The sequence below is a fragment of the Danaus plexippus genome, chromosome 7 (genome assembly GCF_018135715.1).
Source record: "Danaus plexippus chromosome 7, MEX_DaPlex, whole genome shotgun sequence".
NCBI lineage: Eukaryota > Metazoa > Arthropoda > Insecta > Lepidoptera > Nymphalidae > Danaus > Danaus plexippus.
Genome location: NC_083541.1, coordinates 6,135,978 through 6,208,066, shown reverse-complemented (window position 1 = coordinate 6,208,066; position 72,089 = coordinate 6,135,978). Strand labels below are relative to the sequence as shown.

Genomic DNA, 72,089 nt, shown 5'->3' with positions numbered 1-72,089 from the left:
CAACACGTCTCTCATGAAACGTAAGATTAGTAGAAATCTAACATTCCTTAATGACATCTCAGATTTTCTCGTGTATTCATTAAATAAAACTAAGATTTTCTTATAAACTACCTAACGCGTAATAAATCCTAAAATCCCCTAATATTCCCTAATTAAATCACAAAATACATTTTAATTGAAATGAATAGTAGTTAATAAATCACAGAAAGGTGAGCTACTGTAAAGGCTATTTTTGTGATTCATGCAAAACACCGGTAGAAGTTATAACAATAAATATAAAAGGAAATAAATGTAACGGTAATTGGGTAAGTGTACCTATTGTATATACATTTCAAATCAAACTTACAATAGCAACATGGTCCTGAAATGATGACGAAAATAACCACAAACGCTCCATTAACCTCATGTTCGGCATCGTTATATCAGATATAGGCGATTTAATGATATAGTCATCATTCCTATATAAAATGCAACTTCTGGAGAATTTTCTTAATGTTTTTAATTCTTTTATTTGACGTAAAACCAAATTTCGCGCCATCATTCGCGGTAAATGCAGTTCAATCACGTTCGACTGTCTGCGCAGCGAAATATTAACTGAGTGTATCGCGACGTGGTGGCTGATAAAATATGCTAATTGTGCTCATTACTATCTAAGCCGTTCGACCGATGTACTTTTGTAGAATGATTTTCGCAACGAACTTTGTAAATGACAGCATTCAAGTTATTTAGTATTTAAAAAATGCAAAGCAATATAGGAATACATACTCCAAAACACATGAAGTTCTAACCTTTTTTTATTGCACCAAATCTATAGACGTATTTAAGCCAAACTACTAATCGTTTTCAACATTAGCGTTAGATTAAGACAGTTACAAAATAGCATGCTTAAAATTTATATGCAATCAAAGTACATCCTAGGATCAATAAGTGCCTATACCAACCGGTTTCGTAATTACTAGAATCGCGTACAAGTGAATTTCCTTGTTACCTGTTCAGATAGTTTTGTGCAACTTGCATGACAACTAAAGCAGACGAATTTACTATTACTGCATATCACAACACGATAACAAAATCTGATGTTCATCATAGATAACTACAGCCACTTCTAAAACAATCAATTAATTGTATTATCGGCTTATCTATAATCATTTTAATAAAATTTATATAGAAATGTAAATATCACATAGGCATAATTATTGTCATATAATTTGTTAATAGTAATTAGCGAGGGAAATCCCCTATCGAACTAATGTACCATAAATTAAATATAAACTATTTTTTTTTATTGCTTCAACTTTTATAGCTGCCAGATTATTAATATAAAGGAACCGATATTGAGGTGTAATATTGTGCATTATGTGTTTATTATTAAAGAAATTTAGCTAATATTTATATGGAAAAAATTAAAAATATATAGAATGAAAAATTGATTCACACGAACAATATTTGAACCTGCAGACTTTGGAACATCCCGTTCTAGTTATTTTACCAATTCAGCAAACAGACATGTTATTCCAGAAGCTGGAGGCTCATGTCGTGGAATTATTTACCATATCCTAATCTAATTTAAATATGTTTTCTTTTTATTATCACTTTCTTACTAATTGTTGAGATGTTTGGGTCCTGCATAATCTATGTTCGTCCAGTTTACACCTTCAATCGTCTTTAAAATAAAAAAGTTCTAAATTCGACCGTTTATTTGTGAGTTTATATTTGAGTGTCTCATTTCGAATAACTTCGTCTTTTACTTAGAGATTTTGATCATTCCTTAAACTAACTTATTTGCTTACACTGTTTTTCTTTTTATCAAAAGATGGAATGTTTTCTTAAGACCAAATAGCTTCGCCAACAATGAAGGGATTGCAGTATAATCCTAAGTGTATGATTAATTTTTTTACATATTCAAATTATTCTTTAGGAAACTATTATTATATGATGTGAAAGTTTTTCTGTAAATTGAATTCTTATTTTTTAACATTGTTATCTTATTTCATTTTCAGCTTATCAATAAAGAAGTAAATCATAAAAGAAGTTAGAGTAGGAAAGAGAAGTCACGATAGAAAGTGATAATTCAATCCTCCAGGCAGTGCTCGAATGCAGATGCGATAAAGTTGTGAAATTTAACGCCACCAAAACAGAAGAGTGTCTTCACCGCCAAGAGGAGTCCGCTCCCCTTGGCTCCAACGCTCAAAAATGCATCCTGGACCCTTAGAATACCCCAACCGCTTTATTAGGTATTGAGGTATCCTCAAATTTAACGGAAGTTAATGAGATCTAAGACTTTCACGAATATTCATTTAAATTATACTAATATTTTCGGATTACTAAGCGTTATTTTTTATTTTTATTTTTAATAACTATATACTCCTAACGTTTCGGTTACTTAGCAGCAACCGTGATCAAGGGCAGACGAGATGAGAAAGGTAAATAACCGAGTCCAAAGAACTGCTAGAAAACTCACCAAAATTGCGGCAGTACTTCACGTCGGACAGCTTCTATGTCATAATCACATTGCCAGGTGTGTGGGCAATACTCCTATGGCATCATGGCAGGCCCTGAAAAATGTCACCTCCTTGCTTTGGACTTACAAAAAGGCTAGTTGGTCACTGAATCTTGCTAAAAACCCCTCTGTTCACACTCTCTATATTCTACAAGTAAACTTTGGAGAGTGTGCGCAGGTATTGTACACTTTAATTCCAGCATCTCCTTTTGTCATCGTCCAAACAGAATCAAAGAGGCCCTTTCATGCTTTCGTTGTAAACGTTCCTCGTATCTGAAGTGGCCTGCCTGCCTCTGTTTCCTTAAGATTAAAATTTGGATATCTTCAAGGTAAGAGTAAATAAGGAGGAGGGAGGGTCAGGGTGAGCCCGACCATGAAATATCTGGGGCTCACCCTTGACGGAGGGTGGACCTTCGTGCTCCATTTCAGGGAGTTGGGGCCGAAGGTCATGAGGACGGCAGGTGCGCTGGGGAAATTCCTCCCGAACCTCGGAGGTCCCAACGCAGCTTGCAGGCGGCTATACTCTGGGGTCTGTCGGAGTATAGCCACGTACGGTGCTCCCGTTTGGGCTGATCGCCCGATGAGCCGCGGGGTCAAGGCCCTTCTGCGCTCGGCGCAAAGGGCGCCCGCGGTGAGGGTGGTTAGGGGGTACCGTACGGTCTCCTGGGCCGCTGCGACGGCTCTTGCCGGCGATCCGCCTTGGGATCTTGTGGCGTCGGTTCTCGCCGAGGTGTTCTCTTACGTCTCGGGTAGGAGGGCTCTCGGAGAGAACCCTTCGTCTGAGGAGATTCGGGCGGTCCACCGGCAGGGGGAGTCGCGCCTTATGCGGGAGTGGGGGGAGGACCTGGCGGGCCAGCCGTACGGTAAACGTACAACGGCTGCGCTCCGTCCGGTCCTAGAGCGTTGGATGAGGCGGAAACGCAAACCCCTCACTTTTCGTCTGACGCAGGTTTTCACCGGGCACGGCTGCTTCGGGGACTACTTGTGTCGGACGGCCAGGAGAGAGCCGGGAGTAGGCTGCCATGAGTGCGGCGCTGCGGTGGACTCGGCCCAGCACACCCTCGAGGTGTGCCCGAGATGGGCTGCGCAGCGCCAAGACCTTGTGGCGGCACTCGGCGGAGTGGGCTTGTCGCTTTCGAGTGTCGCGGAGAAGATGCTCGAGAGTGACAGGTCCTGGATGGCGGTGTCCTCCTTCTGTGAGACGGTCATGTCCACGAAGGAGGCATCTGAGCGGGAACGGGAGGTTGCGGCTGATGCACCCTCCCTCCGCAGACGACGGACGGGGGTGCGCCGGAGGCGATATTTGCAACGCCTCCAATAGCGCCCCTGCACTCCGGGCTGGGGTCGGGCTGGTAACCCGGCTCCTGTGAAAGACCGGCGTCGTCGGGGCGATCCTAATTGCCGGGATCGCCTCCTTTCTCCGAGGGAGTAAGTCCGGTCTTTGCCAGGACCGGCCAGTCGCTGGTGTGCCCTGTCGCTGACAGATCCGGGGTGCACCAACATAGCGGCCGATGGCTTTCGCAGTGGTTTTAGTGAGTAGGGACCTGCCCAGGTCGAGTCTCACACATCCTCTCCGGCCCCACCAAGGCCGGTGAGACGGCTCGTAAAAAGAGTTTCCCTGCGTCATCAAAAAAAAAAAAAAAAAGAGTAAATAAGCTGTCACTTATAGTTACTCACCTGTCGCTCACCACCTAAATGAATCCGCATTTCCCCCTACCAACGTGTAGAATGACAGTAAAGCACTATCCAATCGAAATTAAAACGATGACAGCAAATTTAAAATTCCAGTTCCTTTTTTGCCGACTGTTCATTTAATTAATTACTACTCTATTTTTAATAAACGTAATTTATGTAGTCTTATCAGTTATCTTTAAGACAAGCTATATTTGTTATTTTTCGAGAAAGTGAAGAAGGAAAAACTCTTTGATTTTTTTGCTGCGCCGTTGCAATTGCCTTATTAATTAATGCATGAACAACTATATAAAAAATGAAAAGTGATACTAAGATAACATTGTGATTAAATTACTTCCTATAATAATTTAATTACACTGTATGAAAACTTTATAAAATAGACTTAGGGAAATAATTTTCAAATAAATGACGATATAATTTTCATTGTAGTCAACAACATTTTTCTACTTACAAGGTTTTTCTTTGAATTACTACAAATCATTCTAAGATTACATCAGTTAGTAATCAACAAGATAAATATGGCACTTATTTTCTATCATAATTTTGTATTTATTTCTTACAAGATGACTACTTTTGTAATTTTCACTCAAAATAACATTCAATAAAATGTAACTTGCAGATGGTACACAGTCGTTTGTTAATCATTGTATCTGACTACAGTTAAAATGAAAGTGCAGTAGCTTTTTCTTGTTCTCAGACTTACGCATATTCAAGTATATTAATTATAAGGTATGTAATGTAAGTAGTAATTAAACCAAAATTGATGTTTTTTTTTAGCTTATCTTATTTACAATTGTTTCCAGTGTTTATTTAGATTTATATTATTTATATATCATTATCGTTACACTAAAGTAACTATGAATATTTCTTAATATTATGACTTAAAATATGTCTTTTAAAGCACGTCGTAATAAAGTATAATTGAAAACGCAATTACCTTAATTTACTGTTAATTATATTGTTTTTCTGTTGAAATTAAAATATATAAATAGATAAATAATAAAAAAAATTGTAAGTATTGAATACATTAAGTTTTCGAAGATATACTATTTTTAACCGACTACAAAAAGGAGGAAGATTTTTTATTTATCTTCTTTAAGTCCTATGAGATATTGATAGTAGACTAAATGGAATTAATCTCAAAGAAAGTCGGAACCGTTAATAGCAAAAGAAAAAGTTTTGAAATAAAAGAAATATATAATGCAGTATTAACAAAAGAAAATAAAAACTTTTATTATATTTTAATTATAAAAAAATATTTTTTCAAAAATATTCTCAAGTTATATAGATTGAATGTTAAAAACATCGAATTTTGATGAATTATTATATATTATAATTTAATTTGTATTAACAATTAATAAAATACACATTAATTAATTTCATTAATTAAATCTGTGACATAAGATTTGTTGATATTTATACGTATTTTTATTATTTTTAAAATACGTGCAAATAGATAATGATTTAACTATAGTTGATAATGCAAAAAGTATATATATTACTACTCTTACTTCATTCTTAATATTATTTCAGAATACCTAAACATCATAGCCGCGAAGTCTTGAACATTAACAAATCAGAACAATTAAATTAATTACCCACCCATACCACAAAATAGCGCAACATAGGAATTATTACGCCTCACGATGGTCGTAAGGAATGATAAAATGTTGTCGCTATTGTAAAGTCTATACCTAAAATGTACGTGCTATACAGTTTTTCAAATGATTTATATTCACTTATGTATGTGCTACTTTATATTTTCGATCTGTTTTGTTTGAACATTTAGTTTCAGAAATCTTATTCTTCTTAAATAATAAATTGATTAACTTTTACAAATCAATTCAAATATTATTAGGTTTACCTAAACATAAAAAACATAATGTGAGATTTTGTGCGTTAATATTGTTGGGTTCAGAATTAAAGAATGATGAGATTTCTTTATAACCGATGATTTATATCAGTTCTAGAAATAATGTATTGTCTTTATTCGTAAATAGATGTACTCAGTTAGCAATTGAGACGGTGGAAGGATATAGTTATAAAGTTCTTTGAATTGTAAAAAAGTTTTGGAATTGTATTTCATTTGAAGTTGCAGTATTTTGGCAGTAAATATAATATAGTAGGCACTATAAGTACTTTTGAACATTGTAAAATCGATTAGGTTTTATGTAAATAATTAAATAATTTAGATTGTTGGTTTTAGGTTCAAGGTTGGTACAAAACTTTTAGTTTCATGGTCAAACAGAAAGTTAATAACAAACTTTTCTATGTAGATAACATATTATGTGATTACATAGGCCGCGATCGATGAATTGTTCACTGAAACAAGAATTATAAGTTTATTGGGAATATTGAATAAAAAATCTATTATAAAAAATTCGTATCTGCAATAACCACAACTTTTCTGAAAAAATGGAAGAGATGAGAATAGATTTTTTTTGTTAAATTCAGGTTTAGAAAGATTTTGAAATCTGTGAAAGCTTTAAGGACGTATTGGTTCAGGTCCCGAAGTTGGTCCCTTGATTGGTCAGATAAATGTAAATTAGGTATTATTAATATAGAATGTTTAAGGTTCTTTTTACAATATTATTTTTCAGTTATTCACTTTCTTCTTTAAGTACGCACAATAAATACGAATGTTAATAAAGATAGAAGTTACCTAAAATGGCTCCCCCATCCAATTATACTATTCGTCGCTATAGTAAAAAATACACTGACACGTAATCCCCCCCAAACATGAGGTTACAAAAGGATCCCTAATTTTTCTAACGACTGTGTAAATATCCCATCCTGTTGCCGAGTTCTACATCAACTATCCTGAACACAAGATTGAGTACTATCGGCTCCGTGTTTGGTTATTTATATGTTTTGGAAGATATTTACTGAATAATATTTATTTCATTATACCGTGATTGTCTAAAAGCACATCAGGCATATTTTGAGGTCAAGTAGAAGAGAGCAGAAAGAAAATAGTGTTTCATACTGATACCTTAAAAAAATTGGTCTTCTTACGAATCAGTGTGGTCAGGTCAAGTTTATTAACACGGTTCAATAACAAAAAGGTATAAGTGTGAAGCTTTGCAACAAAAGGTATACTTTTCGTCATGATCCAGAAATTAAAGAACCTTTTATTATTTATTATCGTAAATATTTGGATTCTTAAAAACTTGAAAAGTAATACATTACTAGGCTCCAATAAAACTTGATACTTAGTAGAGTAATAAAGCGCTTCACACCGTAACCCATACTTTTACTTAAGATTTCAAAGACTAAATAAATAGCACACACTCATTCTCACATGCTTTTCATACATGGCTCTCTTCTGAATTCATATTTGAATGTGAAATGATTTCCCTTCTGAGTTCCAACATAGAATCTTCAAAAAGTCAGCTGTATAGAAAGCATTGAATAAACAAGGCTGGCGACCAGTGCCCATGATGTCAAATATGTTCTTCATGTCAGGATACTCTGCTTGGTTATCACCTTTTTCGCCGAAAAAAAATCGAAGTCGAGTTTATTTGCAACTTTGTTGTAGTAGAATTAACATTTATTATACACTCGTAACACCTTATTCACTAACAAAGAAAAAATGGAATGATTCTTATTTAACACTTTACATAAATATAAAATTAGATTACAAACATTTTTGTTCTGTATTTCTAAACCTAAAGAGAAAATTGACCTAAAATAGTCTAGGTAAGTGCTACACACCAGTTTTAATATAAAGGGGTATATCTTTTAGTGAAAGTCTTCGAAATGCCAAGTCAGGTATGACGAGCGCTTTTAGCCGTTAATCAAGATTTGCTGGACTTTTTTTTATCGATCTTTATTTGTTGCTAAAAGGTTATTCCGAATATAAAATGAAGAATGCCTTCAAAAAGGTAATTCTTATGCTATTTAAAATTGTGTACAAACGCCAATAAGCTGTCATTACCAACAAGTAGCATATAGAGCCTCTCACAATAACTTTAGTTTTTGTTAAATTTTTCAAATCACGGTTTGTACTATTTTATGATATGTATGAACCAGCTGATTCTTCCACGTCTCCCGAATATATAAATTTAAATATGAAAAATATTTCCGTATGCAAGAAAAATTGATAGCAATGAAAAGGTAGTGTCTATAAAAAATATTGATTCCAAAACATTCAATAAGTCAACGTTAAGGGCCAAATGTCTACGAAATAGGCATTAGAAAAATCGATCAAAATTTATCAACTAGTTTTGATGTGATGTTGTCTATAATTTTCTTTAAATCGCTAAATAATCTAAACCAAAAAAAAAAATATTACATGACTATTCCTACTTCGTTTACAAATTTTTATACATCTCTATTACTGTTCGAGCATTTGAAACTTATATAACTTCAACGTAAGAAGGCAAGTCGTTATGGTATTATCTGGAAAGACGGAGTGGTATTTTAAACGACTAGTTTGTATAAAGACTAGGTCTAATTGTATTTGTGAGTATGCAAGTACAAAGTCATGAGATCTAAGACTTTCGTGAGTATTCATTTAAATAAAACTATCTAATATTTTCGGATTACTACGCGTAATGATTATGATAAATAACAAGACCAAATGACAGATATTCACATTTCGTCCGCCCGTCATCACGGCCGCTGCAAAGTAACCGAAACTTCGGGAGTGTGTAGTTTTAAAATAATAAAATAACGGGTAGTAATCCGAAAAATATTAGTTTTATTTGAGCACTAAATAGTTTCTCATCGCAAATTCTTATCTCCACTTGATATATGAATATTAGGGATATATATCCAAGCACGCTAGTTATGAAAAGTGCCCTTTATATCTTATCTGGTTCAGTGGTATTTCAAGCTCGTCTAAAAATGTCTAATGCACATTAATTTTTACAATAAATACCCTGATTTATATTCATTTTGGAATATTAGATAAAATAAATAAATAAATAAAAAGTACTTACTCAATTCATTTGTATAATGCTTTAGTCAATTTATTAGTTATATAATGAGATCTCAGACTTTCGCGAGTTTTTTTCATTTAAATGAAACTTATATTTTCGGATATACCTACTACGCGTGATTTATTTTTGTAAAAAACTACATACACCCGACGTTTCGGTTACTTTTCAGCAGCCGTGATCTCGTCTGCCCGTGATCACGGTTTTTTACAAAAATAAAACACGAGTAGTATATCCGAATAATATTAGTTTCATTTAAATTGTTACTTATATTATGAAAATTAACATAAAACTGATGTATCCTTACATATTATATAATTTAAATCAGATGATCAATATATTTTTTATTTTACCTGTGTCTTTAATATTTTTCAATAATTATATTCTTTAAGGCACTTAATACAGATTTTCATTGAAATAATTATTATTTGTCAGTTAATTGTGATACGATTACGAAATACATAGATTTGTCACTTGATATTTGTCATCTTCATCGAAATTGTATAAAATATGAATTATATTTAATTATGACGATGAAAACAGGAAGAGGTAGATATTGATTTTCAAGGAATTATTAATGTTTCCTTAAGACAAACTTTATTAACTTTACTTATACGGTAGAGAGGAGCTTGGTCGTTGGAGGTGAGCGTTTAAGGCGCGCTAGATACGGGCAGGAGCCTACAGTTAAAGGATTAACTTACAGGTGTAGGTCGCAAGTCCCAGGCGCTGTTGAAGTTCCTCTCCCTGCAACGCGATGGACCCAGCACCCGCAAGATGATTCCATTAAATGCTGAGAGGTTTCGTCTCTATACTTACTTATTCATTACAGGGGGCGTCCAAATTAAATAAGGAAAATGTAAATATGTTCAAAATAAACCATTTTATAATCGTATAATAGATATAACACCACTTATAAAAGTCTTAAAAATATAAAAAATATATAATTATAACTAGAATGTATATTGCACAAAAAGCGGTTGTATAAAAGTTTAACAAATTTTATATATTTTATAAACAAAATTTTAACAATATATATATTCTCTTTAAAAATGCTATTCATAAAATACGTCATTCTTCAAGATAATAACATTACATTTCCTTAGTCTATATAAAAAAATATATTGTGATGATACGTATATAAAGAATTCAAATTTAAAATTAAAGCTATAAAGATAGTTAGATAGTTAGTATTTAGAAAGTAGACAGTACGTGCAAAATTAACATTTGTCACAGCTAATGCGATAATTGTACAAAATATAAGATAGATTTTCATTCCATTCAAAAACATTAAGTACAATCTTACGTATGTATTTAAAATTCCTATAATTCACTTCAATGGAATTTAACAATCTTGTAAACAAACGTGATCAGCTGATATTGACAGAGACTTGTCTATGCCGCTAGTGATGTGAGTATTTTTTAAGTTATTTTAATGATAATCAATCAATACGTATTATAAAACAAAGTCGCTCGCGGCGTCTGTCTGTCTGTCTGTTCGCGATAAACGGAAAAACTGCTGCACCAAATATCAAACAGTTACCACCGCTCGATAGTGTGATTCTCGAGGAAGGTTTTAATATATAATTTGTTAAGTTTTTGTATTTACTTGTGTGTACATTAACGATATTTGTTGAAAATGTCGGGAAAACATCAGCAGTCTGAGACCTTTTAAAGAAAACGCTGCCTTAAGTCTTTGAGGTATAACAAAATAATATATGGCGGAATCGTGTATCTTATATAGATCTACAGAAAAGTTCCCGATGGCATATGTCTATACCTTAAGGATTACATACTATATACATTTTCCAAGTTTTAAAAATTGGCAATAAACGCTTTATTGGAAAGCTATTTACATAAATACGGTACTAAGTGTTTTCAAAATAAAAGTAATTTATCGTAACGAAGTATCGTTTTTAAGCCTACATCACTATCTGTAAATTACTTTTTAAATCATTTAAATCAGGCGTACCATTTGCAAGTTATCATAATATAAGTTTAATAATAATTCTCAAAATGAAAAAAGATGTTTTATATTTTTTGTAAAGAGACCGCGGAAAGCCGGGGCTGGTACCTAGTTATTATATTAAAATTAAAGTAATTTACTCATAATTTGTTAAGTATTTATTCGTAAGTTTTTAATGAATTTAGAAATGCAGAACACAGTTAGGAGATTTTTGCGTCCCAATAGCACAAATGTAGCCCACTTTATATTTATGATTGGTTGCCAGCACTGCTAAATTAAAATTTTATCTCGATGCGTTCCAAATGACCCTTCCAAATCAGAGTAATTTAGTAAGAAGGTACCGAAAAAACTTGCTCTATCTGCGGTGAAAACTTGCTATATCTGCGGGGAGGCAGTTTGAACTGCTAAGCATTTGCTGGTGGGCTGTATTACGGTTAATACTCGCGTCGTCACTATAGAGTTTTAAAAAACAAACGTGAAGCGGTTAGTCTTTCGCTAGCCAGAGCGCAAAAAGAATTAATCACAAACGAACGATTAGTAGGTTTTATGACAGAAGGCACTAGGGCTGGCTATCTTTATTATATTTGATCTTTATTATATTTGTGAGTTGGTTAAAGTTCAAATCATAATGATTATAAATATATTTATAAATAAAAGAAAGTCGTGTTAGTTATACTATTTATAACTCAAGATCGGCTTTACGGATTGTGGTGAAAATTGGTGGAAAGATAGTTCAGAACCAGGAAAAGGAGATAGGATACTTTTCATTTCATTTCATTTCACGAAAAAAAAATTGAAAAAGTCAGATAAAATTGAGAGGAGATTTGGGCCGGTTAGCTATACATTTCTAATTTTGAAAGTAACGCAGACGAAGTCGCGGACAAAAACTAGTTCATTATATATTTATCATGTACTACACTCACTTTTCAAAGACAAGTAGACTTTGATGAGTAAAAAATGATGTTGCCAATTTGACAAAAGCAATAAATTTTCGTGTTCAAAATAAGTTTATAAAATGAACAAATACACAGTTGTTTAGTGATGAAAAGATTGTTAAAAACAGTGGTGGGTTCATTGATATGTAATTATTATCAGGACTGATATTCGACTGTACATAAGAACGGAGTAATAGTCGTCAATTGCTTTGTTTACAAAATTGTCAAATTCTATTGAAATGAACTATATATATATAAACTTTGCGTCCGTTTGTCACGTCACGTGACCTCAAGGTGACGTCATAGTACAGTACTCTGCTTAGTATTTTATTAACAGTATTTCGTTTATGTGTGTATTCTGTTAATAAAATGTTTGATTCAATGGAAAACTTTCTTATATTCGTGAAGAAACTGTTTAAGTTATGTTTTACTTCGGATACCATCAGTAAGTAAGTAAGTAAGTAAGTATTCGAAAATTCATACTGCTTATATTATGATACCTATTATTAGGAAGACATTGAAGATTATTGTACAAAATATTACACTTAGTAATAGTCATTATATATATAAAAAACTATATGTATATGTATATATATATATATATATATGTGTGTAAAACATTTTTTTCAGTTTTAAGTACTGTTTGTGTTTTTCAGAGATCATTATAGTTATTTGTAATAACATTAAATATTCTGTTATACAGCGTTAGTAAGGACTTCGTTTCAAATATTATATCAAAATCTGACAAGCTAACATATATAATACTTAAGAAATGCAATACAGCCATACCAATAGAAATACAACCTTGATTCGTTATAAAAGCCTATACGGAGCAAATTCAGCTCAAGCATTCATGTAAAAAGTATAATACGTCCAAAAAATATATAAATTTCCTTAATTAATATGAAAACCTTCACCTAATACCAAAAAGTGTAAAAAAATATCATTTACTTATCTATTTTATCGAAGGCACTTTTTCGCTAACAATATTTCTCTTTCAATTGTCTCCTCATTATTTTCCCAGCTGGGTTTTTGGGTATCGCGTCAACGAATTGGACTTCCTTAATTTTCTTGAACTGTGTCAATTTACTGTTAACGTGTTCCAGAACTTCCTCTCCCTTAATGTTCTGTCCTGGTTGGACGACGACGAATGCTTTGGGGACTTCCCCGGAAAAAGGGTCTGGGATACCAAGAACAGCACAATCGAGGATCTTTGGATGACTACGAAGAACCGTTTCCAGTTCCGCTGGTGCCACTTGGAAGCCTTTAACCTTAAGAAAATATTCTATCTTAATAAACATCTATCGTTGGTTAAAATTTCAATATGTTTTTACGAATCACATACAAAGTATTTTATATTAGCTTTCCATACTTTATAATTTGATGAACGAATATTTAAATATTTATGCAAACAAGTAACAATACCTTAATGAGTTCCTTTATTCTGTCAGTAATATACAAATATTTGTTTTCGTCGTATTTTCCGACGTCACCAGTTTTGAACCAGCCGTCTTCTGTAAGGACCTCTTTGGTCGCCGCTTCATTCTTGTAATAACCCTTCATTACGTTAAGACCCCTGTACCAAATTTCTCCTTCCTGTAAATCAATACAGTATATTATTCATATATATCAAAAGAAAATATCTTCTATGTCATATTAATATTATCATGTGTTGCCAGGATATTCAAATTAAACTGATGTGTTGCCATATTATACATGATGATATATATTTTATTTTAGGATGAAGTAAGTAAATAAAATTCCTATTACCTGTCCCGGTCCTAAAGCTTGTTGGGTACTCAGATCAGCTATCTTTATTTCGCTGCTTGGGAAAGGGAATCCTACAGCATCGTGATTTGTATTGTCGTTATAACCGATGGCCACGCCACCGTTTGTCTCAGTAAGGCCATAGCCTTGACGGAAGATTAAATTCTTCTGTGGATATAATATATCTTATAAGTTATTTTTATGAAACTTAATATATGTCAATAATATTAATATCTTTTTTTCATTTAAGAGTTTCTAAAATAATATATGGATGTTCTTAAAGCAAAAATACGTTTTTTTTTGTATTAATTTATAAATATACGATTCACATATATTAAAAAATTTATGCATAAAATTGTATTACGTATATGAAAAAAAGTATGGATTACAATATAATTTGACACACGAATTAAACATAATTTGACTTTTAAACACATTTCATTGTGCTTATAATTTGTTTACGTCAGATTTTATTTATAGACTTCTTTATTTATAAATAAATGTGATGTAATACAATATTATTATTTATAACTTTACGTAAAAAGACGCCGATACTAACAATTATTTACCCAATAGTATATGCAGGACCTAATAACTCGTAAGCTCATATCTAAAAGCGTTGACCGTACACTAATTATAATATTCAGTATATAAAAAGACTGTAAGATATAAAAGCAATTTATCTATTAAAAGGTTAAATAGCTATACAATAAATGAATTATTTAAACGATTTCATTTAAATGAGAAATATCACGAATTTATGTTCATTGGAACAAGTTGAAAAAGTAGACTTTTAACTGGAAACTTCAGTTAATCTATCATCAATTTGTACAAACGACAGAAAGCGGTCTTCTAAAATATTTAGACGTATCAATTATTTGAAAACTTAGTAAGAAAATATAAATATAAAAATTACTAAAGGACTACTTATAAGAATTGTGAATGATATTCCATCGACCTTAAAGTTTAGATGTAATCCCTATTTAAATATCTGTAGCCGAAATAAGATTGTTCCCAAAAACTTCATTTGATGGTGAAAGCCCTACATTTTCTTCTAAAGCTCTCGATTTAGGACAGATAATTAGCTTGAAAGGTCTCTGGAATTTGTTAGATTGACGTATGCTATCGTATTTATTTATTTTGCATTAAAACTATTACTTGCGCAGCAAAAACAACCCATATGACTAATTTCCTCTGCCATATCATAGGTCTACCAACAAATAGATATTGTATTTTATAATATATCCGCCTTAATTGTTCAATAAAAATAACAAAAATTAAATACGATATTCATTTCGCCACCATAATAAGCGTTACACACATTTTCGACAAAATAAGTAGTTTTCAGTTTTTGCTAAAGGTCATAATTTCATAAATGTAACAAAATTTACGTATTTGAACTATATTCTTCCTAGACTACATTATTTTTGTAGACGTTTTTCAATCTCAAATCCTCAATAAAATAAATTGAATACGGAAAATAAAACGACAATAATAAAAAAAATCAAATTTCAGTAAAATATTTGTAAGCAAAATAATAAGTATAAGGCTTTTCGAATAGCTGTCGTTATGTTCCAAATAATACTTTTTTTACAAGAGATACTGAATATTTTGAGAAAACGGAATAATTTCATATGTAAATAAATCTAATATTTTTCGGATTACATACGCTTATTTTATTATTTACAAACTACATACTTCCGACGTTTCGGTTACTTTGCAGCAACCGTGATCACTGGCAGACGAGATGCATGCCCGTGACCACGTCGGGAGTACGAAGTTTTTAGAATAGTAAAATACGCGTAGTTATCCGAAATATATCAGTTCCATTTAAATGAATACTCGCGAAAGTGTTAGACATCATTAATTTCATATTTACTGAAAACTCAAATATATTGAATATAAAACATTTATTAATAATATGACGTGAGACCACAAAATTAGGTATGAAAAATATTATATCTTGTACAAGGAAAACCATGTCGGCCGGTGCATTTAGTCATTATTCCTCGTGCAAATGACTGGTTAATGGGTAAATAATTAATAATTTATTAAGAAGTAGAGTTTGTAATATAGTTTTACTTTGTGTCGTTTTAATCCTACATATTTTATTCTCCTTATCGTAATGGTTTTATTTTGATACTGAATTGGAATTTGAACCTTTGTCACATTATCGTTGTCGTCATATCACAACTAATATTTGATTAGCTATTTTAATAACACAAAGGAGTACTAAGTATTTTATTACCATCAATTTGTTATCAGTTATTAGCTAAATTAAGATGAATTCATACAAATCGATTTTTAATCACTCGTTATAAAAAAACTCATTGTGTTGGAAGAAAATTACAACACTATTTAATAAAAGAAATAGTATAAACGCAAATGACTGAGTAAATAAATATTCATAGACATTCAATTAATCTATCGGGATGTATCCACATACGAGGACGTTTATTTCTTTAGCACGCAAAAAATACGAAATGATTCTAATATAACTTAGCAATATTTTAGTTTAATTAGTTCATATGTGAGAAGAACATACAATTAGGAAACCCGCATTTTTCCCGTGGGTATAAGGCATAGCAATTTGCATGTCGAAGTACGTCAATTGCCCTATTGCTCTGTAGCCGACATTAGCCCATGACGCAGGGCTTAATAGTGCCTTTACCTCAACTCGGGCTCTATTCTACATCATCAATTAATTAACACGAAAGCCTTATCTTCCAAAAAAACATTAGCGGTGCATTTCCACATTAGCGTACTAATTTTGCGGTAACTTAAGTCTTCTGTGGAGTGACTTTATTAGGTACTCGGTCTCATAAAAAAACTTGTAGCCACGCAAGCTCCTTATCTCGACGAGTAAACTTGAAATTATAAGCCAGGCCTACTTTGAGTGTACACAATTCGTATCCTTAGATTACCACTGGTATGAATCACTGGTTAAAAGTGTTGGTGTTGCTAGATTGCAGGATCGATGAATCAAAGATATGACGTGACTTCCCTGACCCCGCCAGCCTTACCGTATTATTCTAATGGCTTTAAAGTTATTCTGGCTAAGCTGGATTATTTTCCCTGATAGATCAATTGCATAACATCAAGAGCAGTTCCATCTACAACCACTGCTATAAGACACATGGCTATTAACTCCGATTAATTAATTACAAAGCGGTAATTGTCCGCGGTATTTACGATGTTAACCATCGAGTCATCCCTGAATATTAAGTGTTTATTGGCCATAACACTCGATCTAGTTTTTTACAGACGTTAGGTGAGGCTTTTTCTGTAATAAGGAATTCATCAAAAGCAGTGCTTAAGCCTCGAGGAAGATTAACAACATCTGCTCTCAGTGTTTTTTGAGCGTAAGGCTGAATACTCTATGCTCCAGCTCTAGCTACATTCATAGGTTCCAACCTGTGTGTGGTTTCACCGCAGCGAATGTGCCCACGACTTTTATTATTTTACTATGTTATTTAAACAAGTCTGTTGTTATCATTGTTTAATTTATATTAAACGATGAGATCTGGCAGTGGATGATAATATTTTGACTTCATAAGCGATTTGGATATTATTTATGGAACAACAGAAAATTTTAGAGCCTCATCTTATAAGAAACGATAAATAACAATGATAAGTAATGATATTAACAAATCAAAAACAAATAATCGTACGAACAACCCAACGAAAGTGACTTGCGAATGTGAGCATGATTAATTTGTGCAGTTGGTAATGATGGACACCAAAAATATAAACCTAAAGACGTTCTTTACAGTATATAAATTTCCTAATAAGTCTTCATTAAAAAAATGCGAAGTATTGATTGAAGATTTTGTTTCTTTAAAGACATGCTGAAATGCATTAATGCGTATTTTGCACGCTCTGAAACTGACACAGCAAGAAATTATCAAATAGTGATTTTATGCGTAAAAATGAATAAATGCACTATTGTGTTAGATATTTCTCGTGAAGACTGAAAACGGTACATCTTGTGTACTAACGAGTCAGTGTCAATTCAGTTATTTTTGCTTGTCCTTGTAAAACACAAAGATCGTTTAACATAAGAGAATTCACCTCTTCATCAAGCATATACTCGTTTGCTTATTATAAAAGTTAAACTAAGCAATTATTGACTTTTATATCAAAATTATTTTTGGTCTTATAAACAAAATCTACAATCATTATTTTAAATCTGTTGTTTTTCATAGTGTGTTGTTTTATCTCATAAAAATTCATATTGTTTTTTCTCCAAATAGCATCACTTTTCATTGACTTTGTATATTTTATAAAGTGCTAAAATAACATTTGACTTTTCATTGACTTTGTAAAATGTCTATTAAATAGAAAAAACATCCGTTTAAAAAAAAACACATACTATGTCAGAACTAGGGCTATCTATCATAGTTCCAAGGAGGAACGTGGAAAGCCACCAAATAGGGCAATTAAATACAATATTATTGAAATATATGAATAGATCATATAAAATAAAAAAATGACTCACATTCTTTTCAATAATAGCCATAGCGTCTCCACTAGAGAGGGAGGCGGCGCCACAGATAATGTCGATGACGGAGTCCAAGTGCCGCGGTGTAACAGCCGGGTGCTTCCCCAGGAAGATCGCTTAAACATTATTCACAACCCGATTACGGCGAAGCCAAATTGGAGAGTTGTGTGATTGATAACTATGTGTAAGTTCCATTCATCGTTTCTATTAAATATGCAATGTCTTGAACTTTTCATGTTAGAGAGCAAAATGTACGTACATACTAAATAAGGTAATTATCTTAATTATTATTTTTTTTTGGTTAGGATTCAGGTGTTTGGCTTCTCAATTCTTATGCTTCTGTTCGGTAAAGTCCGGGAGTAAATCAAAATTTCTGAAACTTTTTTTCTATTAGACTGATATTAAAATTGGCTGATTTTGCTAGAGCCTATACAGCATATACAGTTAAATTTCCACCATTTAGCATAAAATCGTTGATTTTTTTTATTAAGAATAAAATAAGTACTATGCAAAACTCGTTAAGTTGTACTGAATAAAGTAAATGCAAGGTAACAATCAAGAGTGGCGTGCATACCATATATGCTAATAAGCACTGCTTACCTTACGGCTTACCCATAAAACAACTAAAGTTACATTGTTTTATATATTATTTCTTCCTTACATACTTTTAATCATACTTTACGCAATTCTATTGTTTACAGACATTTATTATGTCATAAGAATTATGATTAAGATGATAGAGGAGGAAATTATGATGACAATTGTTTTTTTTTTTTCAATATATATTCTGCTTACCCCACCCCAAATCTCTGTACGCGCCCCTGACAATCAACAGTCTTAAGCTTCTTAAAAAAATATCTCCCGACATTGATAGATGAAATCAAACCGAAAATGCCCGCATATGAATTGTGAACCTCCCCTCAATCCCTCTTTAAAACATCAATGTAGACCACCCTCTTGGACCGGCAGGGACACACTTATTAGTACCCCTTCGGTGACACAAGCGATAAAAGGTTGAGAAAGTTCTTAAATCACTCTTACCCATTGGCGGAACAATATATAAATGATTGGCCTTTTGACGGATCAGGGTATCCAAATATAACTCCGGTTTGAATGCTGGCATCGTCACAAGTTTGACGCCCCGCGACATTAAGTTCACCATGAGAACGTTGAAGCCAAATATATGGAATAATGGTAGCACTGCTGGCAACACCGGCTGGAAGGACGCTGGAAGGAAAATTTCAACAATTTCACTTAGAAAAATTTCAACAATTTCACTTAGAAAATAGTACGCAATTTGTAAAAGAATACAAAATTTGGTTAAGTAGAGGGAGGAGCTGGGACGGTGGAGGTGAGTGTTAAACACGCGTTAGAAAGGGGCGCTTAGCTCTTCCTTAGCTAGGAAGCTCCTCTTCCAGCAACGCGATGGACCCCCCACCCGCACGGTGAATCCATGGAATGATGACAAGCTTCCTCTCGTCTCTTATCAATATATTATATATGCCGTAAACATAAAAATTTAATCAAATACAGTACGTATTTAATTTATTCTGGTACAGTACGCACCTGTAGCTTCTTGGACAGCTATAATTCCTGGAGTCAATATCATGCTATTAAGAGCGCATATACTTTCATGGGTCAGTTCAACGGCTTTGGGGAAACCAGTTGTTCCACTGGAAAATGGCAGGATGGCTGTGTCTTTTATGTTTCGTTTTACCGATTTCAATATATCCGTGTCTGTGTTTTCAGCGAGTTCAGCAAACTTTATAGTATTTTCGGGTAGATCTTCATTGTCAATTAATATCACAGGTATGTTCATTTTTAGTTCTTGCAGTGCTTTATACAAATTTGGATACGATAATTTGGATGCTACTATTGCCTTACACTCGACGAGTTTTATTTGATGTTTGAGTTCATCTTAAAAACAAATTTTCAATGAGAAATTGTTCTTTATTAAACGAATATTTCTTAGGACACAATAAATTAAATTTCGTAAGGAAATTGAAAAATCTTAGCAAAATGTAATACATTTAAGTTTCATCCTGCAAATTTCTGTTTTTCTAATGGCCTTACACGATTGCATAAAAACATTACTATGTGAAAACATTTAAAAGGACTTAATTCCTTGAATAAAATACACTGGTGCATAATTTATAAGAAGACAGTTCACTGCGGGCAAAGGAATCTGATTGTAGTTAAAAATTATATTACAGGTTAACCCATAACCTGAATACAATATAGATGGATGAATCTCGCTTTGGAACCTTATAACTTTTTACTCTTACAAATACTTAAGACATTAAAAACAAAGGAATGATCTCATTAAGTTATTGCACTTAGAAATATAGTATAATTCTAACCAACTGTGTAAGCAGGATTCATCATGCTAGCGATACAGCCAGCCTCCAAAATACCAAAAGCGATAGCTGGATATTCCGGAACATTTGGTAAGACAATGGCAACCTTATCATTGTGTTGAAGTTTGAGTTTCTTAAGTAATGATGCTGCAAAAGAAACAGATAATCTATGTGTTTGAGCATAGGTGTAACCGCGGCCAGTTACAGCACAAACCTGTGAAAATAAGTCATAACTTTCATTGTATACTATTAATATATAAATTATTGTTACAATATAAATAATAACTCTTACAGCTAATGTTTTGTCAGGCCATTTATCTAAGTTTTGCCACACAAATTCAGTGACAGTTTGTCTTGGCTTCTCTATACCACCAGAGTCTGATCTCAAGATATGTTTTTCTGTGCTGTTATCTCGGGATAATGTGGGTAAGAAAAGTTTTCCTTTGTTAACCACTCGTAGAGCCCTCCGATGTAAGACCGTTGCCATTGTTTATGTGTCTACAACAGAATGATTAAGGTAAATAACTACATTTCATTATTAATAGTCATCAACACTTAAAACTACATTAAAAATATACAAAAATTAAAATTAATAATATTATACTGTTTTTTTGTAAGGGAGGTATATTTTGTTTATTAAAGTTGTCAAAAGGTAATATGTGTGTTATAAATTGTTTCAGATGGAATGTACACAAATTTATTTAATAACTCAATAGAATCCAAGAGTCCTAAATAAATTTCAATATGAGAATCTAAGACAATAAAAGTATGATAAGACTTTTAATAAAATCATTATATAAAGATATAACATTCTTATCATTTACAAAATAGGAGATAAATATAACTAATAGGAGAATAGGATATATATATATATCAAATCATCTTATTTTTATCTTTTGTCTTTCCACTTAAACTCAAACTTCTAGTTTATCAAAACATGTTTGACTTGGTACATAGTTCAGTATTAGTCTTATGTTTTGTCAAAATGATTACCTACCAACTTACTTGTTATCTTATTGAGTTATTTTTTTAATCTTAACATAATACCTATTTAATCTGTTTACGATCATTACATTTAAAAAAAAATGAAAGTCATATATAAAAACTTGTTTTTAACCTTAATGAAAATAGCAAGCAATGTATGAATTATCGAAAACCAAAACACTTTTTATTTGATGTTTTATTAATTTAAGTCGCAAAATAATATAAGAAATTCATTTTCTAAACTCACCTTTGTTTAATGGTCTCTTTTTGGTACGAGCTTGATGTTGACTAGATCTTTATTAAAACTGGACTTTGATAACTCTGTAGATACACACATTAACACAACTAAAAATTGAAATTAAAACTCACACATTCAAAAAGTAAATGAAGGCCGAAGTAATATATTTTCACGTTTATTGTATCTGGTAGGCGTGTGATTCAAATATATAGTTGTATATGAAATGATTTTTTTTTTATTACACAAAAAACAAAAACAATGTTATAGCAGAGCGCTTGATAACAAATAGGGTTGTCAGTGTCAGCTGTAAAATACGTCACACAATTTTTCAAACCGTTTTCGCATATAAATATTTTGTTGTGACCAATTTTCTAAAAAATAAATCACTTATTAAAAATCTGTATTTGTTGAAAAGACATGTTTAAAACTAGGATGTATAAATAATTTATTTATTTTATATCGTTAAAACATTGCATCTTACCTTGTCAGTAATGAGAAACAGTAGATTCAAAGGAAACAAATAAATAAAAAAAATCTCACTAAAGGTACTTTAATTAATACAAATCGGGTTTATAAAATTAATTCCAGCTAACAAACAATATTCAATAAATGTGAACTAAAAGATCCGTACAGTTATAATATACAGAAATAAAAAAAAATGTAAATGAACATGACGTCTTATACGAAACATTTAATATAGAGAAGACGAAAATACCTTAACATTAAAATGAATATTTTATTAAACAAGTTGACATTGAACAAACACGGCCTAGATCAATGTTTTCGTTGGATCAATTAGAAAGATTAGTAATAAGCACGTAAAATTGACTCGGGTTACATATGGTAATAAATAATTTTTGAATGTTTTCATGAATTACAGTAATATTAGTCTATATTTTTAAGGAACAGATCTAAAACAAGACTACAAATATGACACTTCTTCCTTTTTCTCGCTTCTATACATGCCTATAGCCGACGAATCCAGTCTTCCAATACATTATACATTAAATTTTAATCTTAAATTCAAATAATTATTTTTTTGAACATTAACAATCCCTAAAATATAAACATCATTAACAATATCCCTAATAAATCAAGACGATTGACAGCTCGACCTATAGTTAGCAGGTAATTTTTATTTAGATGCTATTCCTTGGGGAGTAAGTTGTTATGGTTGCTATTAATTATTTATGAAGCTAATGACGGATAAAGGTAATAATTTATATTCAAGACAGTTTCAGTTATATAAATGCATACATGATAAGCAAAACGAGTTAAGTTAACGAAAAATTGCCTATATACTTTGTTGTTGACTCATTTTGATGAAAATTCCTTGTTTTTGATATTATTATAGATAATTTGGATTTTGGATATTAATTAATTGAGACTTCTGATTAGGCAGTAGTTTCTTGTTAACATTCTCTATGAAATATTGTTCCTGAAAAAAAAAAAACAGAAAGTTAATCATGTTGGCTGCATCACATTAATATAAATATATTTATTACAAAATTTATTATTAAACATTGAATTCATGTATAATCAGCATTACCTTAAACATTCAGAGATTCCCAATTTCTTCTTCAAACAAACGTTTGCCACCTTTTAGTATTTTTTCAGAATCATTATTGTATTTGATCGTATATTCCTCCAGTCTTATTAACCATTGGGCCCAATGTTCCCTCAACTTGTCCGTCGATAAATGATATGCATCTGCCTTAGATCCATCTGTGTAAGCAATGACTAATAATGCATCTCGGACATTGAAATGTTTATAGTTAAGGTCATTGCACACTGCCCCGAAATAGGCAGCTAATTGAACAGGATTGTCATATGTCATTTGTATGATTTGCGAGGCTTATCTGACTTCTTCCATTCAATCAATGTAGGCTTGTCTCTGGAAAAAATTATACAGTAAATAGGTTAAATAAATTATACACAATTATACAAATATAACACATAAGTATACAATCTTACTCATAATCTGCTATAGCATCAAAAATTCCTCTATATTTCAATAGGGGATGAACTACATTAGATTCTATCGCTTTCGGAGAAGATATACTCTTTAAGACCTCGCTCACAGACACCCAGACAGCTTCAACATCCTTTTCAATACGTAATTGGGTTTGAGGTTGTGTGAAATAGTTTTTAAGGGTATTATGGAACTTCGTGCCAACAGCTAGTTGTGCTGAAAAACAATATTTGTGTCATCAACAATGTTTAATTTTATTTTGGCTCCATTTCATTTATGTCTTTGTTTAGAAAAACTATATAAATATGCATATTAAATAAACCTATCTTATTACTTATTACAGCTTTTATTAAATATTCATGTTTCAATTTAAATATTTTTTTTTCTTCATGACACAACTTGTGTATGTTGTGCTTTAATTAAAAATTTATGTATCGCTAACAATCAGTAGTCAAATGATATAAACAGTTAAGAAACATTTAATATAGGTAATATTTTCAGTATTTGGTTTGCTTGTGATATATATTTTTTTATCCATATGGAATACAAAGATTTTATTGTATAACTTTGAAGGATAATATATGTAAAATAAAAAGTATGATAATAATTGCCAAATGTTGTCAATAATTAAGTTTCAATAACTGTCATTTTCTGTTTAGGAACTTAAATGTAATGTTTATATCAGTGGTTCCCAACCGGTGGTCCGCAAACAAATTCAAAACTTAAAAATTTTATTAATGTTTTCATAACATATTTTTGTTGATATGAAATACATTGAGTTTTTTATTAAATTGTATTTTCTTAGTTATTCACTTTATTTTTTTTACATTGTTGTGTCATGCAACAACAAAGAATACAAAGTGATCCCTAATCAAGAAAAGGTTGGGAACCGCTGATTTATATAATAAAATGGATAATATGACTAAAGGCTGTAAGCTTGTACAAAGATAATATAAAATGTTAAGAAAAAATGTTAGCAACATTTTATTTAATATTTTAGAGGAGAAAGGGTAACATATAATTAAAAATACATTTATACTTTTTTGGCTTAATCCATACTTCTTATACTGAGTTGCCAAAATAACAGTGTTATTTACAGTTTTTAAAAAGCTTTACCTATTGACCACATAGTACAAATATGGTTTTGATATGAAGAAAAAAAAATGGAAGTTAATGTCATTTAATCTAATAACAATTCCATATATCTGGTTGTTATTCTTGCAATATTATACAAAAAGAAACTCATTACTACAACTGAGGTTTACTAAGTGTGGTGACTGAGGGGATAGCCAATCATATGCCTATTTATATGTCAAAAGCATTTAATTTAAAGGAAACAGAATGAAAAAACCTTTATATAAATAACATACCTTCATAAAATCTATTAAATTCTTCTAACCCCATTTCTGCTATCCTTTCTTGTTTCCATTTATCAAGAGCTTTTCTAGATTCCTCCGTCATTGTTTTGTTTAATATCAATGTAACTGATGGAAACTGTTTAGTAAAATCATTTTGGTGTTGTTTTATTTGGATTATTTTGTCCTCACTGGCATAACCTGGCTGTGCAGGCGAGCTCCGAGCTGAATAGTTAATTGCATTGGTCCTAAAACATCTGATTGGGACACCATTGAATAAACACCCAGAAAATTGAAACAAGTCCTCGTATTTTGCCACATTTTGTGTTGAATTATCCCTAAGTTCGTTAAATAACTAGACTTCACTTGTCTTTGAACTATATCATGTTTACTAGCATCCACAAACTTCGGCGTATTTTCATTCGATCCAATTGACTCGTTGTTTTGATGAGAACTATTTTTAGCTGAAACAGATAAAATTATGTCGCAGAAATGTTTGCAAGTATACCACAGCATTGTCATATGATTAAATACGAATTATAAGCGTGCGTACGTCGCATTTTATTATTTACATTGTATTTTTAGAACGTTACGCCGTAGTGTAATAACAACAATTTATTCTGGTTGACATTGTCTATAAAATATATAGAAGTGAAATATCAGGTTTAGAAAGTATGAATATTTGACCACAAGGCTAAACGAAAATATTTAAACTAACCTTCTTTCTTTAAACGACTCTTCCTTTGCCTATTAGTTTCCAGCAATGGCCCGAAAAGATCTTTATTTTCTCTATTGTATAGTTTTATTTTTTCAGCCGGTTTTAGGATAGAGGCAGGTCGAACCACTTTAGTTCTGACAGTTTCTTTTTGTAATATGAGTTTTCGATGAAAAGCACTAAGTGGACGAAACATATTGTTCGTCTAATTTAAATGGAAACTTCAAACAAACGTCAGAAATTATATTTTTCTGCAATTACTCTTAAAAGAATCCAATTTGTGAAATAGTTTGTTTAAATTTTGTACAACAAGACTTTTTTATAAATCTCTGTTGCCAGGCAACTCGTACAACTAAATAATATAAAAATATATTTATACTTTATTATTTTATTGGTATAGAATAGTGAATATTAGTATTATTTTGCATGGTAGTAATTAATATATATATTTATTTATTATTAGTAAATATTTTATATATAATAACTATATGAATAATTTTCTTAAAATTGAAGCTTTTGAATATATTTTTTTATAAAAATTAGGAGAAGTGCCATCTATCCATAACTGTAGGATTTTTGTGTCGTTATGCTAATGTTACAAGCTTTATTTCTGTAAAATGAGATGTCTCTAGTAGAATAAATAGTTTACAAGAACGAAAAGTCTATCTCAATGGTACAAATTGTGGGCTAAGTAAAACATTTTAATTTAGCCGATTTGCTTCGTTATCTCCAATGACAGTACTATAGGTCTACTCATTTAAAATGTCTATTAAAATTATAGACAAGTTGCATGTAGAGGGTTACAACATATTTTTATTAGGTTACCTTTCAAAATTGGCGGGAAAGATACACACTAGGTACAAAATTTGTTTGTGGAGGAAGACGCAGGCGCGAAGCTGCTAAAGAATTACGGACATTTCAAAAGCCGGCTGTCGCCTGTCAGCAGTTGCGTTGGTCTTACGAACGTCGAAGTTTTTCATTAGTGAGCGTGAAATTAATTAATAGTCCTGTCAAAAATTTTGAAAATAATAAAAAAAATATAAAAACGATATTAATCACAATGTTCTTTATGAAGTGATAAGTGAAAATAGAAGTCTGTTCCAGTTTCAATAAAAAATATAGAGGTAAGTTTTTATTCTTTCCAGAAATATGTATTTTGTTTTCCTAATAAACAAACTTTCAAACTTATCCATTATTGAGGATCTATAGAGATAGAAATCAGGTATGCAAATGAAAGAAATGACATAGTATGCCTTTAATTTATTATGTTATAAAAAATCTACGATTGCAAGTGTAGCATTTAAAAAATAAGTTGGACATACTCGAGTTTTTAAGAGAGAGAAGTGTTTAAGACAAGGAACCTTATATGTTTAAAAAAAACAGTGTATTTGATGTCTATTGAATTTCATAAATATTTTAATCTCATTTGTAAAGAATTATCATAAAGGCTCGCTATTACTGTAGAGCTAAACATTAAAATACTTTAAATTGATATTGAACTTTTTTTTAAAATTAAATCATCAATGAATTATTTCATACCATTTTCAAATTTTGATAATAATTACATATCGTAAAAATCTTTTAGCATTAACTTTCGTAGGCTCTGTCGAATGAAATAAATTTCTGTTACTTTAAATAAATATGTTTTGCTCATCTAAAAAGAGCTTAATTTATTAATATTAATGCTATTGTGTCTAAAAAGTTGCTTCGATGGAAAAAGTACACGTTTTTTATTAAATTATATCAATTACTTTTTTCTTGATGGCAAAGCAAAATAATTAAAGAGTGTCGAGCGCTTAAAAAAATAAAAGCGTATTAAAAATAGGAGAACGTAACGTGTAGCGGGGATTATATTTCATTATATTATTTTATCAGAATATCACAATATATATATGTATATTAGTACCTACTGGTTTTTTGATTTTTTTCTCGCTACAAGATTCAACATAACTCTTAATTGGAACAGTACATATTCATATTAATAAATATTAAACAAGACTTATAAGAAATGCAATTTATTTTTACAAACGATATCTTGCCTCGGATAGTATTCAGTTACTATGAAAATGATGTTTACAAATTAATTTTATAGATACAAAAAATATGTATGTAATGAATAATAACATATAATATATGCGTATAATTACAATTACGCCTCGCTTTACTAACAGGTGATTAAAGTGAAGCTACTCTATCTTTGTTAATTTGCATTCAGAACTATCATGTTTCTTTGACATATTAAGAGGACGACAATTTCTGTATATATAATATTAAATTCAGTAGTATCTTTTTATTTTATTATTAAAAGTTATTTTTTATTTGTACGTCACATTAAAGGAATCAATACAAAAGTTGTGGGCATGCCGGTAAAGTCATATTCAAATATGCATGCCATTAAATATGGCATTAAATCTAAATATGCAAATGGTTACGTCATCAATTAATTTCGTAGGCGCGAACGGCATGTAATTAGCAGCTAACCATCAAGTTAGAAAGGGCTTGTAAACAAACTTAGACCGTTGTTTGTTCAACCTTATTAAAAACTTGTTTGTTTGAACCATTCTGTACTTTGGGTAATTGGCAATTACTTAGTTATTATTATATATTTTTAGTACATATATAATATTGTGGAATAATTCAATATACATTATTAATTTTATTAAAGATCTGATATTGGAAGTATGATATTAAAATTCTGATTTAAAATTGAAGTTTAATCTTTAGTGACAAATAATTTATAGGTTTATTAGTAGCTTGTGCGATGTTGATGTCTGTCAAAGTGTATTCTGTATTGTATGCTGGAATTCATGGCAAGAGTTTTAGAGAATTTTTTCAGCTTTACGAATATAACATACCTGAGCGTCATTTATTTTTGCACGAAAGGTATTCATTGGACATATCTTTCATCTTAATTGCAACTGAAGCTTTGCAGACTCAATTTTTTACATTCACTTGAATGAAAATTTCCAAACGATCCTCGAGATTTCCAAGTACTGAAAATATTGTGAAATCAAACAAAAACGAAGCTGCGGCTTAATGGTGAAAAATAAATGGGATAATGCATTTTCCTGCGAATCATTCCGTCGCAACAGGACTTGTGATTAAAAACTGTGATATGAGAGTATTTATCGGAGATTTCGACAATATAACATATTATATTTTGTAGATAATTTTAAATTATTTATTCTCCATTAAAATATATGCGAATAACTAAAGGATAAATTAATTTAAACTTATTTTGACAGCGATTATCCGAAAGTGATTATATTCCATATATTATATGTACCTAATTAAATTTAATTATGTTTTTTAACGTAAAGGCGATGTTGAGCTAAGAATATAATAAGAATTTAATCCTTTCCAAAAATTTATCATTCTACATTCTCTCTTTAAATTTTCCAAAGAAGCAGTGAGCATTAATTTAACTCTTATTCTGTTACATAAGACACATGTTTGTTTCTTCAGAGTATACTTTCTTTATACATCTTTTGTTTCTGATCTGTATGAAAAACAACAGCTCTGTGCTGGGTAATTAATGTTCGTTATAACAAAGTAACTCGTAATAATGAAGTTTCTAATATACAGTTAACGAGTCCTATAAGCTGGGTTTCATTATGGGCAATTTATGAGTGTTAGGTGGCCTAAAACAGATCTTATTATTCAAATAGTACATACGATAGTGTAGGAAGTTCGGTTTGTATCTAAGTTATTAAGGTTGAATATCGCTCGCCCTGATCCGGGAGTGCTTAAGACAGAAATCTACATCAGACCCTCTCAGGAGTCAAGGGTGAAATTTATGGGTTTTATGGAACACTCGTGATTAGTATCCCATGTGGCGGACTGGTTGAGAGTTCAAGTGGTTCCGATTTCATGAATCTCATTTCTTCAAGTCACGTTCTCATGAACCAAAAGGATGGGATGCTGGGATGTCGCTTAAGGTGCGAACAATAAAGCCTAATCGAAATTTTGTCCAAAATTACGTGTTATGTTTGACTGAGTGGTATTTATTTTAGTTGTTTAATATAGGGCTTCTGTGTAATCAGCTAGGCTTATTTCGGGCTTTGGAATAGATTTAATTTTTATTTTTTAGCCACGCCCTATATCATCTGCTTGTGCCAGAAAATTAACAAGGACTACTTATTCAGCGAATTTAAAAAGAAAATGAAGTACATTTGAAAACAATCACAATAATTTATATTTCTTTTTGCCAATTAAGACATTTAAGAAAGATGAAAAAATAAGACATTTAAGGAATAAAATCTGAATATCATGTTGCTTAGTTAACCTTTTTATAAAATTTTATTTAATTCCCTTTGGCTAAATTTGTCTGACGGAGCATTTTTCACTAAGTGACGCCATTATAAATCCAATATGATGGACTTTCAGCGATGAATGATAAGGAAAGAAAAAAAGATCAATTCAAATTTAAATTTCATCAGTATTTCTATATTAAATATTAGTGCTCTATATTTTAAATAACATATTCCTTAACTCTGTATTTTAAATAATAAATTTTTCTTTAGAAAAAATACTTTGATACGAAAAAAATACGTTCAAATTCATGATTTTTTTGAAACTATACTACTTTTTAAACTTTCACGAGTCCTAATAAATTTTGGGATTTGAGAAATCGTTTTTCGTTTTTTTTCTCCCTTTCAATTTAGTCTCACCCTTTTCTGTTTAAGATCAATCTTCTGAATTCATGGAATCGATAGCTTTTAAATATATTTGTATCTAAATTTTGTTTTATATTTTATGAAGACTGGTATTTTAACGGCATCACTAAAAGCATTGGTGTATATTTTTGGCCAAAGGATTACATTTCATTTCAAAGTATCAATAAAAAATAGAAAAAACACTTCGAAGTTGTTGGCAAATATAGGACTTATTTGACCAACGTAACTGAGAGCTAACTTTTTGAGGAAGCATCCCCAAATAAGGATTACGTGAAGTTAGTACAAATAACAACATCCATTCCATTAAAACTCAACAAAGCCACACAGAGGGTTTGTCACGTCCTTAAACAAACATCCAGCTTGTAAAACAAATCTGCTAAATTATTTAGATGAAACTCGGACTGAAGCCATGATACCAGCCATCAGAGGATGGATGGATCGAATTAAAACTTTGTCGCATTTGTCGAAACTTATTTTTATTCTAATGCATTCAGTATTTACACTCTCAATAATCCCTTTTAAGTTAAATCTATGTTTAATTAAAGACGATCATTTTAAAGATAAAAGATTAGTTTCCATGAATTTTATATCCTCGATAGAGGCCAAGTCGAATTTCATTGGGGGGGAAACTCATTTAAAATATATCAAGAATCCTTATCTGCTAAAGATAAGACGTATCTCAATAAAATTAGAATATGTCTTTCTTATTGTTCTTGGACGAAATACTAAATACAGAGTGTAGTTAAATTAGGCCTTACAATATTAGCAATATTAAATTATAATGTGAATTTCTCGCTAAGGATCATGTTCGAATAGCATGAAACTAAGATATTATATCAAGGCAATGTTAGCCAAATACTAGGTAAGGAAACAGCTGTGAATTAAGACCTTACTTCCCACATAGCATTGACGTAAGACATACATAATTCCAACTGCATATGCTTTACTGACCTACATAGACGTTGCTCCGATTCGTTTGTTCGTATATTTTTACTAACGTAAATACAGGAAGATTTTCGATAGTAGTTGCCTACCAATACCTTCCGTATGTTCTACTTTATGACGTGTTTAATTTCAAGCGATGTTATAACGCAGGTGTGAGTTATAATGAATTTTAGAAACAGCAATAAAAGATCTTATTTTTCATTGTATAAAGACTATATTGTGAAAATTTCGTCAATTCTTGTATTGCAAGAGCTCTCATGGGGATAGGGATTTCCTTAATGGAATGTTGGGTTTTAATGAAAATGTATGAATTTTCTTATGTCCTTTGTGAAAATTCATTACAACAATATAAAAGAGTTGTCATATTTAAATTATTTAATTATAGATCTTGATAAATTTCTGTATTTGGATATCCACAAATTTCATGAAACCTATGTAAAACTGAATATATTTTGATTCTATGGTGTCATTACTAATTCAAACAATATGTTATAAAAGAAGCAACAAAAAACTTGGGTTGGCACTATATATGCTTTATGGCAAATAAATGGCAATTAAAACTACTTCGAGTATGAAAAACTTCCAAATACCTTCCTTAGGAAACCTTACTATGTGACTGTCAAAGCATTAAGAGCCATACCTGTGTTTGTAACATTTAATGTTAAAGTCTCCTATCTTTAGCAATCCTGTATTAAATAAGATTTCATAATAAGTAAGCTTCATTAAAGCTGTCTTCTCTGTTGGTTTTGTTTCTAGACTTCTAGGTCAACATTTTTGCTTTTGTCATCAGCCCACCGTTAACGAGACACTCTGCGACATTCGAATGCAATTAAAAATAATTCTATCCAGCAGAAAATGTGGAATATGAAATGAAGTTGTTCAATGAAAAGTACTTGATATTCAATCCCTTGTTTGTGTATTGTTCGAGAATTAAAATTTATAATATATAAGTGGTTGCAAAATTAAACTTTATGTAACTTTTGCATAATGGAAAACTATAAGCCAACTTGTAAATTTCTGGAGTTTGTAAAGTTATTAAAACAGTTGAATTCAATTTAGTTCCTGCATAGTTTTTGGCGAGATAAACTTTCATTGCAAAATATATCAATTTATATATTTTAAAGGATTCTTATGTCTATTTAAAGTAAATTACAAAGTAAGTAGCACTACATATTGAACAATTTTTTTTAATGTCATTTGCATTGAATTATGTTATCTATGTGAATCTGTTATACCTAAACGACCAGTTGACGATCATCCTAACACAAGTTAGAGGTCATTAAATCAATTGAGTTTTAGTTAGTGAGTAGGCATTATTGATTAATTATTGTAAGGAAGGAACAGCAATAAAGGCTATTTTAGTTTATTTTATTTATGTTGTCCATAGATTTTGAAAATATCTCAAGCTACACTCTAATATTAGCATAATTTGAGACATTATGTACAAAATATTAAACATATGATTTTTTATTCTCGATTGGACTCTTATTCTCCTAGAATATTTGATGAGTTAAAAGATTTTTTATTTTTAAAATCAAGAACTCAGTCAGTCAGTCAGTCAAACTGTCTTATCTGCACCCAATGACTCAAATATTTTGTTAGCGTGTTTGTCAATTAATTAAGGAGACGTTACATTATTATCTTAACAAAATTCATGTGTAGTCGTTATGGTTATTTTAAATATCTCAATTTGGTCTCCGACATGGTAAAGTTAAATGTATCTTGTTGGAGCCTATGTCAAAGTGCTTGTTATAGTTAAAATATACAAACCTAATTATAAAAGCATTACTGTAGTTTATGACATCGGAGCGGTGATTTTTTATGGGCAATTATTGGACAACAGTTCACAATCATATCCTGATTTGTTACAGTGTAAAAAATGCAAAACTACAAAAATCCCTTAAACTTATTACATCGATTAGAATTTGATAGGCTGGATATCTATCGATACTTTAGCTCATTTTATATGAACTGAGTATTCTTCAGTCTTCTTAAATTTTTATGTGAACTTAAGTTGGGAGATCTTTCGAGTCGTAAAATATTTTGTCTAAATTTATTGATATTGTACTATTAATTCAAACAAATTGCTAGTAAGGTAGCTCTGGCGAACCCTTTCGGTAATAAACGCTGTCGAAAGGACGTTTTTATAGAGCGTAAATTTCTCGGGGCTTCGAACTTATATCTTGGAAAGACACTCCGTAACACTGAAATTTTTAAACATATTACATTTTCTATTACGATTTACTTGATATAACTTTTAACGGTATTACCAATAACAGTTTGTGAAACTGAATTTTATACAAAAGATTTCTCGTTATGCAAAAACTGCTTCCTGATAACTGCATGCATAACAAATTTTGTTACGCCAACGCCGGAATTTAAAATAATAACTAAAATTCTGGACAAGTTTATCGTTTTGGTGAGTCTGAGGGTTAAAGTTTTTCTTTAGCTATAAATTCTCTAAAGCCACTTAGGACAGGTAAGCGTCCTAAATTTAAGGGGAACTTTGTAAAGTTTAAAACTTGTTGGGTATCAAGACCTCTTATTTAAGACATAATCAAATGATAAATTCTCAAAGTTTACAAACTTTAACAGTATTCAAAACAGATCTAATCCGGTTCGAGATGAGTACAAAAATATTCCCTTCATCATCAATATCGGCAGTATCTGGAGGTCGTTTGGAATATTGTATACGAATATGTTATTTCGATACAGGCGATGATAAAATAACAAAAATAAATACACGCAACATGTTACAGTTAACTATGTGATAATACTGTTCGGGGAATCTGTAACGGAGATTAAATTTAAACTCATCGTATAATATGAGTCATAGCATCACGTGATAAATTCTATGAACAGTGTTTTTAGTGTGATCCTACAGTAAAAGCCCTTAAACCGTCCATACTGTTTTAATTTTTATTCATATGTTCAGGACTACGAATACTATTTTAACTAACTTTATGACAGACGGTGTTTAGTTTAAGATGCTACGGTACTAAGAATAAAATAATTTTGTAAGAGATTTGTTATAATTGAAACTATTTGAGCTTCTATGTTTCTTGTCGCTTTGTTAATGATAATTATTATTTAAGTTTTTGATTTTTTATATCGAAACAATATTACAAATTGTAAATAAAAAAATCATAATATGTATATTTATAAAATTATATTTCATATTATAAATTTTTTATGCAGCTATTTTCATTTATAAAAATATTCCCTACCTTGGTCACGTTAAAATTCACTTTACGAGTTGACATTTTGTATGTTAAATTTTAAATCGGATTCTCAACTCTTTTTCACTTTTGAAATGACCGTTTTAAAGAGAATTACGTACCAAAAAATAAGCAACATGAAGTCTCTCTAACAGACTAAAAAATCCATTTTAAATTCCGTCCTAATTTTGTTACTAAAACGCTGGACAGTTTACAGATATTTAACGTTGTGACAAAATGCTGTAGCGTTTAAAAGTTTTATGTTGGGCAACATGATCAAATTCAAGTTCAGATAGCAAACAAACGACGGTAAAATTTCCCATCTAGGTTCAGTTACTTGGTGTTTCTTGTTTAGATTGAAAATTATGTAAATTCGTTTCGAAAGGTTCTTTTCATTCCTCGCGGAACTATTAGGAACTAAGGCATTGCCTTCACAACATTGTTGCTGGTAGAACTAAAATTTATTTCATATTTGTTCTGAAATCTTATTTATATGTAATTTGCTGTTGTGAATGCAATAAGCGGAATAATATATATTTTTATATGTTTACAAATATATCATCCCGAATTATTAATTTAAAATTAGTACCATAAATATTTTTTTTTACCATATTAAATTTTGTTATACTTAGTCCCGCCTGAAATATTGTTCAGCAGAAAAATATATATGTAGTCATAAAAAGTGTCAAACATGAATTATGAAACCATAAAAAATATATAAATTCTATACCGTGTGGTTTGTATTAGCTGCCGTACAGTCCTTTTAATGTTGAGGCCAATTATAAATAGGATTTTTCACTCTTGTATTGGAAAATTCTCCTCTGCCACAGTGGTTTATTTTAGGGGCTCCAAATTTATCACGACGTAGATAGAAAGTCTTAGCCCCTAAACACCTAAAAAAGACATCAAACATAGCAGCAATATATTCCACCAGGCAAATATACGGTTACTTTGTCATCTTATTGGACACTCTTAGTCTCTAAAATTGACCACAAGCATGTTATAATCTAGTAGGTTAGGTTTAGGTCTAAATCAGCCAGTCTTCAGTTCCGTTGATGACTGCAATGTTATTTTGAAACCGAGATTTTGTGATTAAAGCTTTATGATCTTCGCAGTCTGGCTGATAGGACTATTCTTTGGTATTGATCATGTTGACTTTAATTGACCTTAACACCTTCAAAAAACTGTACCTTGATTAACTAGTGCTGATGTTATTATACCTTCTTACACTGCACGGTGCGTACTCCCAGTGACGCTGTAAAAGCCAATAGGGCTAACAGCTACTGTCAACTCGAAAAAATGCACGGTGCGCACCACTCAAGTAGGTATTTTGATTTGTTCACTCCATCCTTTTTTAAATTACCGGTTAAAACTTGACCAAGCAGTGTATCTCTTGCAGTCTGCAAGTAATCTTTTCAAACACGCCACATGATTCTAGGTACTTTCTTCATTATCTAAGATAAAATCTTTTGCTAGAACTACATTTTTGTAAAAACTTCCCCACACCGTTTTCATCGCTTTTTTTCGTATAGAATGAGAGCATTTTCTGTCAGAACAGATGAGATTACAAAGTACCTACCAAAAGCACAGTATACCAAAATTTTACTAATAAAGAGAGTGTCATAGAGTTTATAATGTCTTCATGCTTACTTTATACACGGCATTCACTGCTATTATGTTCTGTATAGGTCCCCAAATTAATATCACAAAAATATTGTACAAAATTTTGGCACGAAAATAAGATAAAATACCCGAATCCAAATCCTAAAGCAATATTCTGTTTATTTTTAATTACAACAGTATTTATGGCCCGACTAAGTATAGTCCGTTTCTTGTATTTATGGGCGAAACTATCTCGTATTTCACGCAATGTGCGTTAAAATACTTATTTAGAAGAACTTTAAGCTTTTTCCTTTGATTTTAAATTTCCCTATCATTTAATTTTCCAGAAAAACAGTCATATAGACATAACTTTATTTAACGTTTTGCCGTTTATTTATAGAGATTTGTTTTCTATAACAAACCCAAATTTTAAGTTTTACAAGTTTTTAGTAAAGATTTTGCGATACGTGTTCACCAAATAAAAGAGTTTATTTAAAATTTAGCAGTGGATTAAGAATTTTTTGCCATTTGTTCGCCCTTCCGTAATCGAAGGATTAAAAAAGCGATCGAATGTTTTTCGCTGAAATGGGGTTCTGTGTCAATCACGTGTACTTTACCAATTCCACTCCCTGCGTAAAATTATAAGCCTCTAACTGAATTTATATTATATTGTAGATAATCCTAGGAACTACATAAAAGGAGGAACTGTTCGTGTGTATGTCATTGAATTATACCTATACGGCTGGAGTGATTTAGATAGTTTGAATCGCACCAAATAGTTTAGATTCATAAATTAACCCGGCAGATGACGCTGCAGTCTTTCTCTAGGCTATTTTAAATTAAAATTCTGCAACGTTGGTTACAATATGTACTGTTTTAACATACTTCATACATTTCTCTCTGAACGAAACTCTTATGTGTCACTGCAAAAACTAGTTTTTTATATAAAACTTTGTTTCGCAAAATTTTTCTTCATTACAATGGAATTTTTCACCAATTCCAGCAACTCTTTAATGTTGTACGTATTTATGTCATAAGTTATAAAATACATCAGTTTCCATGAAAAGTGGTGTCAAAGCTATTAAGTAATTTGAGTCTGGTTGACCTGACGTTTGTAGACACTTTTTATACATATTTGTACGGTGTTGAATTCGGTTTATTTAGATTTCACATATTAGTATATATACATTTGTATCCATATATATGATATTGTCTTCCCAATTGGGCAAGCTTTAGAATGTATAAATGTTTTTAATAGAGTCATCCGTAAGACTAAGTTTAACATACTTCTAAGTTATAAATTCGTAAGTAGTGAATTAAATTTGAATGTGAGTCGAAATCTCTCGACATTAATACTTTACGAAGCCGTATTATAAAAATCTTACAGAAATTTATACGTAATGTCTTGATTGAAAATTGTGTGGTTACGTATTAAATTTAATTAGCTCGTTTGATTTAAATTACTTGGAATTAAATTCTCCTTTGTTTATATTTAACTATACAACTGATTTATATGACATAAATAGAAAAATATTTTTTTTTTTATTTTGTCCTTCTGTCATATTATTTAACAAGGGTACGGTTTGAGGCATAGAATAATTACACAAATAACATTCAAATGTCATTTATAACCGAACTATTTAGAATTGCAACCTTTTTAAAAGTTTCATTTCCTTACTCAGCCTATATTTACTAAGTATTTTATAATATTTAATTATTTACACAAGCAAAGTTGTGTGAGATAGCTCGTTTATGCAAATGAAATATTTAAGTACACGAGGAGCAATCTACCGCTTAGGTTTTCATAACGCCAGACAATAAAATATTTGTTTGAAAGCAAAATTTTGCTTCCATAATTACAGCATAAGAAATATTCTTTGTCCAATATTTAGAACACTCACTATTTCAAATTTTACCTTCATTTGAAGACTTGCTTACAAATTTAATATTGAATATAGCCTTTTATATTTTTTACACAAATTAATTAATGAAAAATGTACAAGAGGAACGACCAATGTCTAAAGCGAGGTTCCTAATTGTGTTATACTATGGAAGGAATGGGAGCAGTTTCTGTCTGTAACAATAACTGGAAACACTTTACGGCCATCCCACTAACCCCATTTGGGATAGCGTTAAACTAATCTTACGTCATTGACATTTTACGACAATGCCTGATTATTGGTCAGTTATTTTTTGTTTGTTGATGGAATTATTCCCCAATTAGTATGTTATGTAAGACTTTGTTTTCAAATTTTGTTCGCGTTTTGACCGTTTTGATATTTGACTAGAATGATATTGCTGTCAAATTTGTCTTGAGCTAAAAAATATAAGTGAGGAATATGAAGATGTTTCTTAAAACAAACACATACAACCTATTTAATGAAAATAATTAGACTTTGTGTGTTCTTTGTCTTCGTCTGAGGATTAAATATTTTAACACAAAGTGATGGCAAATTTTACATGAGATTTGTTATAAAGACTATGTTGTTTTCGCATTTAAATTGTTTTTAAATGAAATCCTATCCTATAAGAATCAAATTCTGTAAGTACGTCATGTTGTTATTATAAAGAATAAATTCTGGTCTATATTCTAGTCTGTTAGCGTAAGGTTATTAAATTGTGGTACAAGTTAATCGATATAACACATTCAATTACTTGCGCAAGGTCGTTTTCTTAGAAAAAGGATGGTAGGAAATAAATTATCTAACTATATACTTACATTTTTTTTTGTTTTATATATAAAAGCAAAGAATTAAAAGTCAAGTGATAAATGGCAAAACAAACTTTAGTTATAAATCCAAAAGCAATGATATAAGCTGTAAACCATATCCCGAAAAACGTTAGTTCGAGGCGCGGAACGATAAATCATTTCCTGAAAGTTTTCTAATACAGATATAAAAATAGATCACGTATTCGTTAACATCAGATCCGTTCTATATGTAAAGGCAAATGTAAATTGCCATTTACACTACTTTTTGCAATATGTTAAAAAATACCTATTATGTTTTAAGTTAATTTCGTCGGTTATATAACAATTTTATTTCATAACATTACATGCAGTATATTAATTTCATTTATTATACCCAGAACCAAATATGTATTGAAACCTTATTGTGATAGCGAAATTCTTAGAACATAAAAAAAAATCCCTTTGTTATTAGAATTCTCGGATTCTAATGTGAATTTATTGTTTTATTTATTCATTTTACGTATACGTGGGTGAACATTTAATGACACTACAGCCGTGACAAAAGATTTATTGTCATCGACTTTGTTTAGCAACACTTCCTCGAGTTGTAATATATGAGATCTATATACGTAGGACGCATCATTGACATATACGAAGATATTATTTAATGGAACTAATATTACGTTACGATATAGCAAGTTCATAATGGAAAAATATTTTAAAATAAAAAAAAAAATATTCCAATTTTCAATCAAATCACATAAACGTAAACGTTTTTTAATGAAACCCGTAAAAATAAATCTGGTGTTTTAAAAGGTGTGTTTGAATAAGCATAACGCGGTAAGGCACACCGATCAAAAGCTTAATTTTCAGCTGAAATTCTGTTATATGTTCAAAAATATGTTATATATCTGTTCTCGCTGTATTTGAGCAGGTAACCTTATAATATTGTCCCCGAAAAATGTAATGGTATTTGGAAAAAGTGTCGAGCATTGATATATATATTGTTGATTATTTTCAGCCCCTTTGTGAGATTCCTTACTTAAAAGTAAGTCATTCAGTACGTGATTCCATTTATTCTCCTCTTATTTAAGAAATAAACGTGTACCGTGACTTCGCTTGCGTGGATTTTTCTGTATAACTATTCCATACAACATTAGTATAACATTCCGTTTTTGTTTTCGTCTTTATAGTTTCAAAAACAAAATCGTATCTAAATGAGTTTTACAGCTTCGTAATTATTATGTCTGAAAATATTGTTCAACGAATACTTATATATAAATTAAAATATGTACATACATTTTAATACATAATATTTTTTTTCTAAATGTTTTCGTTTTAAACTCTCAAAGAATAATTCTTACTATTAACGACTATAATACAAATTAGATTGTTTATTTTTACTTCAAGATTTATTTTATACACACACTAAAATATTACACATAATTGATGAGTGAAATCGCTTCGAAAAAAGCAATTTTTAATCGACTAGGTAACCGTATGCTGTCTGACAAGTTGCTTAAAAAATACGAATAATATTTTTTAAAAATCATAATACAATTTTCATTTCATTTCGGTGTAATATATATCATTAATACGACGTTCAAAATTTTTATTATAAATGGAAATTTAATATCATTTTTATAGAAAAGGACGTGTTACCAAAAATGTGTACATACCTACAATATACGTATATTTAGTAAGAGACAAAAATTTATCCGATAATAAGTAACTTAATATCACTTCAACAAAATATTGTTTAAGTCAGTACGTTCTAAATAAATTCTATATAAAAATTCATATCGCTGTATTGAATTTATATTTGGTTTGAAATTTTAAGCTTGTGTCGCAGCACGTCAGCACCATGCTATGTGATTATTATACCGAATATATTATATTTCTCTCTACCAAATAACTACAAAACTATTGATATGACATTTTTTTTAGATGTTAGTAATGTTACATTATTTATATACGATATTCATTGTTCGCACAATGTGTTCGTACAAACGAATATATTAATATGAATTCTTTATTACGACACATTTGTATGCACATAGCCGAAACTATATCCTACCCGCTTATTGGTCGCCGATTGAGTACTTTGAAAATCAATTAGTACTGAGAATTCGTAGCATCGAAATTTTAAATATCAGTTGCTTGGTACAAAATCTACAATAGAATAAAAGAGACATTGAAATCGAGTTGCCATGTTTAAATAGGTTAGCTGTTTTCATATTATTTTCTCTATAAATAAATGTCGCAATAAATTTTTATTAACCCGGTAGAAATCAGCTGCATGCATGCTCCGGACTTTAACTGCATTCAGTTGTAATAAAAACATGCTGGGCAAAGATTAAATTGGGCAGTTAACGGAACAATCAAGCCCTGTGCCTAAACAACCCGGGCTTTATATATGGAACTTGGTGGATATTGTGCAACACTAATTGATGCCGATGGCTGACAGTAGTTTTGGCTTGCAGTGTTTGTATTTCTGTTACCAAAAAACTCTTTATTATATTGTATTTATGCAATCACAGAAAAATCCGCAACTATTACACTATCTCAAATATTATATGTTCAGAAGGAAAATACGCTAGGATTAGTAACATTGTTCACTTTAAAATCCTGGTAATATTATAAATATGAAAATTGGTATGTATGTATAATACATATCTTTCACGCAAAAATATATACGGTAGGTATTTAATATGTATGTCCCTATGTGCCCTTTATTTTGAATTGGCTGGAATATAGCGATAAGAGTGGCTATGGAGATTATTATTGGCAGAGCCGCTTTGAAAATCCAATACATAACTAATGAAAACCAACAATTAATATTTTACAAGCAACTAACTATACTTCAAACGATCAGATATTGATGGGTCTAGAGTACAAACGTTTTGTTTATTCAACATTGTATAGACATTTTTATTTATCTCGTGCATCGAGTTCAAAGGTTGTCCGTATATTTGGTAGCATGTGCACTGTGACGTCATCGTGTCATACAAATGAGAGATGATGGTTTTACCAAGTAAATGATTGCGGCGCATTTGTTCTCACAATGTCCTGTTATTTTAGTGCCTTTATCTGTTCAACCGTGATGTCATGTGTCCGTTGTAATTTTTTAACGAGAAATTTTTCAAGCTGTTATATAATATAGTTATATTTCATTTTAATAACTTCATTACTTATTTGCTATTCCGGTCTCGGGTACGTCGGATGGCAAATTGCAATATTTCCGCGTAGCCACAATAAGATTAACTTTAAATTCGGGACCGACATTTTTAACTTTCAACAAAGTAGGTCATCTTAAAATTCATAGCGGATGTTTTAAACGTTTATTTTTTCTCTTTCATCACAACATTGTCATTAACTGTATTTCAATGATTTTTTTGCTCGCATCTTGGCATGATAATATTTATGTATGATAAGACTTATACTATGCCATACAATATCTATATATAAATGTATATAATTTACATTGTTACGTCAGGCTGTAATACTAATTAGGGTAATGTGAACACTAACTGCAGTAACGCTTTTACATTTTTGTTATAAAAAAACAAATTATCGTTATATTTTCCAGGTTAAATTAGTTTAACGATACGGATAAAAAAATTCTAGCAAACCTATTTCGTTATGAATATACAATTATAGTAGTAATTATCATTAATTATAAAGGCACTACTTTTATAATTTTATGAAAAATCAACGTATTTAATTACTGAATATTATGTTATTTCTTTTATATATTACAACAATAAAACTATGTTTAGTAAAAAAGAAAAAAAAATACTTTTAATAAAATGTTATTCACTTATATTTCTCATTTTCGAATACATATATTTCAATCAGTAGTCGCTTGTTTATTAAAATATACATTAATAAATTCGAAAAACATAAAGAGTAATGTTGTGATGAAACAGAAAAAATAATAATAAAGGGAATATGTTAAATATTCTTACAAAATGCTTTTTCGTTTAAGAAAAGGTTAACTATACAAAATTATCTGTAACCTTGTAAAGCGAAGCTACAATGACGAATTCCTTTAAAAGTTATTGCAAAAGTTGACACGTACATATACGAATACAAAAAATTGTTTTCAACTTACAAAATTTTATCTCACTCTATATAAGGATGAATGAATATTGTGGGACTTGAAAAAAGGCTTGGTCAGTAGAAATAAAGCTAGTCTTAAAGTATACCTACCGATTACTACATAAAGTTATAAGAGATCGTCTTACGTAATATTTTACCAACTGTACCTACTTACAAAATAATTCTCACTTTTCTAGTTCACGAGTACTTAACATACTTTTTATGATTTAATGAAAGTAATATTTTTCGGATTACTACGCGTATTTTATTATTTTTAAAAACTACACAATCCCGACGTTTCGGTTACTTTGCAGTAACAAGCAACTTTGAATACGGACAGACGAGATGTTGTCGTCGTTACTGTTGCAGATTTTAAAATAATAAAATACGCGTAGTAGTCCGATAAAGATTAGTTTTATTTAAATGAATACTCGCGAAAGTGTTAGATCTCATTATTTTATATCATTTAAAAGCTCGATTTTGTTGAATTAAACGACCTTAGATACAATAAATTTAAATCTAATGCTAATCCGATTTATTATTTATTTTATCATACATGAAAGATGATGTCCGATTTATATAAATATCTCTGTGATAGTTTCTTAACAGAAATTATAAAAGAGTAATTTAAGATGAATGTTGAAATCTAAAATTATGTATGCGTCACCCGCGCTGAACTGACCCCGCTTTAATAGTTCACATAAAATCTATAAAACAACAAAACAATGCGCGGGCGTCCTTATATTCTATGAATCACTGTATATTTTTCTATTTATAAAATATGCCGTAATTTAAACAATTATATAAAGAACTTGAAGAAAAATATAAAGAACAATTATATAAAGAACGGATCCGTATAATAGCCTAGTTGATTCCATCGGAAGTTTAACTATTGAACTTTTCACTTCTGATCAATACCGTGCTGGCTTCTTCATTGAAAACTACTTCATACTAATGTATTATGTAGGGTTAAAATTCGTTCATCTCACTGTTGTATTGTTCGAGTGATTGTTTTGATTCAGAGAATAAATTTTCGCTCGAAATATAATAATCACATACAAAATTTTGTATAAATACAAAATAAAAAATATATAATGTGTAAACGGTATGATTATTTTTCGATACAGTAAATTAAATAGAGTATAATAAAATATACTAACTGAAACAAATATATAGCAAGAACAATATATAAGTGGGTATAAATAGATTTCAAGTTGGACTAAATCTCGTAGTCTAATATTGCTCAAAGTGCAGCCCAACTCGCTAAGGCGTAAATTTATTCTTTCCATTCACACCCGTTCCATCCAAGTTATAATGTGCTTAGAAAAATTGGAAAGTTTTAAAATAAATTTATAACAAAAGCAAGATATGTATCACGTTGTAACATTGCGGAATGTATGTGTTATACTAAGGTAGAGGTAATTCATTTTATTCTTTCTAATATAAACTTTTAATAATTGTTATATAATTAAGAAATGTCTCATTTATTTTCTAATAATAAACAAACTGGTTCATACAGTTAATAATTAACAAATAGGTTCAGACAGTTTTATTTTTTCGTAAAGTTTAATTCATATATACATATATTATGACGATTTACTGGATAATCATCAAGTAATTACTGTTATGGTAGTTTTATTAAAATTACTCATATCTTTGTCTCAAGTGGTATGCCCTTATTTATTATGTCAATAATGTCATCTAGAATCCACAGTCAAATAATATAAAGGCATGTATATTTTTGCTTAATTACGTAAATATTTTTCAAAAACATAACTCTTTCATACGAGCCGTATCTCGATCGATGGTTTTGAAAGGAAGGAGGATTGATTTTGACATTATTATTTATTTCAAAGAACAATATTATATAGTATCCTTCTTGTTTTATTCATCTTCTTCGCTGTAACTTCTTTTTGTGACAATTCCGTTGCTTAACCTGGCTCTGGAAATATGAAAATTCAAGCTAGAAGTGGTCTGCGGATGTCTTACACAGTCGTGATGCTATTATTTAAGTGGTAAGCGCTTTTGACAATCGCCATTGTGTATTTCTTCTAATAAAAAAATAAAATATATCTTTAAAGAAAATAATGTGTGTAAAAACAAAGTTGAAGTTGTTTCTGTTATATTTTTTTTTTTGTAAACAAATAATTTTAAATTTCACAGTGATTAAGCGAACAAAATAATTATTTGAGTATTTCCTGTTTCATGGCAAAAAAAAAATATTACACAACAAAAAAATGTGTTCGATATTTTAATTAAGGCTGATATTAATATATGAATGTCCTTTAAAAGTGTATACTTAAGAAATAAGTTAAAGCTAAAGCAATAATAGAAATTGGAAATCATTTTTCAGTTTGCATTTTTCTTCTGTATGTCCTCTAACTACCAATTAATTTATCTTATTTATGTTCATGTACATACTAATTATACTATTTACATTTTCAAATATTTTTACTAAACTAAACTTTAGTAAAATTATCATTCCCATGGAAACAAAACATTATCACACATAATTTTATAGTTTAAAATAAATAATAAAAATCTTTATTAACACGATATCTCTATTTCCTAGCTTATTCTGTCAGATGCACGAACACAATGCATCTAGAGGTGTAGTAATATGCTCAGGGACACGGAGTACAATATTCTTTGTTAGGTTATCTATATGTGGGTCTCGTAATTGCAGCAACCTTCTGCTACCGTTCAGCGACGGAAGTAAAATACCTGTCATTCAGACTATCGGCACTCCATAACATCGTAAAATTTGTGGAATTTTATGCATAATATATGTAAAAGTTCTATCGTAAAATGTTTAAGAATAACTAACAAACATCTATCTTGAATAATTCGGAAATCAACCTAGGTCTCAACAATCAAAGCTCTGTGGTTCGTTGGAACGGATGTAATGGCCTGGCCTTTTATTGTGTGTTCCCACTCTGTTGACTTCGGCAAACGTCTGTATTTACCGTCTGACATACATCTCCTAATTATAGTACCGATGCTCCTTTTGTTTGTCCCATATATATGATAAACCAGAGACATAGTCAAGTTTGTGAAGACCAATGTGTTGCGAGAAAATGTCACTTCTAATTAATATTTAGTTTTGCTAAATAAAAGCTTAAAAGAGTTTATTAACTTGCCAATAACTGACAGGACATTCGAGTTTTAAAATAACAAATGGCTTAAAATGTTTTATGTGATGCTATCAAACATACACGGTCCTTACGAGAAAAACATATTGCGACATGTATTTAAAACGAATAAACAACACATTTTTGAAATCTTTAATAATCTAAAAATATGCGACGAAAGCCTGAAGTAATTGAATCTTTCATTAAAATTTTATTTACAATATTATAAAATATTATTTACAAGATTATAAAATAAAAATAAATAAAATAAATCCGAAAATACAGTTTTATAAAACTTTGTACATAATTTATCTGTTTTAAATATTTAGACAACTATTATACGAAACCTATTAAGTATTCTTTAAAATTTGTTCGATTTGGCCCTTTGAAAATAAATAAGTAGGCGTAGACGGTAGATGTATTTTAGTTTATGTGACAAATATAAACAATTACAATTAACTGGTGGTTATTCATCAAATATATAAATAGACTGTTATACTTTTTATTATATTTAAGCAGTTCTTGGACTTAAAAACATTATAATGTGACATTATATCGAAGTTTTACTTAATTGTTGTCCGTTACCAGAAGAATTTCATTTACGTTTCAATTTATCATTTGGGTTTAAAATATATATGGACATTTATATATATGATGAATGCAAAAAAAAAAAAACAATTTAAACAAATTGTCTTCACATATCGGCTGACCAAATACCAATTTTTATACCTAGTTAACAACTATGTAACGATAAAAACATAAAACATATTTTTGCCAGCGCAGTTGGGTTACATGTTGGGAATTGTAAATGATGGAATGATTTCGCAAACAAAACCGAACACAATGTAACTGTCACCTGTCACAACAAAATGTCAGTTTGCCGACCACCTACAATGCATTACGTCACACGTGCCTAATAGTCATAAAGCTATGAACATTATGCGTTTGGTGCATACAAACGGATGCGTTTGACGCGGCTGAAGTGCTAATGTGGCCATTAATATAACTTATACTACAAAACACTACATAAAGTATTTACTGTATAGAAATATGAGAGATTATCCCTTAGTAGCTCTTTGAAATAATATGAAAAAGATGTAAAAAAAATTATCTCATATGGCATATCATACTAGTCCGCATAGCAAAAAAAAACTTGATATAATAAAAATAAAATATCTCTTGTTATTTTAGAGGTATAACCCAAAAAGTCTAAAGCAAATAAAATGGCTTACAAGTTTCAAGGTAACGCACAATACAAATTGAATCTTGCCAAATAGAATTTGGAAATGTTGGCAGTGTCTGGTAAAACTAAGTAAGATTTACCGGCTTAAAATAAATGGAAAAGCGTCACTTCTAGCTCAACTTTTGTTCGTAGAAGGGGATGCTTAACTTAAGAATGGGGCTATTTTCAGTGCGCTGTCAGTAAAGTGTTATAAAGTTATTTACTTTGGACTGTAAATCGACAGTCTTTTATATTTATTTCCTAAAACCTTTCATGACTATCACGAGCTGTATTTGATGATCATCATTTCAATAAATATATTTAGATTTTACATCATACAATTAATATAGAAACATTCTAGAAATACTAAGTTTCCCATTTAAATGTATAATATGCGTTTAAAAATAATCTGTTTGCGATTCAAAAGTAATAATTGACAATTCTATAATGAAACATAATTAATGGTTACACTTAATATTAAATTATCCAAAATTTATTACACTTAAAGTATCTAATGAGAACCATTTGTAAGGTTTAATGATATTTCAGTAGATTTGCTAGCGATTTAAAGTATTGGGCTATAAGCGTTTAATTGATGAAGCGATGCCCTCCGGTGATCTCACTGAGACGGATTTAGAAGTCAGCTGTCGGCTTGGACACCATTGTTTATATAAACCTAAATAATAACGTCCAAATTAGTTTCCGTTTGATTTATAGGAGCTCTTTGATTTTAATTCCGTGCTCTTTCGCTTTTATACAATGTTTTGTTATTTATTTTTGACTGAATTAAAGGAGAAATATGTTTTATGGAATTTTGAAAGGTTATAAGATTCATAACAAACGAGGTTTATTTCAACATTACCAATACGACTTAATACGACTCAATACAACTGAATTCAAATATTTTTTCCCGAATTGAAATAATCAAGTGCATAGCATTAACGAATTGTAATACAAAACTGTTCTGAATTGCAAATACCTTGCACTTGGCCGGCCTAAAATATGCATGCATTCATAATAGTGACGCAATAACTGGGTTAAAGCCAATAGCACCTGCTCAATATTATATTGTCTTGCAAATTGAATTATTTCGGTATAAAACAAATCTTGAATTTAGCACACACTATATCCTTTGTAAATTTCGTTAGTTTCTTTCCTTGTAAGTGTCATATAAAATGTAAACAATTTTTTTCCACCGCGCTTTCATAACCTCGTAGGGGCGCGGGGCGCTTTTTTATTTGTACAGGATGTTCTCTTTGAGATTAATGTAATTTTAACAAATTTTTGCTTCAAATCGAATTTCACTTCATAATATTCTCATTTGTTACATATTTCTGAAATCTAGTTAAAGATATCACATCTAGGTCAGTTCATTTACATGCTGTATTTATCTTTTGTGTTCAACACAAACGGATGATTCCGTAACGAGAAGCATCTATACAGCAATATATAAACACACAATTCAAACAATGGATTTGTGAAAACATAAGAAATCATCTTAAATTTATTTTTCATACATACGATTAGTACATACATTTTTTTTTTAATATCATGTTTTTTTTTTCATTATTATTGACCTAGAGAACGTCAAATATATTGAATGACTCAAATCATTACGCGTCCAGCAGTCTGATTGAATCATGATGTCATTCGTGACTTTATTAGAAATCTAGCGGCACTGTGGTAAGCGGGCCGGTGATTATTCATGTATTTTATGTCTTATGACACATGCAGCTAAGTGTCAATAGCAAATTATATGCAAACCTGAGCAGTATTCCGTATGCATAGAGTCGAGTATCGCAAATAGCTTCGTTTTTTGGAAGTAGAGCTTATTGGACAAAATTGGATTAAGGTCGTTCGATGTAAATATTTAGGTGCTGTTAAATAGAAAGTCCATGCTATTTTTGGCACGTGAAAGCAATAGCATAGTTTTTGTAATTTACAGTTTTTCATTTTATAAGTCGGTAATTTAAGTACAAAGCCAAAGTTAAAGTAAAATTGGTATTGTTTTTGGAATTAGGAAAAATTTCAGGTGCACATCTAAATAAATATTTAACAATTTTAGAGTTCAATATTTATAATTAGATCAGTAAATAACTATATATAATGAAGAAAGAAATATCTATTATATACCGGAAAATAACTTTGGTTCTGTTTATTTAAAGTTTGCAACAAAAAAACTTATACAAAATAAGCGTCCATAAAAATAAGTCCCGTTATGTCAATTTCAATTTTTTATCAAGCAATTTTATGTAAAAAAAATAATATTTAACTAGAAAATATTCACCACAAAGATTTAGAAATTCATACAAAAAAAATACAGAAGTTTCTGTAACATTCATATCTCTCTTAGTATAACGAACACAATAGCTAGTAACATCCGGTACCTTGCCCAAATAGTAAGACTACGGGCTCTCTATGTTATTTTGGTATGACCATCAAAATTCTACTATCAATATGAACCATAAATAAATCCAATCGTACAACAGAACTATCAACGGACGATGACCTCACAATAAGGGCTTATTAAAATAGAGATAATATATAACTGTATTGCTCTTAGATAAAAAATTATTACATTAATATGTTTCTAACAAGTATTTTTGGAATACTATGAGAATGGTTACTACTTAAAGTTTTCTAAGTAATTAGATGTTATAAGTATTTAGATGTTCTGATAGCTCTTATATTTAAGACAAAAAAAAATCTAGGCTAAAGGAATCTTCCTAACCTCATTAGGTTTCAATAAGAGCTTGGTCGGCGGTGTGACAATCGATCAAGGACTAACCCAGTTGACCTTTAAAAAATTCGAAACTAATACAATCAGTAGAGGTACCTATCAATTTGTAAAACCTTATTCATTATAAAAAGTAAATTTTTGCAAATATTTCCACAGACACAAATAGGTTGTGTTTTTAAAATAAAATAAAAAACAAACTAATTTCAATATAAAAAAACTAATTTCATAAACGTTTTCATCAAACGCCAGAGCGGCGTCTGACGGTGAATTAAAATTCTGCAGAATTATATAATATCTGTAGGAAATTTTATATTCTATATAAAACAATGTGAAAGCTTTCGAGTTACCTTTGAATACGTCCCTATTAGCATTTCAGATTAGTACACTATATATTAATAACGATGCGTCTACCGTAATGTCGTTAAATGTATAACGAGAAATAAGAATGTCTACTTGAATTATGATTTTAACGTGCACTTGTTCCATATTTGTCCTTGTCCGTTACTTAAAGTTGCTTTTAATTTTATTTGATAATTCGGCTGCGGCTGAGTGCTGAGCGGCTAATGGATGGCGATCCTTACAGTTTTTTGTTGAAGACCAATATATATATATACAATTAAAAACATACAACTTTTTAATGGCTTCTTACAAAAATTTCATGATTTGTTCAATTATTATTACAGTCATAGATTTGTAAAACACAATATGTTATTTATTGAATGTTTTGATACACCTGATTTTATATAAAGATAAACTTAATACAAGGTTAAAGGTGAATATTAATTTGGATTATACGATAGTCGTATTATCGTGACTGGTTTGTAATATAATTATGGCTTAGATAATAGATAATCATCGAAATTGTTCGAAATTTCACTACCAAATTTACTCGATATCTGGGAATAATCACTATAACGTAATTTATTTCGTAACATACCCAAAAGTAATTATTCATAGCTAGTAGATATTCAAATTAATTTACAAAGATCTGCAGCTCCCACATTGGCTTCTGTTAAACGTATTTGGCTTACAGTTATAGGAAAAATATATTTTTTAACGATAAAGTCAAGCAATTCATTGTTCTAGTATAAAGTGTGCCTGAAAACATTGTTTTAATTTATCGGAGTATTTAACTGTGATGAGGGAGAGGTCCATGATTAATTGTTGAAGATATTAACTTTGTACAGTAACAGTATGCTTCGCCTTTCCCTGAATTATCTGTAAATAATTAAACGCATTTGTTTTGTGTAATGTCATTGTTATACTGCGTATACTCGTGAACTGGTAATCTTTTTTAGTACGGCATAACATATCCTGTATCGTATCGGTTTTGCCTTCCATCCTCCACTGCAAATAGTAATACTAATATCACGGAAATCCATAATATAAAACAAATATTAAATTTATTCCGGGTGTTTTCTACATACGCCCGATAACAAAGCGCTTTAGTACATTTTATTATGAAAGAAATTCGATTTGTTTTGTTTTTTCTTCCTCTTCCTTACCTTATAGGCTTATACATTATAAATAAAACGAAATTATTGATTAAATATGTCCACATACAGAACATTGTTACCATATAAATATTCATTATAAAAATACATTTAAAAGCGTAATTAGTTAGATCATAGATTCTATAACGAGATGAAGCTAGAGCAAGAGCTAATTTAATATATTAGGTCTCTCACGAAGGTAGAGATGAAACTTATTATGAAGATAAAAAACGGTAAAGTTCATTTCGTTCGAAAAACATTCCATTATCCAATTTTTCACACCTGGACCTTCCGGGATGTTGAAACTCGCAGCATTCATAGATGTTACGATAAATTCTCCGCATTTCGCTCTTTCATATGCCACACCATGAAAGCATTCATGCTAACCTGTGTAAGCCTTGAATATGTATTACGTACCGAGAATAGGGTCAGAGTGTGTATCACAACACTTCTATTGGATTTTTGTTTGTTTCATTCCGTATATAATAAAGGCTCATTGTTTAAGCTCTTTTATTCTAAAACTATTGTTTTGAATAATACGAATAAATATATATTTTTTAAGAAAAACATATCATATCGGAATATGGGAACGTAGATTTCTATAGTAATTTTATTTAATTAATTATTTTATACAACACTGTGTGTAACGATATATAAAATATATTTAACAACAAGATGTGTACGTACAAAAATGTTTAAATCTCGTAACAAATGATTCATTTTGATAAAAGGTGTTGAAGATGGGTTGCGAACGCTCGGATTCACATGAGTTATTGATGTTCCGATAATTTTGAAGTTGAGACGTACTAGCGTGTTACGATATTGACGTAGATAAATTAGAAGTTCCCTTTGTGGAATGGGCTTTTAATTTCAAAAAAAAAAATTAGTTATATTTATAGTCAACTGATTGGGCGTGAAATCACTGTGGCGATGTTAAATATTAGTGTTTAAAATCATCCCAAGCAATCTAACTGTTTTCTTTAACAAGATACATTTAAATATAGAACTATTCATTTGTAGTTAACTTATATATATAGATATACACATTTTTATTTATAATAAAACATAATATGGAGTTTCAAACACAATATTTTCTAAATGGCATCCGCTCTTAGCATAGTTCAGAATATTTTTGTAGATTAAAAATCGTTACGGGGAATAATTTGAGTGATGATCATGTCGAGTGTTACGGAAATAGTTACGTTTGTTGGAGCCATTAATGTCATAAATAATTATATAAAATACATTTCAGTACGTATGAACTATAGCAATAATAACAATTCATGTTAAATTTGTAACAATATGAAATAAATGCTTACATAATATTTAACACGTCTCAATAAGTTTTATGTTTAATTAATTTTTCTCGTAATTAATCAAGACTCAAAAGCTTTTTAAAACCAGATTTTTGAATTTCAATGTTCGGAATGATTAATATTCTAACTTACACTTTAAAATTATGAGTCCTAAAAGAAATAACGAGTTGGGAGTCACAAAAGATAATTCAGTATAAATCGTTTTAAATTCGTAGACATTTTTAAATAAATATTAAAAAAGCATTTTTCTATAATAAACTTACTAAGTATGTAATAAATTATAATTTTACCATACACATACATATATTTTAAACTATTTAAAAAATTGAGCTCAAACATAAAAATGCTCTTAAAACATTTAACATATATTTGATAGATATATTTAAAATATACGTAACGTATTTTACTGCTGGCTACAAAACGAACTGATTACCTGGTCAGCGAGACTACACAGATTGAGAATAAACAAAGTTCGGCAACGTGGCAGAGGTAAGAAAGGCCTATATCCAGCAATGGGCGATCACCTAAGCCGATTATGATGATGTTGTTTAAAAATATCTCTTAATCTATTCATCCTCATTATAAGTTACAATATATTTTATCAAAGAAATATGCTTAAATTAAATAAACTACTGTTTAAACTAAAACTGTTTTCACGATGATCTCTAAGAATCACGACATTCTAAAAGTTACGATCTGAAAAATTATTTGTAAATGCCATTTAACAAAAAATATAATAAAATTAACTGGCTATATTTATCATGAAATATCGTTTATTTAGCGTCGAAAATTAAACGAACAATGTTTTCATTGTTTTAATTATCCTTATTATCATGAAGCCAGTAGATTTGATTTATTTAATATATACTACCGAAAACATGTCTGTAGGGATAAAAGATTAGAAATGTCATCCTAAGGCTATTTAGGATGGACTCCATTTGAACCATCGACAATACAAAGAATGAGAAAACGCAAATCCAAATATCATTTTGTCTATTGGAATTATAAAAGAATTTTATTAATTTAAGCGTTCCGACATGCAGAATCACAATTACTTGGAACAATTGATTTCAGCAAAGAAGTTCGTTTGCTGTACATTCAGTTGACATTAGCAAAAAGCTTACTTACTTTCAACTATTTCATCTTGTTTGTTTATACTTGTATAATATCTAATATATTTTTTATATACAGTGGAAGCGATCAGGTAATATTATTAAAGACAGCGAACGCTTTTTGATTTAATTTATCAACAATGCCAGCTGAAAAGCAATTATGGATGATGTTGTTAGACTACCCTGTAATCCATTTCATTATTACGACGTTATTATATTCAATGAGGTCATATTCAATGATAAATTGTGATTTATTGAAAAAGGTTTAGTAGAATTTAAAGGGGACGAATCTTTTGGTAATTTATTCATGAAATAAATCATTCGATTATTTCTCAATCTTGTTTGTGTCTAACATTTTGTTTTTTTTTTTCTTTAAATGATTTAAACGAATTTAAAATAAATGAAATAAAATAAGCTTATCTAAAATAAAAAAGATGTTTTTTGTTATGATTACATATTAGCGTTTAGTTACTTAGTCTGTAGAAGACACCGACTTCAATAGGTGATTACCTATTAAAAAATTGTATACATTTAGTTAGTAGTAGTAGTAGTATTAAATTTGATTATTGTAAAGTAAACAAGAATAGTTTTCGTTTAACTACATTAGGTGTTTAATCGATTTCTGTGCGTATATTAAGAATTTATTATTAGATAGGTTAAGTAAGGAAATAGTACTTAAACGTAAAATTATTTCTTGCCTTTTAGTTTCTGTTTATTTTCAAGTCACTTTTTTTTAATTAATAATAATTTTAGAATTACATTATACATTTCTGACATAAACATTAAGTGAACCTTACATAATAGTATAGTGCAGTATAATAAAGAGAAATAAACGTAAGTAATAAGTACTTTCCAGGCCTCTTATTGGAGCCATCGAAGTGCAGCCATAAAAGCATACTTCACGTATCTATATAAAGGAGTTCTAACCAACCTCTAAGAAAAGCCATTAGATGAAATTGACGGAGGTTTCTTGAGAACACAACAGTTCAATACATAGTTTCTTATAAATGACAATAACCTATATTAAAATATAATTTTTAATATTACACCAAACAGATACTGTTTAATTAAGATTAGTTTGTATCAAGTCTAGCGGGATTATTGCTCATTTGGCGTGGAACTCGAACGTTATTAGATACGTAATTAAGTTATCCTTTTCAATTACTATCAGTGGTTACAGCCGCCAATCTATTGATAACTAGGTTTTGAATGAAACATAGTCTCGATTTAATAAAACAGCTATAATAGGTTTAGTGAACGAGATATTTTCTAATTCTGACACACGCGCAATTAGGTATTGAGAGGATATTTTTTTGTAAAAATTTTGTTTACATTATACAATTTTAATAACAAAAATGGACATTTAATTTTATTATTATTTGTAAATCGTATATATATAAAGATTACAAGCGACTAGGACGATGTTGTTTTAAAGTAAACTCGAAATATTTTATTGTTTAAAAAAATATCTGATATCTATTTCAAGAAAAAAGGGGAACCAAGTCAACAGAACATTGAAATGTATTGAATTTTGCCAATGTAAGTGAACATAATAAGAAAAGAAAAGAATAATAAGGAATTACAGAAATCCTTTTTGTGTTATATAAAAATAAATTTGAAAAAAGTTCCTTTGAATTTTGTGTTTCGTTAGAAAATCTGGTTTTGTATCGATCCTTTTATCAACTAATACTTCACCGGCTTTACTTGTAAAAACATATACATTTATTTATATAATACAGTTTTTGTCAAATTAAAGTATCGCAAAAAATTTATATTTATCACATAATATTTTTCTTCTAGAATAAACAGACAACTTTATTCACAGAGAGTGATAACTCAAAACGTTCAAAAGGAACAATAAAATATTTTTATGTGTATAATTATAATTTTCTGTTAAACATAGCGACTAATTATAATGTTGTTATATTCTGCGGGTCCGACAGTTTCATTATGTTTCCGATAATTTAACATATTTCCACCGGTATATTTTAATTGAGGTGTTAATTTGATTTTAATAAAATTTTCCTCTGGATGAATTAAAACTGTGACACAATTAATATTGTGGATACGTTATTAATTTTACAAACAAGGACGAAAATAAAAGAAAACAAATATGTATTCATGAATATATTTAATATTTGAAAGTAGAATGATAGGATTTGAGGGTAGGTAGGAAAAACACTGCTAAATTTATTTAAACCCACTGCTGCTGCTGACACCCACTGACGCAAGAATATACCCATAATATATAGAAAATGCTTAGTAAGAATCATTATATAGTACCAAACCGCAAAAATATACTCCCCAAGTTATTATTTACTTGTATGAAATAAAAAGGACATTAAGGCCCTTCGTATAATTTATTTGATAATGCATATATTTACTGTTCGTATATTTTCTTCCATTTTGCCTATCATCGATCATATCACGTAAAATTTTACGAGCGATGTCTTTAGCATCGATGAAGAAAAAACGTGTTCAGTTGAGTGGATGTATATATGTTATTTTATGGAGAACATTTAAACCATATTCACGTATTATGATGGCCACGAAAAATACAAAAATATCTGAATTACATTTTTTATTATGAATATTGAACATGATTGTGAAAAAAGGTGTATAGACGAATTAATGTCAGCCTTTTGATGCAAATTCATTTTAAAGGGAATTGTTTTACAAATATTTGATGAATTACTGGTTGAAATTTTAATTGGTGTTTAAAATAATATAAAGGAAATAATCTTCATAGAAAACTTCATAATGCACTACCAATCTGTTATTATTTACTCTTCGATTGACTGCTCTCTAACTTGTTTAAACTCCCTCCGATTATTACCTTAGTTCGGTATCGAGGTATTGAAAGCGAGGCGTTTCTAGTTATACAAACTGATAGCTATAGGAATTGTTGTGGTTTGATAGGATTTCCTGTTCAAGCATAAAATTATTAAATTTGCTGAAATAAAACCATTCGATATTTATTATTTCGCCGTTAGTGACTAGGATGAATCTGCCTTAAATAAATATAGGACTACATGTTAAAAACATTACGGTGGAATCAGATGAAGGTAACTATTTGCGTTCTATAATAAAATATTACAACTTGAACTTGCTTCTTAGCTACCAATTGTGGGACGTTTAGAAGAGATTAAGATTTGAATCGTACTTTGGAGGATACTATTGACCGTTTGGTATAACTAGAAACTCATGTCCCATGGGCGGTTCAGATGAATGGATTGACTGTGACGATTAAGTGATTCGTCGATTGTTGCGAAATATAAAGCTAACAAAGTTGGAGCCGTAACAAAGCTCTCCTACACATGCTACTGTAAAAGGACCCGAGTCATTAATGTGTTGCTGAACCTTGGCAGATATGTTGTCGTAAAACTTCTTGATTGATATATTAATGTATACAAAAAATTCTCCAGAAATCCGATCGGATCTCCGAACGCAGGTCACAAGGGTTTGAAAGATGAAAAAAGTAAGAGCTATCGAAGATTTAAATTTATGTTCTCCTGCTTTATATGTTTTAAAATAAATCGGTTATCATCCACAATCCTTTAGTGCTTCATTTTTATTACGTAGAAATTTTTATAAAGAAAAGTCTGTATTTAGTTTTGGAAAGCCCATTTCTTAAAACAAAACTTCAGTCCATTTAAAATTGTTCCAATTTTCGTCTTTCGGCTGAAATGGAATAAAATGATTCTGTAAAATTTGATAAATGAAATAAGGAATTCGACAGTAGAACGTTACCTAAAATCTTTTGGGTCGCCGCCAACTGGCTGAAGGCATTAATGAATAACGGACGAGTTTTGGCAATTGTTGATACAGAAAACGTAGACTACGACGATACAGCGGTCAATAAAGTTTAACGGATTAAGTGTATGTTCGATATCTACAACTGTTAATAAATCAGCAGCAGTAACATTTACAAAGAATTTGATATTACATCCTTGTTAATTTCGTTATTGTTATTGTGAGTTATTGAGTTGGCAATTTCAGTATTTCATTCATTTTCTATAATATTGCCAACGTGGCTCAATAATAAGAGGCAGTTTTCTCAATTGGTATAATTTATGTATCTAATGCAGCCTAACAAAAGGAATAACTTGCCCTTATATCCCAAGAAACACCACTGTAGGGTGTACCCTAAAATGAGGGTGTACCCGTCCTAAAAATGGGGGAATACCGCCATTTTTAGGGCTCACCACCAGATAACCCGAGTTAAGCCAATTTTATTTGAGTATAGCAATTCCCGATTGATTAAAATAGGTCCAATAATTATTACAAGATATTGGTTTCCTTTGTCCAACACGACGAGGTAAAAGAAAAGTTGATTAAGTGATTCAAATATTCACTTTATTTACATATTCTCTTTAATTTGCCTTAACAAAATTATTATTTATTGCTGTATCAACAAATTAATTTTCCTATCTTTAGAAATCCACATCTATTTGTGTATGTCTTTGTAATTGACCGAGGTAATAAATAACAACAAACAATTTGCTTCTAATACATTATGTGACAAAAGCTTTTATAGTAACTTATCTATAGTTGTCAGGCCACATTGGCATCTTGTGATACGTATTTTGTTACCAATAAAGGTTAATATCGCTTGACAATATTACGGAAGTGCACCTTCTTCAAAGTTATACTGCCCATATAGTTAATAGTAGTTATCTAAAATGGAATCCGGTCCTATTATTTAAGTTTTATATTCGCGATATCTATATTTCTAAATACATATAAAATGTGTGGGTTGTTGTCCATTTTGAATATATAACTTTCATCTGATTTTGCTTGCATGAATATGATATTAAGATATATTTAAGAACAGCTTATTTCAAATATATTTCCATGATTTGCGGTGTGTATAAACAAAAATGTTGCTCGGCCTTATCAAAACCTTATTGAAAGCAAAATGTATTAGCGTTATATGAATTTAATTTAAATTAAGAACGCGTTGTTATTCTTAACTTAAAATCTAGAAACCTTAGATACATTTTTAATCTGTCGGTATTTAAGAGTAGAGATACGTAATATATATATATATATATTTGCTGGTCGGATGTAGAGTACTCTTGGATAGCGGTCAATAATCACGTCGCCGTCGATAGTTTGCTAGAAGTCATACGTGAAGCGGTTAGTTTTTCAGTAGTCAGAGCGCAAAAAGATATAACCACAAACGCTCGATCACTAGGTTTTGTGAGATAAAGCAGTAGGGCTATGGATGGATACTTATAGAAACAATATAAAATCCCAGAGGATATTTGTGCGTCGGCGTCCATACCACACATATTTCTGTATTTGCGATTTTTGAAGACCGTTGTGTTAATAGAACTTATAGTTTATTGGGAAACCAATATCCCCAAACCATACCAACAAGGTCAACAAGTATTACTAGCTTACTAACGAACTCACTAAGAATAGGTCGGTCGTAAATCTACGCGATGGAACTGCACGGTGAATTCATTGAATGCTAAGAGGTTTCGTCTCATACATGGGAACATTTTCACGAATGAGTGATAATATAAGTGCTGCACGGTCAGCCAATGCGGGCCATTGACCTTGGATAATCTGCTGAGCCTTTCATTTTAACCCTACTCTGGGGTTAACTGTTACACGACATGCAATAGCCGGGCTAACAAATTGGAGGTGACGAGACTTCAAAATTTTTAGTTTTTTAGTATTTCGTGCATCTTTTCATAAACACTTTTAACAGATTTTTTTTATTACTATTTTTTTGAATATTTTAATATAGATATTGTTTTCATGTAATTCGAATATCTCACTAGCTTAGTTCTGTATGCAGTCTATGTTATCTTCTGATGTAGTCTCTTTGTATGCCATATATCCGATTGCATCCATATAAACGTTTCATATACATAATATAACAGCTTTATGTGCCTTCAGATTAATTTCACCTTCATTTATTTTCTGTTTAAATATAATAATACTTCTAGCAATTTCACTTCAGACTTAATTAGGTTAAAAAATTATATCATAGTGCAATTTAAAGTATTTCTTCACTATCATCGTCAAAGTATTTATGAACCACATTTATGTTTGTGTACACTTTGTGTACAATGTGAAAATATTTGTAAATATGCCTCCAATTATTTATATGGCCCAAAGTGTCAATATAAAATGAGTCACGTAAATCCGACATGCACGTTCGTGAATTTCAATTTATTGATAATATTTTTATAGTTTCGGTTATAATTTAGTTATTTTATTAAACGATTTTAAGTCAATTTGTAACAATTTTTGTTTATATATATTAGTCTATAAAGAAAATCTCTTCAATAACTCCACTGCAAAATACATCATTCAATATAATTTTATATTGCTATTAATTTAATGTTTTGTATACTACCTGAATCCGAATGTATACTTTTTTTCGATAGTTATTTGTATGAAAATCATACTAAAGTATCTTAAAACTTCTCTTCGCTGTAATTTCATAATAAATTATTTAGTGAACTATTCTACTGATTACAGTTCTTATATAGTTCATGTTTCTTCTCCACAGCTTCGCTTTAATGAAGACATAGATCAATTGAGTGTTTGTTGAATATTTTTTTTATAAATTGCTCTTAATTGACTTTAATTTTAACTTTAATTCTTATGCAATATAGACATTCCGGAACTCAATTCTAATTTCTAATAATATTTTAACGAATTTTGTTTTTATAGCACGTAATAAATTACTAAAAACAATATATACGTCTGCAATACAATATCGCGTCCAATTTCTTCTTACAATTGCATTTTATCAAATGTAAGCGTTCTGATTCGGCATCTTATTGCTTGATCTACGAATTTCGCTGATTCACATACAAACGATAAGTAACCTGAAACCGGTGAGATTGATTGAGGTTCTTTACCCTCGAACTACAAAGATTTATGTACTTGAAAATTAAATATAGAATATATATATTATCATTATTTTATCACGTATTAAACGACTATATATTAAAGTAATATATATATATATGTATAGTTATCTCATTATAAATTGGTTTGTTTATTAATTTTCTTAATCATTTTAAATTATTTAACTGATAACTATGTAATAAGTTATTACGTTATTAACATTGAACATATCAGTTTAGTTAAACTTTTATAAAACTAAATTATTTATTATACATTGTAATTATGAATGAGCTCGATACTCCAAAACCTGGTATATTTTACGTCATATTTTAATTGACATATACCAAAGAATAATTGTATAACAACTTAGTCACTGCTAAAAATGACTAAAGGACACCACAAAGGAGTAAATGGTGTTAAAAACATAAAATAACAAAACACTATGATGTCACTGTGGTCATAATAAGAAGAGGCATTGTAACGTTTTATATATAATGATAAAAATAATAATTCCTAGAAATAATATCATGTTACAGAATAATGCTTAAAAACAAATCTACACACAACACACACATAAATAATGTGTGTGTGCTAATCATAAACTATTTCAATACAGTGACGGATCGATTAATATAAAAAAAAAAAACACAAAATAAACGAATTCTATAAATCTACTGATTATAATTTTTACATAAAAAAATATTTTCTTCCACCACTATACACTTAATTTACAATAAAAAATGTAGCGTTAAATGCGCATTAAGATAATTTAATATTTAGATTATTTGTTAATAACGAGTTAAATAAACTAAACGTATATTACGTTAACAACGTATTTTACTTGAGCAAACGTTGACTTAACGTAGAATACGTGTACATAGTTGGTAACTTTAGCATTAATTAAATTATTTTCTACACAAGATTAGCTTTTATCGTCGCATGTTCTAAAACATTATATATATTAATAAATAATAATGATATGTCTAGAAGCTCATAGCTTAATTTAATGTACAAATATGTCAAAGCTGATATGACATTGCTCAACTTAATACTAAGCCTGTTGGAGATAAGTATCTTGTAGCTTGCTGAGATTTATTACTTACAACCATGTCATTGTATCCCGAAGCTCGTTAAATTAGTTGCCTATACGGTAACATATATGAATCTAGCGAATTTCAGATGTCATTGAACTTTAGATAAAATTTTGATAACATATCAGCATTAGATGATGACCTTCGTCAAACTAAATGAAATATGTATATTGCTTGGGTTGTGTTAAGAAACTACTTAATTAATATAATACTAATATAATATATAAGGAATTTAATTTAAAATACATGAGATGAGTTGATTCGATTTAAAGAACAATAGATCCGTCGGTATTAGAGAACTTTTCTTCCTTGTTGGTTTTATAAACTCAGTTGAGAATTCTAACTTCATCGTTTTAATCAACGCTTTTAAAATTCTCTAAGTTGTTTTGGAACTTTAGATTTTTTTTTTATATATATACGGATTTTGTATATATACAGCATAAGCCTATTAATGGCTATCATATAAATAAAATAAAATTATTTTGCTTAAGTACTCGTATTTTAATTGAAAACAATATTCACTATACATAGGTACATAGTACTAAATATAAATCTTCTGTTTCAGAACTTGAGCAAGGAGAATAAAAAATGGCTCGCTGGGGTATACTTCCGTTGATTTGCGTTACATTCATCTTCGTCGAAGCTCGCTTCCACCAGAAACGTGAAACAAAATCTCACCTCTGCGATCCGGTGTACAACAACACGAACAAAATACAATGCTACTGCATTAAGGACACCCGTAAACAGGATTTGATACGTAGCGCTGAATGCTCACTGACAGACGAGATCCCCGCCGACGATGATAATTGGAATTCATTTGATGAAATAGAAAGCGTCGGCAAACTGTCTTTCAGGAATGCCAGAGCTATCACATTCAAATATATCCCGACGAACGCTCTCAAACATACCAAAGCCCTGTCTAAATTGGAATTGAAATATGGTAATATTGAAGTCTTAGAATCCTTTGCGTTTGCGAATCTGAGCCTTGTGAGAGAGATCACTCTGACGGATAATCATATCAAAGTTTTGAAACCTAACGCTTTCGCACATCACAAGGAACTCGTGACTGTTGTTTTGGACATGAACGAAATCGTCGAAATTAATCGCGATGTTTTCGTTGATTTACCAGCTCTTGAGAAGATTTATCTCACTAGCAACAAAATAACGACCATCCACGACAGAGCGTTCGTTCATTTGGTCAATTTGAGAGATTTGCAGATTGATACGAACATGCTGTTCAGTTTGAATAGCGAAACATTTGCTGGGTTGAAGAAGTTGGAGAAATTGGATCTGAGCAGCAATAGTTTGGAAGTCATCGGCGACAATACATTTTTGCCGTTAAAGAACTTGCAATCTCTGAATTTGGACGGAAATAACATTCAAATGTTGGATGAGAAAGCATTCAATGGTCTCGTTAAATTACGCTCCTTGTCGCTAGCTCACAACAAACTGACGGATATCGATAACGTAAAAGTATTCAAAGATTTAAAATCATTGACGCTGCTGAATTTTAAAGGCAACCAATTGAGAATTCTTAAATCGGAAGTGATTTCGCCTATTTTGCACAACTTCTACAATAATATAAGCAGTTTGAATGTGGATGGTAAATTCAATGACTCGTACTAAGAATTAATACCGTTTTTATTTCGTCCCTTTAACTTTAACCATGATTTAAATGTTACAGATAACGACTTCCCCTGCGACTGCAGAATAGATTGGTTCGTTTCGTTGATGAACAAAACCGGGAGTCCACATTTGAAGTTATCAGTGGAGAACATGAAGTGTACACCCAGCAACGAGCTCAGAGACAAATGGATCAAAGTGACGGAAAGTGATAAAAAAGATGAAGAAGATCAAGATAACACGGCCCCGAGTGACGATTACGAATATTACGATGAAAGTCAACTAAACGGGAAGCTTTTCTACACCGATGTTAGATTCCTTCTCAACTGTTCCGATGAAAATGCAAAAAACATCGTAACATCTAGCCCACCAAGCACATTGGTGAAACAAACAAAAGACACGAAGGAATTGAAAGCATCAACTGCCATACCGGAGACAACGACGACCAAGAACAGATACTTTGATATGGGAAGAGATTCCGAAAGTAAGGATCCAAAGGAGAAGCAATCAAGCTACACAACAAGCAGACTCGCAACGGTCTCCGCGAAACCAGTGGAGAAAAATGATAACATCGATATTAAACAAGACACATCGAAGAACGGAAATAAATACGACGATCGCGAAATGGCGTCCGACGAAGCTAAGCCGGATAAAATTAAAGCTCATAGCTTTAGAGATATCAAAGACCACGATTATAACGGCGCTATTAAGACCGCAGCGTCGGCTTACGCGCTTCTCGCTATATTTATTAATTTCTTCTAAGCTGTAGCATTATGTCTAGTTCATACTACAATTGTCTCACAGTCATTAATATATTAAATTATTAATTTAAGATAAAATTTGTTTTTTTTTTTGACTCCTATTTGTATTAAATATAATAAAGAGGGTATATTGAAATGAAATAAAAAAATAATAAAATAGAACCTATCATATACTAGACATTGTTTCCGTTTGTCTATAAGATAGTTAACGAAACCCAACACTGCAGAGATTGCATAAATTCCGTTCGCGATATCTGACACTAAACAATGCAGGCAGTAAGTCAATAGTAATGCCGCAGCAAGATTATTGGTTATTTTCATATATTAGACAGTATGTATCAGTATAATTCCATATTTAATTAGCTTTTTCAATAATATATAATTCACATTTATTGTTATTTGATGCTGTGATTTGGATATTGAAATAATATTTAAATATTTTAAGAACAGCGCCATCTGTTGCCACGTCTAAGATTTGTCGCGTCAAGCAATTAAGCTTGTCTTGTTAGATAAAACGTTTAAGTAATAATTTCAATGCAATACCATAGATGGCGACAGTAACACATAAAATTCAAATTTATTGGAAACTTAATACGACAAGTATGTTTCTAAATGGTGGCTAACGCTATAACAGGTAAAGCGTATGATTATGCTTACTTAATAATATTTTCATGAATTTGAAAGATAATAATTTTTAAAGAGATATTTATGATACGGAAATATTAAATCCAATTTGTATTGTATTTCAATCTACTATTACTCTAGTTTTTTTAAGTGTAAATGGTTGGCTATTTAATATATGTGCCGGGGGCACTTTTTACTTACAAAATACATTTTCAATACGCTATGCTCTATATGATATTAATATATAAAACTCGCTTTTAACAATTTTAATTATAAATCTTTCTTAACATATTTATTTGTAGATATTATAAAGTATAAAATATCACCTACATTTGAACTATAAACTCGGCCATCTTTTATGCAGACAAAATTCTATATAAATTTGTTCAACCTTCCCAAAATAACTCCAGACTAATTGAGATAAGAAACAAAGAGGCAATTAAAAAAGTTATTTTTGTTTTCAACAAGTAAATAACAATTAGCATTTGACAAAAGTAAATTACGTGATTTATTTGAAAACAGAATAGACTGTACTGCTACCTCTACTATACTGACAACCTTGACTTGTATGTTATACCTACCTACTTATTTTTTGTCTCCTTATAATAATTTCTGATATTTATATTTTATACACTTAAATGGAGATGAGTATTAAAAATTTCCACGTATAACGCTCTAAAAATATAAATATCTGTGTGAATATTTATTAATAATAATTACGGTTTAATATCCGTTAAGAGATATCTGTTTTACCTTTAAACAAGATCATTTCACTCGGGCGTTACAATTGAATTTCAGCTCTTAATCCTTAGCGTAAATTTATTTTAATTAAAGCTCTCCATTAGAAGTTAATTTTCACGAAACTTTTTTATAATTAAATTATCTTGGGAAACGTTTCTTTCATCAAATTAACCGCGTTGGCTTAATATTCTCGGAAAAGAAACCACTTTGGTGAAAAACTCTTACAGATTTCCTTTAAACAAAATAATATATTTATTTTTTTTATTAATGAAAACCTTTTAGCACCTTAATTGTTCTTGAAAATATGTTTCAAATTACTTGTTATATAAAGACACAGTAATTATAATTTGTATATAAAAGTCAACATATATATTTTTTAAACAAACACCATATATTGTTGCTCGCACTTCTACGCACATCAGGTTATCCCGATATCTGTAATAAAACCAAATGAAATTTGTATCAAATTCTATAGACGCAAAAAAAATGCCAACTTACACAACAAAGCCACAAAAGACAAACTCCCAAATTACATTTGGCGTACAATAAGATTATTGAATACAACACGTAAATATTTCGGATATTGTGGCATTACCCAGCTTTCTATATTATATTATTCTGATTGATGTAGGTACTACGTGCTACCGGATTCTGTTTTATTTTATTGATAAAGAGATTGTGTTCTAGGACTAACGTTTTCAGCCTACCTCGAATCCTTCTATATTTGCTAATATAAATTTAATGCTACGAGAATCACAGTTTAAATTATTTTACAGTAATTTCTTCCGAGATTTAATTTTAGACATACGTTGATGTTTAAATTGTTTGTTATATAATAATGAGAATAGTGGAAAAGTGAAGCTTTAAACGTAAAAAATAGAATATTTAAAACTGTAATAGCCATTAATTAATTACTGACTTGTTCTAAATATGTCTGAATGAGCTGAGCTATTCAATAGCTAAATGTCACACGAAGGCTTTTTAATCATTATGAACATGACCTATTTCAAGCTGCATAAAGAGCTTCATGAATTTATCTGAACTTTCTATGTATTAAATTTAACATTTCATATATAATGCAAGATTTACTTACTTATGTGTTGTATTCATTTGTTCGGGAAAAGATTATCTTGCTTAGTTCCTTACTTGAATTTATCAAGGAATATAAAATCAAATATAAAGGGTACAAACAGACGCAATATAAATGTTCTTCAAAGTTTGAAAAAAATATAAGAATGAAGTTCAAAAACTTTCCTATGTACTTAAAAAGCAGATAAAAAAGTTCCTTTATAAGTATATTGAACAATTTTTGGGTATATAATTTTTATATCCCAATGATCTACCCTCCAACTCCGATGACGGCGAGGGGCAGGAGAAGAACGAGAGAGACGAACACACAGACAGACACGACGCGGACGCGGAGAGAATACACGGAGCGCGACACGAGGAGCCGGAGCAGAAGACTGGACACGAGGAGCGGCCAGCGGAGCGGGACCAGGCCGCAAACAGTAGACAAGACAATCACCTTTTATTAAACAGTGACTAAGAGAAGTAAAAGTGGCACAAAAATAGTTTCAGTATCCATAGCAAAAATACTGAGCTCTATTTGTAATCTGAAAACAGGATGATGTACATTGATTAGGTTGAAAAATAACTTCTTGCAAACAAAATCAGCGACAATATTAAGTTACCTTTTTAATTGCGAAGGCGATTTGTAACTTTCTTCCGATCCAAGTGGAAAGTCGGAGTTATATGTGGGACTAAACCCCAACAGGAACCGTCATGGTCTTGGTAGATCTCCACGGGGTCGGTTGCTCATTCGACCGTGAATTCTGGCGGAATTTCCAAAAACCCTGAAATAAGAGTAGGTGCGATGTGAAGTTACCTACACCTACATGTCTTATCATTAAAGTGCTGGTTTAGCAAGCCCATATAATTCGTTTTCGTTTCTACACAAAAAAATTGAAAATTAATGGGACATCGGTGGCAGTGGACGGAAGAGTCAAGCCTAGAATAATTTCAAAACTAGTACAGTAATAAGAAGCGTAACCCTTTAAATAGAAAATGTCAAAAAATCAAAAAGAAAAATATCATAATAAGAAACTCATTACAGCGTGCGGGAATACTAAACAGTAAATTCTGGAAAGTATACTTTAAGTATAGAAAGTCTAGTGTAGTCTACGCTACAAAATATTCTCACTTAATTAAAATGTGTTCTAAATGAGCATGACATCATGAAGTGTGGTCAACTATAACTTGAGAGATTATCGAAGTTTTCCGACAATAACCGACACTCAGAGGCAATACTAGTAATAATGCCCAGAGTGGGCGGCGTTGGCCCAGTAGCTGTGTTCAAATGGAACCTTTGAGTGTAGACAAGTTATCTTTGAGAGGGTAAAATATTTATATTTCATTCAGTGGAACATATTAAACTATGGAAACTGATATCAGTCTACCTCTGTCTAGCGTTAGAAAAAATATAAACGTTGTGAAACATATCTTAACTCATCGACTACCAACATGGAACATGTACGCATTTACAGAAGTAAATATTAGACTTATGTATTTTGGATAATGCAACATCTGATTTAGTGTTTTGTTATTGGTTGATAGATTTAAAATCAGACATGTGAAACTGAATATGTAATTGCTAATAAATAATTCATCTCATAAAATAAACTATAAAGTTAATTACTTTTTAAACGTACCTCGTGGTTTAACGGTGTTATACCAGCAGCGAATCTGAACAATCTGTCGTCTATATTGTGAAGTTGTATTCCGCATTATAATATGTCATTAAAGACATCTGTGATATGTGATACGAGAGCACACAGCGGCACACTCAAGTCAAATCCACAGAGGCGACAGCTATTATATTTGATGTAGATAAATTGCACAAATATGAATGCGAAAAGCATTTACACTTACTAATCATAAACCTTTAGTTAGTATATTAGGAACCAAAAAATATATTCTTAGCACTAAGGCTTTTAGGTGGTAAAGCCTAGATGTGGTCAAGTTACTACAGCTCGCACATGGGCTGGCTCGACCGGGGAAGTACCACCCTCTCACAGAAGATCAGCGTGAAATAGCCTTTAGTGGCTACTTTTCGTCCTATGAGTGAAAGAACCGGTTGCCCTTTCCCCGTTCCCACCCTTTCTTGCCATTTTCTTATCCCCACTCCTCCCTTTTCCTCAACAATCAAGGTTGGCAACGCATCCGCAACATAGATGTTGCGGATGTCCGTGGGCGACGGTCACTACTGCCCATTAAGTAGGCTGCCTGTTCGTTTGCCACGTTTCACATAAAAAAAATAATGTAGACTTCAACTTTGGGCTAGTTAGTTATAAAATTATGATTTTGATATCCAATTTATTAAATCGATATAAAATATGGTTGAAGAAGTCTTCTGCTTAGTTAAAAATCTTAAAGATTTTACTATCAATGAAGACTTACAGGAAATATTACATTTCGATATCGAAGCACTACTTTTAGATTATAGATTACAGGATTCTGGAGAAGGCAACCTTTTTAGTTCTTATATTCAGTTTAATTAGTAGTATCTTAAAAAAAATAATTATATAAAGACTTAGAATGCATTTTGTGGGGAGGCAAAGTTGTAATACATAGGTCCTGTAGAGAAAAATTCTTAAAGAATTAGATTGTTGATGATATACAGACACGTACCAATCAGTAGTGATGAGAGGTCAAACTGCTCGGTGTGCGGCTCGGCGGGATCTCCCATGGGTGTGACTAGCATGACCTTTTGGCAAAATACACGTTGTATTGCTGCGAAAATTGTTTACTAGCATGCCGACTAATAAGGGTAGTGGACCAGGACATGTGCCATTGTACAACTTGTTCGTGAATAAGATTATTATGTATATAAATTTTTTGAATTCTTTTAGTAATCCAATACGTGTACATACGTACAGTTATCCATACTCGTTAAGATAATTTGTGGCGATAGAGTTATTATTACTGACAAAATAATTGTTAATGAAACAGTATTTTTTAAAATATTGTTAGATTCACAAAGCCGATAATCGTTTATGTTACTGTAAGAGTTGCAGTTATGAAACGTCCAAAAAGTGTAGTCGTTCATGATGCGGTAAACAGCGCTGTTCAGTCCTTGTGGCGACGAAAGCTTCTATAGTCATGGAAGACTGCGTAAACAGTCTAGGCAATCTAGACTCTGTCAAATCAGTTACTGTATAAATGATGTCTCTAACAATAGCGTTTACTTATTCTTATACTAAATTAAACATCACCATTCTAAAATTAGTGTTATGTACAATACTTAACTTAATTGGAAAAATTTAACAGTTGCTGTCTAAGTATACTTAAGCGATATGTGATTGTCTTAGTTTCGAAACAAATACTTGCAAAGATATACGTATTTTATTTAGAGAAAAGAAAATCCAATCTTCTAACATATCGTAATTTTATTCAGACTCCTTGTAACCACGAGCTTGAATTGTAAGCTCTCTTTAACTTTGTCGAGCGTTTTGTTTACAAATAGTTTGACGTAGTCCCGACTCTCGACATATTTTATGGCGGAATTATTATGTTGCAATAAAGTTTAACTATTCTATACGATAGAATAATATTTTATAATGAGACGTACGAGCTATAATTCATTTTAAAACATATCTTTTGTTATGTTTAAATTACTTTTAAATATTTCTGCAAAATTTTTGAACTGAATCAATATAATAATTATGTAGTTGTTAAATAATTATTTCGATTTATAACGCCATAATAAGTTTAAAATTGTTGTGGTTAAAATTAACCTCAGCATAAGCTATGTGAGGGATTTTTAGGAGTAAATAAAATTATGTTTCGGAGAGATAATTAAAATTAAAATCTTGTTTGTCTCCTCCGGACGTTATATTCTTATCTTTATTTGCAATCACACTTGGTGCTACTTTTTCCTTGGTCAAAATAACACTAAATATTGCCTTGGTTCTTTTGTAACACTGATCTAGATTTAAAGCCGATTTTTTTTTGTTTTTTGCCTCTCATATCTTATGCAAGGCTATAAAATTTCATATTATTTCGGCAATATCTGATCAAATTATTTCAGTGTTTTTTAATGTAGTAATTTATCTGCAATGGTCTGAAAGGCTTTTGTTTTTGTATATTGTTTTATTTGTGTTAATGTCGATCAGAGCCAGAGATTTTATGGAAGTATAGAGTACTAATTGATATAACGAGAAATTTAATGAAACGAATAAGATTACATATCAAAATAGGTATTAACCAAGACTTTGTGATTAGCCAGATATTAGGACGGCAAATATCTGTTGTGCATAAATTAATGTAATGTTATAATCATGTAATGTGTTTGATACGTTGTCCTTGCATTGCTTTTTGGACGTAAAGTTGTTGATTTTAATAGGTATATTTGTTTAAACGTATATTTGCGTTTCGTATGATGGTTATTAGTCATTACGCCTGAAGTTGAAATTTCTATGCTATTGACATTAATAATAGTAATTATACATAATACATCGTTTTTTGTCCTTATTAAAGTTGATTTAAAAGTCATATTTAACATGTGTATATTATAATACAAAACAAAAACTTTGTCAACAAAGAAAATCTATTATAAAAATATCTAAATATTATTTTATCTCGCATTTCTAACCCTCGAGGTTTTGAACCCTCGATGATATATTTTGTGAATTGAACTGATATCACAAATCGTATTCGGTGGTTTTCGATTTCATCGAAGTAAATTTTGTTTTAAATTTCACTCGACATTCAAAGCGTGAAATAAACATTTTTATCTTCACAATTCTGAATTTATAACTGAACATTTTTACAATATAGCTTGAGTAGTAAAACTCAAGACAGACTGGTGTTTATTTGTGTTTCGGGAAAACTCCGACCATTATAAATTTACATAGATAACTCTTCACAAAAATAGAATATCTAAAGATGTCATAGTGGTAAGTAAACCGGGATCTGAGAATGGCATCTTAGAGAAATCGAGAGGAACCAAAATACAAAATTTTGTCGAAATCGATTCAGTAGTTTTTGAGTTTATCCCGTCTAAAGCAGGCTTTGTCTCATTAGACATACATTCTCGATAGATCTAGTCATCACTTAAAATCATATAATAAATAATTAAAAAAAATTGAAACTGAAAAAGTATAAATAAATATCTAAGACTTATATATTTTTTTTAAATTTTGGATTAACTACGC

The 72,089-nt window shown here is 30.5% G+C and overlaps 4 protein-coding genes across 5 annotated transcripts in view; 1 reads left to right on the top strand and 3 right to left on the bottom strand.

Moving 5' to 3' along the window:
* Positions 1-598, bottom strand: part of LOC116770681 (uncharacterized) — a 6,797-nt gene extending 6,199 nt beyond the window's left edge. Inside the window, exon 1 of the mRNA XM_032662256.2 lies at positions 347-598. Within this exon, the coding sequence (XP_032518147.1) occupies positions 347-541 (195 nt within the window). The 5' untranslated portion in view covers positions 542-598. The remainder of the gene's footprint in view (positions 1-346) is intronic.
* An 11,085-nt stretch (positions 599-11,683) lies between these two features.
* Positions 11,684-22,159, bottom strand: LOC116770685 (uncharacterized). 2 transcript variants are annotated; one of them, XM_061520754.1, is made up of 9 exons: positions 22,009-22,159; positions 20,948-21,153; positions 20,659-20,869; positions 19,865-20,215; positions 19,340-19,525; positions 18,296-18,414; positions 13,801-13,965; positions 13,456-13,626; positions 11,684-13,301 (listed from the first exon to the last, which is right to left on the bottom strand). In XM_061520754.1, exons 2-9 carry the CDS (start codon positions 21,140-21,142, stop codon positions 13,011-13,013), a joined length of 1,689 nt encoding a protein of 562 aa, XP_061376738.1. In that variant the 5' UTR covers positions 21,143-21,153; positions 22,009-22,159; the 3' UTR covers positions 11,684-13,010. The 2 variants fall into 2 exon arrangements, with proteins under 2 accessions (XP_061376738.1, XP_061376737.1); XM_061520753.1 differs by having other exon boundaries at positions 21,887-22,150.
* Positions 22,160-22,411: 252 nt separating this feature from the next.
* On the bottom strand, positions 22,412-26,257 carry LOC116770683 (mitochondrial genome maintenance exonuclease 1-like). Its single transcript, XM_032662258.2, is given in 7 exon segments — positions 22,412-23,315; positions 23,427-23,722; positions 23,725-23,771; positions 23,852-24,065; positions 25,220-25,486; positions 25,489-25,668; positions 25,923-26,257. Coding segments are annotated over 6 exon segments (1,188 nt in total). The 5' UTR covers positions 26,116-26,257; the 3' UTR covers positions 22,412-23,315; positions 23,427-23,435.
* A 519-nt stretch (positions 26,258-26,776) lies between these two features.
* LOC116770589 (connectin-like) lies at positions 26,777-64,590 on the top strand. Its single transcript, XM_032662125.2, has 3 exons — positions 26,777-27,043; positions 62,694-63,731; positions 63,813-64,590. Exons 2-3 carry the CDS (start codon positions 62,717-62,719, stop codon positions 64,511-64,513), a joined length of 1,716 nt encoding a protein of 571 aa, XP_032518016.2. The 5' UTR covers positions 26,777-27,043; positions 62,694-62,716; the 3' UTR covers positions 64,514-64,590.
* The last annotated feature ends 7,499 nt before the right edge of the window (positions 64,591-72,089 follow it).

What these genes read in the sequence shown, in the direction of transcription:
- LOC116770589 (XM_032662125.2), top strand. Translation starts at nt 62,717, where the DNA reads ATGGCTCGCTGGGGTATACTTCCGTTGATTTGCGTTACATTCATCTTC. An exon ending in AAGCAGTTTGAATGTGGATG is followed by an intron (nt 63,732 to 63,812) that starts GTAAATTCAATG and finishes TAAATGTTACAG; the next exon opens with ATAACGACTTCCCCTGCGAC.
- LOC116770685 (XM_061520754.1), bottom strand. Translation starts at nt 21,142, where the DNA reads ATGGCAACGGTCTTACATCGGAGGGCTCTACGAGTGGTTAACAAAGGA. An exon ending in ATATATTGTTCCGCCAATGG is followed by an intron (nt 18,415 to 19,339) that starts GTAAGAGTGATT and finishes ATAATGTTTAAG; the next exon opens with CGATCTTCCTGGGGAAGCAC. An exon ending in AAGCTTTAGGACCGGGACAG is followed by an intron (nt 13,627 to 13,800) that starts GTAATAGGAATT and finishes ATTGATTTACAG; the next exon opens with GAAGGAGAAATTTGGTACAG.